Below are 63,256 nucleotides of genomic sequence, written 5' to 3' on the forward strand. Positions count from 1 at the left end.
ATGAAATCAGAATATTAAATGATTACTAAAGGACCATGTGAAACTAAAGACTGGAGTAATGATGCTGACAAATTCAGCTATGATAATTGATGAAATGTTAACATGTATCACATATTTACATAGATAACAGAGGTTTAAATTGTAATAATACTCTTTGTCAAAACTGAGGTTTATACAAGAAGATGCTAAGGCTAAATACGTTTTGAAGAGAGAACCTCTCAGTTTGCACATCCCATTTGTTACATTTTATTTTATGATAATAAAAGAACAGGCTAGTGATCCAACTTTTCAAAACATGACCCAATAAAACAATTGAAAAGGAACGAAACCACGGACAGCGGAGTTTAACTCCTGTCGTTAAAAGTGGTGCTGTACTGCTGCTGTGCACGCGGTCCACTGCACTGGACTGTGTGGAAAAGGCAGGGCTGATTTAAATATTATAACGGCGCATTTATTAAAATATTAATATATAATCAACATTATTAATCACAATTACAATATCAAGGTGAATGAGATAACCAAGTATGCCATTATTTTGCAGCCCTACAATGAGGTAATTTGATATTGAAATTAAACATTCATTCATGACAAGAAAAATTAAAGGTAAAGGCAGTGAATGTTTGTTGTTTCCCTATTTTCTATTTAAAAAAAGTGTGCCTACCTTTGATTATACCTTTGTTTGGGATAGTGCATTCTGTGTCAGCATTGCTCGATGCATGCGGGTTCTGATGTAGAGCCTGTGTGGCCTGTGCGTTGAGCGATGCATACTTGTGGCTCGTTTGTTTGGTTGCGTTGCAAACGGCCTAATTAATGGAGTTACCCTTTAAATAAATTTGAAAGCATTTTATAGGTTACCATGACATGGATCTGGAATACTTTAATCTGATATTGTTAAATGCAGAACAATGAAGAATGTGGTGCAAGAAAGCGAGATAGTCCTCACTGCAGGACACAAGGTCCAGGAGGCGAGGTTGGATCCAGATTGGCAAAATTTGCAGAATTTAGGGCAGGAGACCCATCAGACACGCAATCGTTATAGTTTTTAAATATAACAACTACCCATAATCAATGTGGGTCATTCTCTTTTTAAAATGTGTGTGCCCTCATGATCTTAATTAAAATCTGAAATGCACATCTGTCCTGAAGTGACCATCTCAAATGATGTATGCCAGATGGCCTGGGCGAAGCATCTGGTAACCCCTCCCCTTCAACTGTCAGTCTCCTGCCAGTTCCATTTCAAAATGCTACGGCTGTTTTTATAAACCAATCAAATCGCAGAGAAACACGAAAGCGAAATTCAAAATTCCATTTCACTCTGAAAAGCGTCAAAATACAGACGTAAAAATGCACTGTGTTAAGCTAAAAATCCCAAATAGTTTGAATTAATGTGTTTATAACTACAAGAATTATTAGTTTTGGAGTTTAACCAAGATGATACTGTATGTATAATGTCTGGTGTCTAGGAGCTCCATTTTTATTTCCTTAATGTTAATGTTTGTTGTCTTTTGATAACTCTTTTCTATATTTGTATTATTAAACTCTTATAAGTTTATTTGTGAACATCCAATCAGCTTCAACATGCAAAACACCATGTTGAGACAAAGACAATTTACTTTCCCTCCGAAAGTGTCATCCCCTGATTGGATCAGTTAAAGGTGCATCTGTAGGGTGTGACATTCTTACAGTTTAAAGAATCTCTGAGACTCTTCTGACTCTCTTTTCTTCGCTTTTTGTCCAACTTCCGCTTCTCACTTGTGCCACAAGGGTTTTGACCTTTTGTGGTCTTTTAAAACTCTGCCATGATTTACTCACCCTCAAGTAGTTTAACAAGCCTAGGACATCCGTTCATCTACGCAACGCAAATTAAGTTAAGGGTGGACTAGAAGCAGCCTTACCTGGACCACTAAATTTGTGCCAGATACAGATTATCTGTATATTTGTTTTTGTCTAAAATAAATATTTGTGTACTTTATGTCTGTGTTAAGCCAATGCATATAACTTGACTAAATGTAAATGTAAATTTACATTTAGCCATTTAGCAGAGGCTTTTAACCAAAGCGACTTACAAAGTGTTCGGGGAGCAATAAGCGATATGTCAAACGTTATGTCAACGATAGGTCAAACGTTTTCTGTAAGTCTCCACAAGGTTTTTACACACTGTTGCTGGTAGTCTGGCCCATTCCTCCGTGCAGGTCTCCTCTAGAGCAGTGATGTTTTGGGGCGGTCGCTGGGCAACACAGATTTTCTATGGGGTTGAGATCTGGAGACTGGCTAGGCCACTCCAGGACCTTGAAATGCTTCTTGTGAAGCCATTCCTTCGTTGGGGATGTGTTTGAGGATCATTGTCATGCTGAAAGACCCAGCCACCTTTCATCTTCAATGCCCTTGCTTCTGGATCCTCCATGGGCCCGAACGTACTGGCTTAAGCAGGTGGACACGTCTGGCACTGCAGGATTTGAGTCCCTGGCGGCATAGTGTGTACTGATGGTAGCCTTTGTTACTTTGGTCCCAGCTCTCTGCGGATCATTTACTAAGGGGGGGGGGCCCTTTTGCTTCTGGGATTTTTGCTCACCGTTCTTGTGATCATTTTGACCCCACAGGGTGAGACCTTGCGTGGAGCCATAGATCGAGGAAGATTATCAGTGGTCCTTGTATGTCTTCCATTTTCTAATAATTACTCCCAGAGTTTTCTTCACACCAAGCTGCTTACCTTTTGCAGATTCAGTCTTCCCAGCCTGGTGCAGGTCTATAATTTTGTTTCTGGTGTCCTTTGACAGCTCTTTGGTCTTGGCCATAGTGGAGTTTGGAGTCTGATTGTTTGAGGTTGTGGACAGGTGTCTTTTATACTGATCACAAGTTCAAACAGGTGTCATTAATACAGGTAAGGAGAGGAGGACAGAAGAGCTTGTACAATTGGTGGCTGACTAAATACTTTTTTGTCCCACTGTATATATATATATATATATATATATATATATATATATATATATATATATATATTTATATATATATATATATAGATTTATTTATATTTATATATAGATATATAGATTTATTTATATTTATATATAGATATATAGATTTATTTATATTTATATATAGATATATAGATTTATTTATATTTATATATAGATATATAGATTTATTTATATTTATACATAGATATATTTATATATAGATATATAGATATATTTATATTTATATATAGATATATAGATTTATATATAGATATGTAGATTTATTTATATTTATATATAGATATATTCATTTATTTATATTTATATATAGATATATTCATTTATTTATATTTATATATAGATATATTCATTTATTTATATTTATATATAGATATGTTTCTTTATTTATATTTATATATAGATATGTTTCTTTATTTATATATATATATATATATTTCTTTATTTATATATATATATATATATATATATATTTCTTTATTTATATATATATATATATATATATTTCTTTATTTATATATATATATATATATATATATATATATATTTCTTTATTTATATATATATATTTATATAAATTTATTTATTTATATATATTTATTTATTTATATGTATATATTTTTTATTTATATATTTTTATATATATATATATATATATATATATATACACACACACTCACCTAAAGGATTATTAGGAACACCATACTGGTGAAATGATTCGAGCTTTGTGACATGGTGCATTATCCTGCTGGAAGTAGCCATCAGAGGATGGGTACATGGTGGTCGTAAAGGATGGACATGGTCAGAAACAATGAGCAGGTAGGCCGTGGTATTTAAACGATACCCAATTGGGACTAAGGGGCATAAAGTGTTCCAAGAAAACATCCCCCATAACACCACCACCAGCCTGCACAGTGGTAACAAGGCATGATGGATCCATGTTCTCATTCTGCTTACGCCAAATTCTGACTCTGCCATCTGAATGTCTCAACAGAAATCGAGACTTATTAGACCAGGCAACATTTTTCCAGTCTTCAACCGTCCAATTTTGGTGAGCTCGTGCAAATTATAGCCTCTTTTTCCTATTTGTAGTGGAGATGAGTGGTACCCGGTGGGGTCTTCTGCTGCCCATCCGCCTCAAGGTTGTGCATGTTGTGGCTTCACAAATGCTTTGCTGCATACCTCGGATGTAACGAATGGATATTTCAGTCAAAGTTGCTCTTCTATCAGCTTGAATCAGTCGGCCCATTCTCCTCTGACCTCTGGCATCAACAAGGCATTTGCGCCCACAGGACTGCCGCATACTGGATGTTTTTCCCTTTTCACACTATTCTTTGTAAACCCTAAAAATGGTTGTGCGTGAAAATCCCAGTAACTGAGAAGATTGTGAAATACACAGACTGGCCCGTCTGGCACCAACAACGATGCCATGCTCAAAATTGCTTAAATCACCTTTCTTTCCCATTCTGACATTCAGTTTGGAGTTCAGGAGATTGTCTTGACCAGGACCACACCCCTAAATGCCTTGAAGCAACTGTCATGTGATTGGTTGATTAGATAATTGCATTAATGAGATTGACCAGGTGTTCCTAATAATCCTTTAGGTGAGTGTGTGTATATATGTATATATATATATAAATTGTATGCATTGGCAACTGACCAATGAACATATGACCAACTACCGCTTATTTAAAACAACCAAAAGTGCTCTTTCTGCCTTTCTTACAGGAGACAAACTGTTCAGAAATCTTTTTTTCTGTCTACCCTGTCTTGTCAAGTCAAGTTTATTTATATAGCGCTTTTTACAATTTTCATTGTTACAAAGCAGCTGTACAAGAAAACATTGACTATAAGAAAAACACAGCACAACACAGGTCAAATATCAGACTGACTATAAATTCCTATATGCAGTGTTAATTAAATAAAACTATAAAATTGTCTTTATGTACATGGCACACAGCAACACTGTTGAGGCGGGTTTGGCTAATGGTGCTGCATAGACATGTTTTTAGCCTCTGGAGCCGTGTGACGACACAGGCACAACTAGGAGGAGTCGGGCAACTGTTTCGACTTGGTCAAAGATACCACAGACCTCTGGGGTCATCCCTTGATCCTCAATTCTTGGCTCAATGTTTGATAAGCATAGCCTCAAATCATCCTCGATTTGTGCACGATCGCGGTATTTCGTTTTAAGTGCAGTCATTTTTGAGAATCCTGCCTCACACAAATATGTCGACGCGAAAGGAATGAGAATCTTCTGTTCCTGCATATCAATGGATAGCTCATTTGCTGTGCACACAAGTGGATCTCGAACCCACGCAAGAGCGAAAATCCTCTTTAAAGTATTTGCAAATTGTTTTCTCATTGCTGACAGGTGCTCAGACGCTGATTGAAATAGGGAGGAGAAATCGTGTGACGTGCCTGCATCAGTGATGAAATCTGCAAGGCTGGGGAACATGTCGCAGTTCCCTCGACTGATCGCGGCCATGCCAAGGGTCTAGTTTTTGTGTGAAGGTGTGCACTTTGTCTGCAAGGAGCAAAATATGAGTTTTGCGGCCTTGCAAAGACATATTGAGGCCATTCAAGCGGTCAAATATATCGACCAAATAGGACAGAGACGCAAGCCACATAGTGTCATCCAGATGCTTCGCCAGATCTGATTTGATTTCTGTCAAAAAACACTTCACCTCCTCTCGCAGCTCATACAACCACTGTAACACCCTGGAGAACCAGCGAACTTCAGTGTGCCAGAAGCAGATGTTCATGCCCTGACCCCATCTCCTCGCAGAGGACCCCAAACAAGCGAGAGTTTAGCGGCCGTGATTTGATGAGATTTATAATTTTCATGGATTGGTTCAGCACGGAGTCAAAGAGAACCGGCATTTTTTTAGCAGCTAGTGCTTCGCGATGGACCATGCAATGTGTCCATTTCACAAGTGGAGTTACTTGCTGAACGCAAGCAGCTAGGCCACGCTCACGCCCCGTCATTGCCTGCGCACAATCCGTGCATAGGCCAAACCATTTTCACGGAAAAAAATAGCCAAGACATTGAAAATGGCTTCTCCTGTAGTGTGCGACTGAAGAGGCCGGCAAAACAGGTCATCCTCCTCAATCGCCTTGTACCGCAGATACCTGACATAGGAGAGGAGCTGTGCCTGCCCAGCAATATCAGTGGATTCGTCCAGCTGCAGCGCGTAGTAAGGACTCTTTTTTACGAACTCTATCAGTTGCTCTCTGATATCATTGGACATGTCTACAATACTCCTAGCGACTGTGTCATTGGACAGCGGTACTGCACCGAGTTTCATTATCATTATTCTGCACATGTCTTGCGCTGCAGGCAAAATGAGAGTCTCTGCGATTGTATGCGGTTTACCCAGTTTACGGATTCTTTTGGCCACTACATACGATTTTAAAATATTCAGACCAGTAACATAGACGCAAAACTGCATGTTCCCCCAGGTCCTAGAGCTGAAGTTTTATAAAGGTTTATAAAATTTAAGGAAAAAACCTCACATCCATTTTGCCATTGACATTTTTTATGCAGTATATGAGGACAACAAAGCATCAGCCAAATTCTTACCTATCAAGGTAATATATTTTAACATTACAAACCTCCATTCAACAAATATTTATTTTGTGTGTAAATTACATCTCATGTAAGCAAGAGAATACAAAATGTTAAGATTTTAAGAGTATCTATATAGAAAACAAAATCCACTATTTCACACAAATATATCAAACTAATGAAAAATGTTTTAAATGTTTTAAGCAGGAAGCATAAAGCATGCCATCAAGAAACATTAACTACATGTACACATGACTTATCCTGAGTACATGTATGACGAGCTGAGGTCAACGAGCCATGAGTTTGTGACTGCTGCTCTGCTCCACCAACCTGTGATACTCTGATAGTTTATCTTTGAGATTATTGTACATCTGTGAACAGAGAAGCCAGAGAACATTAAAAAGGCAGCAGAAACAAAATATCAATAACATTTTTCCAAACAGACTCGCCTGACTTTATAACTGCTTAAACAAGAGGCTGATATCTTCGTCCATCACAATGTTTTACTTTAGGTTTAGACGATGTCTGCCAAATTGGCATCAGACAATGTCTAATGTACATCTTTAAAATTTTTAAATGTGACAAATATTTTCCAGTTATATCGACTTTGTAAATTATGTTTTTTACTGAATGACCGCAATAAAAAGCAAGTTTTTCTATACAAAACATTTTAATTGTGAATTATCAAAGCTGTAGCTTAGCATCAGTGTGTCACTGACAGTGATGGCCGACACAGAAAGCCTCCAGAGAGCACCACCATCTACCACACATTTAGCATTTTAATATACATTCATAAAAACCTGCAGACGCTGTGCTGATGGATAATGGCACCCTTGTTAAATTAAATGATGTATTTATGACTAGTATTAAATATAATTATTAGTGCCTGTGGATTTAAGTTCTTGAAACTTTGACATTGTAGAAAGCGCTTGTCTTTTAATGGCTAAACCTCGAGATGGCGACGGCGGAAGGATCATTCTGGTTGCAATATTAGCGTGCACAGTTCGGTTCCGGTTGAACAACCCCCGCAGCTGGGAAACTTTGTGACTGTGAGACGGCGTAGTCGCAGGTCAAAACACCACTCAACCGTTCCGACTACAGTCTCGAACAGGTTAGCCCCACTCAGTGACGCACCGACTGAGAAACCTGCTGAAAGTGCCCTAGTTAATGGGCAGATTCTATTGTTCGGAACGTTAACAGAGGCACCAGCCACCATAGTCAAATGTTTACCGGGAGTCAGAGCGCCTGACATCAAGTCAAATTTAAATGTGCTGGCTAAGGCTAATCGTAAATTTGGTAAGATTGTTATTCACGTCGGCACAAATGATGTTCGCCAATCGGAGATCACAAAAGATAATATTAAAGAGGTGTGTGAGCTTGCAAGCACGATGTCAGACACTGTAATTCTCTGGCCCCCTCCCTGCTTATCGTGGTGATGAGATACATAGCAGATTATCATCTCTAAATGGCTGGTTGTCTGAATGGTGCCTGCAGAATGAAATAGTTTTTATAATGAAAACTGGAAGAGTTTTGAGGGCAGACCTGACCTGTTGAAAAGTGATGGTCTCCACCCCTCCTGGGCTGGAGCTTTTCTTCTGTCTAGAAATATGGCACATAGTCTTAATGCTAAAACTTGACTCACTGGGGCCCAGGTCAGGAAGCAGACAGAATGGCTTAACCAACGGGCTGCTTGCCGTCTCACGTTGCAGAACACACTAAATACACAACATGCGCTAATACTTTCTCCCAAACATCATAAAATAGAGACTGTGTCTGTCCCCCGGATTAGCAAACATAAAATAATGCTTAAACCTCTCAAAGGTAATTTAATTAACGTTAAACTAACTAAACATGAACATAATACAGATAATAAACTGTTACGACTCGGATTGCTAAATATTAGATCTCTCTAATAAAGCACTTTTTGTCAACGATAAGATAATAGATCATAAAATATACATGCTCTGTCTGACAGAAACATGGCTAAAGCCAGATGATTATATTGCTTTAAATGAGTTTGTCCCCCAAGATTATTATTATAAACAAAAGCCTCGCCTAAAAGGCAGAGGGGGAGGTTTTGCTGCACTTTACCGTAACTCTTTTAGCATTTCCCAGAAGTCTAATCCTAAATACAATTCTTTTGAAGTCATGGTACTTCATGCATCAATACCGAATACTAAGGATAAAACATCTTTAAAACTTATTCTGGATATTGTATATATCCACCACACAGATTTTATTAAAGAATTTGGTGGGTTCTTATCAGAACTTGTACTGGCTGCAGACAAAGTCCTTGTTGTTGGTGACTTTAACATTCATGTAGATAATGATACAGATGCTTTAGGAATGGCTTTTAAAGATACTCTTAACTCCATGGGCGTTAGTCAACGTGTGTCAGGACCCACTCACCTTCGTAATCATACTTTAGATTTAATATTGTCTTACGGTATAAATGTGGACGACGTGAAAATCCTTCAGCATAGTGAAGACATTTCGGATCATTATCTGGTATCATGCTTGCTTCACTACCCTATGTTGGCAAATCTAACTCCAAGTAACAAATATTGTAGAACAATAACTTCGACTACAAAAGGTGCGTTTCTTGATAATTTGCCTGAATTGTCTCAAATCTCTAGCATGAGTAAAAAACGTTGAAGATCTTGACTTTACCATTGAAAATATTAATGCCACCTTCTCGGAAACGCTAGACATAGTTGCTCCTCTGCCTCCTCTTAAAAAGGACAGACCGACACCGTGGAATAATGAACACACTCAGGCTCTAAAGAAAGCGGCTCAAAAATGGAGCGCAACGTTAAGAAAACTAAATTAGAGGTATTTCGTACTGCCTGGAAGGATAGCATTAAAAAATACAGGAAAGTCCTAAAAACGTCTAGATTCGCCTACTTTTTATCACTAAAAAGAAAACCAGCATAACCCTAGGTTTTTATTTGATACAGTGGCTAAATTAACCAAAAATAAATTGTCAGTGACTTCTGATTCTGTATACCACCATAGCAGTGATGAATTTATGAACTATTTCACAAATAAAATCCAAGATATTCGAGAAAAAATTATAACTATGCAACCAGAAGTGAAACCCGCTGAACAAACTACTAACTACAGCGCCTCTAAGGAGAAATTACGATTATTTTCTACTATAGATCACAATGAACTCTCTAAAATCATTAGATCATCTAAATCAACTGCATGCGTGCTAGACCCTATACCTACAAATCTACTGTAAGAGATGCTCCCAGAAATTATAGATCCTCTACTTAGCATTATTAACTAATTTCTGACATTGGGACATGTGCCTAAAGCATATAAGGTGGCTGTTATAAGGCCCCTTTTCAAAAAAAAACCATCTCGACCCTGAAGAACTAGTTAACTACAGACCTATTTCGAATCTACCTTTCTTATCTAAAGTTGGAAACTGGAAAAAGTAGTCTCAACTCAAATATGTTCCTTACTCCAAAGGAATGAGATCAATGAAGATATCCAGTCTTCCCTAATCGAAAAGCTAAATTCTATATGTGCTGATGTTTCTCTTTGTCTCCCTCTGCCATCAGAAAACCCTACTCATAGTTTTGTTCCAGGACAAAGAGTGTTTGTGAAGAGTCTAAAGCCTACCAAGGTTGGAGAACCAAAGTACCATGGACAAGCGACTGTGAATGCCATAACCAGGACAGGAGTTCTGACAGACAGGACTTCCAGAGTGTGCATTCATATGCAAAAAGAACACCTGCCATTATCAACACGTATTCATACCTTAATTTTCCATATCGGGCCGATGCTGATATTAAATGGCGATAATACCGTGCATCCCTAAAAACTTTTAGTTGTTTGTTGTACAAGATGTTAAATGTATTAATCAAGAAGTAAATGTGTCACCTTTGCATTGATCTGACTTTCACTGAGACTCCTTAAGAGCTGATCAATAGATGTGTAGGGCAGCCACACCAGAGACGCTGTAGCCGAGAGCGGTCGCTGTCAGGAGACAAATTTGCCATTGAATCATCTCACACAGAATCAACAACAACAAAAAACAACCTCTAAAACAGTTAAAACATTATACCTCTATGCCAAAATACTGATATCCCTTCCCGAGCATAGCGTCGACATACTCCAGCACAAGCTCAGATGCTGACTGTAGTTGGTCATAGTTCAGATAGAGACGCAGGAGAGCTGCGGCATCTATGACCTTAAGAAAATCACAACTCAATTTTACAAATCAGCAGGGATGCAAAATCATCAGGAAGAAAAAGGTGACATTGACGCGATTCCCCCTAAGTGTCACTTATGTGTTTTTTGTCTTTGCATCTCATGTTATGATGTCAATGTGTGTGAGGTGTATAAAAATCTAAATCTGTCATTCTCACCTTTTGAGCATTAACCAGCCAGTCAGGTGGCGGTACACTGTGGGACAATAGCTTCCTGATAACACAGCGATGATATTCCGCATTTTGTGAGGGATGGCTCTCCAAATAATAAGCTAAAAGTCGCCAAGCTTCATCTGTCGCACTGTGTGGTGAAATAAACAGCTGAGTTCATTCAAATAGCAGAGTTAATAAGAAAGAACAAGGGCAAAGAGTAATTTTACAAACCTGCATTCTTTGGTACTGATGACAGATGATAGCTGATTGGCCGCAAGCCAGTTCCAAGCCTCCGTCTGGTCCTGATCTCCTTTATACTGTAGGTTGATACACCTACAAAAAGACCCACACAAGGACACATCAGGCATGCTTCACAGATCTGGAGAAGAATGGTGATTCTGAACGGAGAAATTTTAACGTACTTAAAGGTTAGTCCCTCAAAGACGGGTGTCAGAGATAAGTTAAAGGTTTGACACAGCATTAGAGCTGTGTCAAAAAGTCCTGTTTGGACCAGCAGAGCCACCATCTCTGCTGAAGATGCCCCTCCTGTAAGACGAATAACAACAGGATGAAATTTGACTATTTACAGTACACAAGCTTTTTCACAATTCAGGCAACATGCTCTAGCACGTGCAAGACTAAGAGAATACAAGTATTGTGTATTATTTTACACAATTAATATTTCCATGGTACCACAATAATATGTAGGGGTGAGTGAGGCACATATTTACGCAGGGTTAATACACAGCTGAAAAGTGTGTCATCGATATACAAGTGCATCACAAAAAAATAGAATATCATGAACAAGTTATTTTCTTTTTTTATTTAAATCCAAAAAGTATACTTTCTTATATTATAGATTCATTATGCACAAAGTGCAATATTTTTAAGAGCTTTTCTTATTCTGATGGCTACAATTTACAGCTCAAGGTTTCTCCAAAAATTACACATCTTAAGGATATGGGTTACAGCTGACGCATTTCTATAACCAAGTCACTCCTGAACCAGAAAATACGTCAGAAGAGCCTAAACTAGGCTAAAGAGTAAAAGAACTGGACTGGACTTGCTTAGTGGTCCAAAGTTCTCTTTTCAAATGAAAGTAAATTTTGCATTTCATTTGAAAATCAAGGTCCTAGAGTCTAGAGAAAAAGTGGAGAGGCGCAAAATCCAAGTGCAGTGTTAAGTTTCCACAGTCTGTGATGTTTTGGGATACTATGTAATTTGCTGGTGTTGGTCCACTGTGCTTAATCAAGTACAAAGTCAATGATTCTAGGAGGAGATTTTCTCCCCAACAAAGTAAAGAGTGCTTCATTTAACATACTTTCGCGATCATGAACATTTCTGTTTTGTAAAAAAATGTTTGATTCATATTTGAGAAACTGGATTTCTTTTGAGTTGTTAGTCGCAGCCACCAGAATTAAAACAAAAAACTCTTAAAATATCTCACTTTGTGCCTAGTGAATCTAGAATCTAAGAAAGTTTGCTTTTTGTAATTAAATTACAAAAGGAAAATAATTTTTTTTTGAGATGCACCTGTAATGTTTCATATCATTCGATATTGATAATTATTGAAAAACTTAAACTCATTTTCTACTGGTCTTGAAAAAGGATTAGTTTTACCACTGTATTATTTTAGTTTTTGTAATAAATAGACTTACTATAACAGAGACTGCAACATGTTTATTAGGTCACTACTGTCACTTTAAGAGCTAATGCTAATGCTGACACACATCCACTTTTAACATTCACCTATAACATAAACACTGCAAATCTTTGTTTTTTCATAATAATCTAAATAGCCAAAAAGGACGTGAAAGGCCTTTATTCTGTACCTGTGTACGTATGAGCGCATCGCACACACAGACACAAACCGCGAACAGAATATGTCTGAAACAGGCATAACTTTAAAATGCATGCAAATAACAAACTTTCGTAATGATAAATAACTGCAATGTCTGTGATAGAGATATATACGATGTTAAAGATTGGTCATATATATATATATATATATATATATATATATATATATATATATAGTCCCGATGTCATCGACACAAGAGTCAAAAAGATTAGAAATGTGTCGATGTCCCAATATTTATGGACCTGACTGTATATATGTATATGTTAAGTTTGGAGTGTTATTTAAAAAAAAATTAGATCGTTATTGGAAAGTGTGCATCAGCCCTAGTACAGCGATTCGTGCTTTCAATCTTTTTCTTTCATTCCCAGATGACATACATATTGCGATACGATTTGATGTGTTTTCATGAAGATATTGGAAAATTTGTGTTTTGGTAGCATGAAAGGAAATGTCTTTATCGAATGTTATTTTACAATTTCTTAGTACTGTCACCAAATCCAACCTTATATTATCCTTATCACTATCTTACTGCCTAAACCGTAATATTAAAAAACAGAGACTCATAGCAACTGTTAACGAGGCATTATTATTTTCACACAGTGTTCCAACTAACCTCACTGTGTGAAAAATGCGTCCAACGCAATGAGATTAAAACAACTCAAATTCCACTGATCAGGTAAAATAACTGACAATTATGATTTTTGTTGTAACTGCATTCACACCGCCAGCAACTCTGTCGCTAGATGTCGCTGGTCTCTTGCTACGAGATTAGTAGAAGGCGTTACTAGCTTTGGTTGCTCTAGTAAAATTTATAAACACTCTGCAGTAACTGACGAGAGACGGATGACGTGAGCTCTATGCTTTACTCCTATTGGTAGTCGCAACTTTGTTGCGTAGCTAGACACGCCAACTTCCTGTCGCCGGAAGTCGCCACCTCTTCATTGAAATGAACGGAATGTCGCTGGTGGTCTGAAAGGGGTGTAACTGCAGCATTTTCATACATTCTTCCATTCTAAACTATAAGCGACGGATGATTAGACAAGGGATGGCTGGATGATAGATGTGTGGATATATGTTTATTATTGACAGATGCATAAACAATATCCACATCTAGTTTATAGATCTAGTTATTTGTGTTCAAACTGAATTTTCTAGCAAAGGTTACAACTTACCCTGACTGTCCCAATTGTAACGTTTGCACTTCAATCAGTTTTGCTGTAATACTTCCTACAGGAAGGGTAGGTTCTAGTAACAAACGTTGTATCGTTGTTTTGTATCAGAAACATGTATGGTGTGTAAAAATATGATTAATGAAGCGCAAATATTTTTGGAGGGAGCTTTTTTCTTTTCTTTTTTAATGCCATGTTTGTGGCGAAAAACGTGTTTAATAATAAAACTAAAATTTCATTTCATTTTTTTCTATTCTTAGTAGATTCTCACAAGATGAACACTATGGGGGTTTTCTGCTGATAATACAAATGTGTGTTAGTTTTGATTGGAGTAAGTGAGCTAAAACCAAAAAGCATTGGGCCCCTAACTATCAAACACCACATGCATATCAGATGTTCTTACCAAGCGGACATTTTGGAGCCTGTACAGTACTGCGATTCATTTAAGATAAATGTATATAGTGACTTTACCTGCAATGGCTGCTGAGGAGGGCTCCTGCTGGGCCAAAGTCAGACGACTGCGTGCTAAAATACACTCCCTCTCTAAATCCTTCAGCTCCAAAATGTCAATCTGCTGATTTACTGTGTAAACAAGTTTCTTATTAGAAAATGTTTTTCGTTTCACTTTTGTAGACAAAAAATTACAACATACACAGAATTTATCATTGCTGTCAAAGTGGCAATAGTTTTGGTAGGCTTGTTTACCTGGACCACCAGACATTTCACCATCATAGTTTCTCTTCGGTGATGCACCTCCTCGCTCATACTAGATAAAAAAAATGGTTTGGGGACAACATCAGGCTGTTGACAAAGGTATAACGCAAAATGCTTTCAACACAATAAAACTAGCGGACTTGACAGAAACGATCATCAAAGATGCTTGCATTTGCAACACACAGATTAATAAACTTTTGTTGGTATGGATTATAGTATGGGTATTTGTCTGAAATAAAAACCTATCATGTATTCCCACCTAATTAGGACCCTGGGACAAGTCATGTAACATTAACCTTCTGTATACCACGGGGCTGTTGAATGCTTCCATCTGATTGGTTGACAAACGTTCTATGGGTATGCATTAACTTTCAGTAAATGCACACCTATGAAGGTGTTCCATGTCTGCTGGCCGCTTTACAGTTTCATACCACGTCGCCAAGTTTAAACAATAGGAAGTTTATAGTGTAGCCTACGTACGTGCCCATTGTAAACAACACGAAGGAATAATGTGATGATGTATTGTGTGCTCGTGCTGTAGTTCCATCCCCCTTGCCTGCCTCCAGCTGCTCGTCTTTTTGCAGAAATAATCGTACAGCTGTATCTCTCTTTTAAAAATTGGAAAGGAGATCAGGTCAAGGAAGGTGGTTCCAAACCGCTTTCATTAAGGATAAGGCATTAAGGAATAACTCTAAATGTGTCGCTTATTCATTGTAAGCAAAGTAATTGTTAGGTTTATGTATTTGTAAGGGTAGAATATGGTCATGCCGAATATGTGCTTTATAAGTACTAATTAACAGCCAATATGCTAAAAATAGGAATGGAAAGAAGCAACTAGTTAATAGTGAGAATTGGTTCCTATACTAAAGTGTTACCCAGACTTCTTGAGAGAGCATTCCCCTAAAACCACAGAGCCTATACATAGGCTACATTTATTAAGTAAATGGCCTGATAAAAGATCATATCTTTTATACAGTCTATTCAACTGGGCTCAAATGATTAAATATTTATTTATTTTCAAAAAACACACTGTTCGGACCTCTGTTTGGACAAAAATATAAAGACCAGACCTCTTTAAAACTTGAATTGAATACCCCTGCTTTAGAAGTTATGTCTTTTTACTTTGATATGCATTTTCAGCTTTTGCACCTTTTATTGAGTGGTATATGCCGCTCCAAATCATACTATTAAATTGAATTGGCAAAGGTTAACTCCACTCGAAGAGAAGAAACATCAATAAAAAAAACTAATGCTGGCTGAGCTAAATTTCAAGTGTCCCAGAAAAGGGTATGAATACTTATGCATTGTACGAACTTGAGTTTTAATTCTTAACTGATTTGTGACAACTTTACAAATTTATTGTCATTATTGTGCATGGAGTGTAGATTAATGTATTTTTTTATTTATTTAAAGTAGTTTAACATAAGGCAGCAACATAACAAAATGTGAATAAAATGAAGGGGAATTAATACTTTTGCAAGGCACTGTTCACAAATACACACAATTCCAATACTTGTTTCTACAAGAATTCAAGCAGACATAATCTGTTATCTCTTAAACGAATGTTTAGGACATTTTGGGAGAAAAATATCTGAACATTACATCCTTGCATTACAGCAGATCTTAAAGCTGTCGGACAATGTCAAACAATAAAGAAAAAGTTGTACATATATTTTACCTATAGATATTGGTTTCGACTTTGTGTGTGCCAAATCTATTGATTTTAACGTATGGTTGTAGTGATTTTGTTTCGGAACCAAAAAAAATCCTACAATTTTTCCGACTTTATCGTCTTCATTAAAGGTGTAGTTGACATTTGCTATATATTATAAACTTGTGCTGTTTTATTAAAACACTTAGATCACCTGAAGCAACCTTTTTTAAATTAAGATGTATACATCATGTTTAACTTTCCATTGATGTTTGTTTTCTTAGGATAGGACAATATTTTGTAGAGGTACAGCTATTTGAAAATCTAGAATCTGAAATTCTCTCACCACTGGTATATTTCCCATAGTCTTCAAAGAGAAAATGAGAAAATAGCCTTTAAAGTTGCCCATCAGAGCCGCTGCAGCAGGTTGTTGCTAAGAAGAAACAGGTTTGTTTTAACGTCCTCTATTGGCTTACCGCATTGCACATCGACATTGTGAAGAGGAGATGAACCCGAAAGTTTAAATTCAAAGCTTTACATAGATATCAAACTCGAGTGGGTAGCGGGCAGCAGCAACTATGATTGAAGGTGTGTTTCCAGCCATTTTTTAACGATTTTGCTGCATCCACAAACATAAATATAGTTTTGATATCCACCTTTTTTGCAATGCGCGAAATTACCCATTATGCCTTGCGTATGCGCTTAGGGCTATTGCCTTAAGACTCCCGGTTCGCCACTTGATCCCATTAGTTAGGCATTACAAAGTTAGCTTCAAAGCTTTTAAACAGACTTTATGCCTTTTTTAAATGACTTAAGTATTATAATGTTAAAGGGCAGTGTCTTAATTTTTTCACAGGGGCCGTACGGGCATGAGTTTTCAACTACTTTTCCTTGAGGGCCAGATTCTAAAAGGGCCAGTTTTTTTACCATATCCATCCATTTCTTCTGTACTTTATGTTTACTTTAAATTTAGTTTTTATGTTATTCATTGCATTTTGTTCCTTTCATACTGTTCTTGTTGCTGTTACTTTAAGATCATATATTAAAACATGCAGTCAGATATTGCATGTGCCTTTTTATGATATTTCATTAAAAGGGATATTGCATTTTATATTGTATTAGTTTACACAAAGATAAAAAAGGTGTTAATTTACTCACCCCCAGTCCATCCAAGATGTGGGTGGCATTATTGTTTCAGGAAGATATTTATGAATAAATTAGTTTGAAGTTATAAAACTCAAATCAATGAAAGTAAAAAAACACTAATATTTTCAGCACAAAAGGAATCCCTGCCCCTTGTGACGTTAAACGTGTGACGTCTTATAAAAATAATCAGTTGATCTGTGAAAAAAACTGCCCCACGCACTTAATAGGGCAGATCCTTTGTGTGAGTGCTGGAGAGAGATGAACAGCTGTTTTCATAAATTTAGCCGTTTAAATCATACATGGGTAATGAATGCTACAATAAAAACAACACTTTTTCCTTTATCTGAGACAACCGTTTACGTGGTGTACCCTTCCTGCAGTAACTTTCAAGGACACAAGACGTGTTTTGGATTGTGACCTATTGCGTGCACAAACCGACTGCCAGTGGCTGTGGATTGCCGATTATAACGTTGCCAATAATATACGTTTTCTGGACAGATCGATCAAATCGCTTTATAAGATGTATTGTTATGAATATTAATTTTGTATTGAATGTAGCAGCGTTTTGTTCAAAGATCTGTCATCTCAGGGCGTGCATTTCTTAAAGCACACCGGTTTTAAAAGTCTCTCCACTTATTTGAAATGTGAAGGCGGGCCAGGTAAAGACGATTGGCGGGCCGCATTTGGCCCACGGACCGCCAGTTGACTAGCCCTGACCTAGACCGTAAAAAACAACTTTGTTTCTCACCACAAAAAATTGGACAGTGACATCTACTGGGATGATGACATTAAACTCCAGCCAGCAGGCATTTTTGATATATCGTCTTATGTATGTAGACGGCCAAGAGCTTTACATTAATAAAAACACTTTACACAGTGTCAACATTGGACAAATTCTTAACCATTCGACAGTTCACATTTCTAAAGCGGAATTTGCTGAGTCCAGGGTTCTTAACAGGGCAGTCATAATCTGATGGAAAGACAGTATTGACGCAGTATTGGAGACATCTGGATGCTTCAGTGTGACTGGTTCTGGTATGTTTTGTATCAAATTTATAGAGCTACAATGCTGACTTGGCCAAACATACACTTAAATACATACATTACATACAAAATACTTTTAAATAGTGTGTATTTCCTGTGTCATCCAAAGTGAATACATTTGTTTGAATAAAGCACAACTGTAATATTAAACTAAATCATTAATAAATAAACTTTGATGCAACATCTGACAATATAATTTGCATTGTTGGAATGAGACATTCAAACATTTTGTTGTGTTTCAGAGAAAAGTCATACAGGCTGGATAATAACATTGAGTGTAAGGGGCAATGATGATAGAAAGGCTCATTGTTGTGTGTGTGTGTGTGTGTGTGTGTGTGTGTTAAGGGAAGGCTCCGGTTTAAGAATTAATGACAAATACTCACAACTGCTCCAGATGAGGGCTGAACAATCCAAGCATAGTCCGGACGAACAAGCCTCAGACAATTGAGGGCTGCCAGGTAACAGTTCACCTGTTTCTGCAGCCCAAGCAAAGTACGAACCTCCCGTCCCAGACGCATCCCATACTCAAACATAACTGTACCCGCTGAAACAGACATCACCTTTCTGTTAGTTACTTTCCCAAATTTTTATGAAGTAATGGGATTGTTGCACAAGATGGCATCAGTGAGCTTTTGCGATGCCAGGGTCAGCAAACTAATTTCCGGTCCTATAACATTACAGAGTTGTTTTGGGTTAGCAATGTAAAGATGATCTGTCATTTTGCTGATATATAACTTTCTGTTTTTTTATCTAAAAACACCTCCTTTCCCCATACAGTGTTAAGCGACCGGAAATTAGTCTGCCGACTCTGGCATCCCAAAAGCAAAGTAAAAGCTCACCGGCGCCATCTTGTGCAACTAGCGAATTAAGGCGTTGTTGCACAAGGATTTATCCTCAACGTTTAACACCTAGTGACTAAACAAAGGGCGGAAAAGTGAATGTGCATTTAGTTGCACAGCACCTCCTTGTGTTCCTGTGTTTTTCATTAAGCGCCATCTACAGCGGGGAAAATAAGTATTTCACACATCAGCATTTTTATCTGTAAGGGGATTTCTAAGAGGGCTATTGACATTGTTTCCACCAGATGTAGCCATCAAGCCAAATATTGAATTCATACAAAGAAATCAGAACATTTAAGTATACAAGTTGAGTCATAATAAATAAAGTGAAATGACACAGGGAATAAGTATTGAAAATATGAAGATAACAAGTTGGCAAAATGGCATAGAAAGTCAGGAGATCACTTGAAATCTGTCAGTATTGAGAGAGAAACCAAGATCCCTGTCCGAGGAGTCCAAAGAATAATCAGGAGAGTTCTCCAAGAGCCAAGAACCACTCGGGCAGAACTTCAGGAAGACCTTGCATCCGCAGGTACTGTTGTTTCAAAGAAAACTATAAGCAATGCACTGAACCGCCATGGCATCCATGCACGCTCACCACGCAAGACTCCATTGCTGAACAAAAAGCATGTTGAGACTCGGTTAAAGTTTGTGAAAGAGCATTTGGAGAAGCCTGTGGATTATTGGGAGACTATAGTATGGTCAGATGAAAGCAAAATTAAACTTTTTGGCAGTCATTCTACATACCATGTTTGGAGAAGAAATGGCACTCCCCACCACCCCAAGAACACCATACCAACAGTTAAGTTTGGGGGTGGAAGCATCATGGTTTGGGGCTGCTTTTCAGCAAGGGTTACTGGCAGACTTTATATTTTTGAAGGCAGCATGTATGGAGAAATGTACTGGGACATTCATAATGTAATAAAAATCTGCTGCCATCTACCAGAAAGCTGAAAATGAAACATTTCAGCAAGACAATGATCCCAAACAAAAGGCCAAGGACACAATGAAGTGGTTTCAAAGAAAGAAAATCAGGCTGCTTGAATGGCCCAGTCAATCACCTGACCTAAATCCCATAGAAAATCTATGGAGAGAACTGAAGATCAAAGTTCATAAAAGAGGCCCAAGGAACCTTCAAGATTTAAAGACCATTTGTGTGGAAAAATGGGCCAGAATCACTCCTGAGCAATGCAGACGACTGGTCTCTCCATACAAGAGGCGTCTAGAAGCTGTCATCACCAACAAAGGCTTTTCTACAAAGCATTAAATAAAGTGTGTTCAATACTTATTCCCTGTGTCATTTCACTTTATTTATTATGACTCAACTTGTATATTTAAATGTTCTGATTACTTTGTATGAATTCAATATTTGGCTTGATGGCTACATCTGGTGGAAATTTTGTGTCAATAGCTCATTTAGAAATCCTCTTTCTGATAAAAATGCTGATGTGTCAAATACTTATTTTCCCCGCTGTGTCAGGGAGTCAGTTTGCAGGTGCAACTCTGCTCATCACCAGTGAAAATCATTTTGTTATGAACGTAGAGAAACGTCTCGAAAACGCTGGTGATAAGTGTGTGCGATTGTCTTCTCAGAATACAAGACTTAACACATTGCAATTTTTGGAACCATAACTAAAAAATGTTATGCAATTTTCTTCTACACAGCACAGGGTGCAAATCTTAAACAAGTAAAGGCAGCTTGCTGCCAAGGTCTGCATAAAGGTTATGTATCAAAGCCTTAAGATTTTGCTCAAATCCAATTGTCTGTTTGCCTGGTCACATTACGTTTAGGAATGTGGCCCATATCAGATTGCAGTGTGAAATGGTTGCGGTCCTGAACTGAAACGCATGCCCACAAGAACAATAAAAATACGGAAACAGGTAAAACTTTTAACCATGGCACTTTGTGGCGCAATTACTGCCGTTTCTGTACAGAGGTGTGTGTGGCTGCAATGTCAGAGTCAGGAGTGGTGTGATCGTGATGTAAAAAACTTTACTGAAATTGATTTCATGCACAATTACTTGCCCTTTCCTAAAAACTGTCTACATTTAAAACTTCAGGTTTCGTTCAGTATAGATTGAATGAAAGGAAACTGATTCCTGTTCAAACACATTTATTCCTTTCAAGTATATATCTGATGATCCAGGACTTCCCAGAGAACCAACAAGTTTCAGGATCTGATATTTGCTGCATTAAACCAGAAAATTTACAATAACATAACATAACAATTCAGTGTCTAAATTATTTTACTGCAATTGGCCACTTGAAAACCTTTGGTGCAGGTGGATTTAAAAACTACAGGGTTTTCAATCCCTGCTGTAATTCTGCTGATCATTCGTACCTTTCCTGTAGTTATGACGATTGATGTGAAAGGCATAGAGCAGCTCATAGTAGTTGTGAGTCATAAGGTCCACCGCTCTTGCACGAGACTCAATGATTCCCACCACCTGAAAACAAGCAGCAATAAGAACAAAATGCCTTGATTTAATAAAACAGAAAATTTATTAATGTAATGTAAAGATTATCAGGAAGTTTGAAGGCAGGGCTCAACAATGAGGATAACCCACGGCCAGGAAAGCTACTGGTCACAAACAAGAAAACCTCATCCGCTGGCCAGGTATATAAAAACACTTATTGTTGAGCCCCGGAGGATGGTGTATTGATGTTTACGAGACCTCATCGTGTAAATTAACAAAGGAGAACTGTATGAGATCTCTGAGCTGAGCACGCTCACACAGAACCACCACCAGCTGCCGGAGACAGTCTAGCTGCCTGCAGACACAAACACAAATAAACAAAGAGCTCAACACGTGTGTGTCACTTTATCAGGGCTGAGATGATGATGATGTCAGAGCTCAGTACCTGCTAGGATCCGGGTTCTGGGTCAGAGCTTCATATGCCTGAGTGTTATGACCCAGATCCAGATGATGTTTAAATATACGAGTCCACAGTGCAGCCTACAACACAGTTTATTATTCACATCAAACAGAGATAGTAGAGATTAGAAAAAAAATTGTTAGTGGTGTAAAAATGAAAAACAAACTAATCCCCTTGACATACAATTACGTTGGTTGTAAATCTCTGAATATGTTTTTCTTTGTGTAAATTGTTATTGTTTTGTAATTTATTTTCATTTAGTAATGTCTTTTGGAATGCTGTATTTTTCTCAGGAAATTAAATATAAACAATTTTCAGAGGTTCACACTCACCTGACTTTTAAACAAATCGTTTTAAAGTCAAGTTAACTTCTGGTCTGTGTTTGGCTGTCTCTTTCCCCACCATTGACAAGTTATTTAAAAATCAACCATTACCTGCCAAAAACGAGTTATTACGGTATGATAAAATATTTTTTATATTTGTTGTTACCTCTGTAAACTCATGTTTACAGAGGTACATTGCAAGTTCTGCACAAGCATCAAGCCCATCTTAGAAGACCTCAAACAAGGATTGGTTGGGGAAGCAAAGTCCTTTATACAATAATTTAGAAGTCAAAATCCCATAATCTGTCAGTGGTTACAAAAATATGTGTGGTCTAAACCTAGCATAAGTGACAGCCCTAAAAACCGGAAAGCTATTACTATGAAAAAACCTTAGTAGCTGTAAGTGAAGCACAGAAGTGGGTGTACAAGTAGTCCATCTAACTGTAAATTATGGAAAACAGTGATTCACTTACCTGACTTCTCTCATCATTTACAGCTTCAGATATGGCCATTGTGGCTGAATGTATCACAAGCTCTGGCAAACCAATATCTTCCAATAGCCGCAGAACCTAAAAAAATAAACAAATAGAAATATTATCTCTTTAAGTACCCCATGATGGTTTTTCACATTTTAAAGGGAGTAACGTGTAGAATGCCTGAGCCCCGGAGGTACAGTTACTTCCATGTTTCCTAACTCTGTATAAACTGCTCTTTTCTAGACTTTTTGTCTGCAAAACCCAGAAACCCATTTTAGCCAGTCAATGGGTTTTTTTGAATGGGTTTTTGGTTAAACACCTAAAATAAGGTATGTGGTTTACAAAACATGTAAATATTTGATATGACATAAAACAAACCAGTTTTAACAAGCTCGTGTTTTTAAACTAGCATTTTTAAAACAGTTGCTAAAAAAGACAACATCCTTTGGCGGGGACATTAAACAGCATCAAATAATGGACACAAATATCTAAAAACCTGGATGGAGATTAATTTAGGGAGGAATGACTATGCTAACACAGCAGAATCTGTCAGCGGTCGTGGGCAGGGCCTAAACCATGTCACATCAGTTTGCTCGGAGAATGCCACCAGCCTATTCAATGGGACTGTTGAGGTTAAATGCAGATTTAAAAAATAAATTGGTGGATTTTAATTTGTATAGGGTGGTTCTGTGCACACATTGCAAACACACATTTATGCTCGAACAAAATATAAAAGTGAATTTTCCAGTTGCTATAAGTGTGCCATATGCTAACCCGGAATAACCTATTTTCTGACCCCCTTTTGAAACAAGTATCTTGCGGCCGTATGTAGAAATCCATGAACTTATAGTTTGATAAAAGAAAATCATCAATATTGTTAATTTTCATCCCACCATTTAAAACTTATTGAAAGGATATTTAAAACGTGTTACTATTAATAAATTTAATCTACAGGCATTTTTCCTGTCGGCATGAAACTCATGATGCGATTGCTTTCTGTGAAATGTAGAGCTGGGCTTGATTTTTTTCCTTCAGGAATTGCTTGAATCATTGAAAATTGGAAGCCTGACCACCGGACAGTCAGTATAGTACCACTCCCAGGCCGAGGGAGAGTGGAGGTTTATGTTTTTGATGAAAGATTATGAGGACACATTAATTAAAAATGTACCTGCATCGACAAATCATTCATAATAAACTCTACAATATTACTTAAAGAAAAATAAAGTTTAATTTCATGGTGGCTTTACAAATGCGCTGGCTACTCAGACTAGCTCCCCTTAATCATCTGACAGTCTTCACCTTGTTATAATAGAGTAATCGCGGAGCGGTGGTGGCTGTCTCATCATCTGATCCCGCAAGTTTCATTAAAAACTCTTCTTTTTCCACCTCAGCCGCTGCTTCATGGAAACACTGCAATGCCTGAAACCACAACACGCATACATTACACATATACAGGTTATACAACTGAGCTCACAATTATTCAACCCCTAGGTAAATATGATCAAGCAAGGTTGTAAAAATAAATCTGCTTGTTAATCTTTTCTTGAAAAATGTGATAGAGGTCTGGAAACTGGTATGGCCATGAGAGAAGCTTGTTTTTGCCCAGTTACCCATTTTTGCTGTTAAAAAGGCTTTTTAAGTTTTACGTGCATGGTCAGATGAACTAAAAAAAAATCATATTTACTTTGGGGCTGAATAATTTTGAGCCCAATTGTAATACACATCCTAAGCAACAGTTAAACAACACTGATTCAGAAGCTCTTCGTTTTTTAGTTAAGTTTATTTCACATATATAATTAGGTCTTTCTAATGATTTTTGTTTAAAATTTAACTATTTAATTTAGTTGGTTGTGTATAAAAAAGAAACTGGTCCAAAAGCGCATCTGCTACTCAAAAAACAATGCTAAACAACTTATAGGTGCTCAAGAAGGGGGACATTCAGTTCAGAAAAATTGACTTTTGAAAAAGCCTTTTTTTTAAAACAACAACGTGCATTGACCAAGAGCAATCAAGATCAGGAAGTATTTAAATATGTGTCTCTTTACCATATTTTTTTAACTGACCAATAGATGTCTCTTTAAAAATGAAAAAGGGAGGAAAAACATGTATATTATGCAAATCTATTAAAGAAAAAAATAAATCCATTAATGATTTTTTTTTGTTTTACAATAAATTACAAATATATCCCAAATGTAACACCAAAAATTGTAATAAAGAGGCCCAGGATGTTAAACATTTCACACATCAATCTGTGAATCCAATTACTTTCTCTTTGTTTAAACCTTCTCAATCTGTCGCCACCTCTAGCATTTAGTGACACCAATGACCTTCAAGTAGCTATCCTCCATGTTTAGCCTGTATGTGATGTTTCGCAATAGGATAACTCATATTTTTCTTGTTCTAATGTTTAGACACGTTATTCTATTTAACTATTTCCAGATCTTAATTGCGCTTGCTTAACACCCTGGCAAAGGCCTGCTAGGGCCAATGCAGGTTGGTGTTTTTAAATAAAGGCTTTTTCAAGAATCCATTTTTCTCAGTTGGTTTTTTTTGTCTTCATGTTTGTTTAGTGGTAAAGAAATGAAGCATGAAGTGCTTCTGGACTAGTGTTGTTTACATCTTGCAAAATGGTCTATATACAGCATGAACAGTAGATCACTGTAAAGACATTTCTGCTTCATGATATTTTGTAAAAAACACAACAGCTTTTTGTCATTTTCTATCTGAGCAGTGTCCACACATCTTAAAAGTGAACATACTGTTGACAGAGCACAGGAACCAAACCACTGTTTATACAGGGATATTCTTACCTTCTGCCCCTCACCATTAGCCAGATAACACTGACCCAAAACAAAGCGACAGGATCCCACATTCACCTGGCACCAGGGCCCAATTAATCGAACATATTCCTACAGAAAGACAAGAGACGGTTAGATATTTTTATTCAGTAGGAATTAGCCCAACCACATATCCATCATTCGGCATACATATTAAGACATTGGAAATACAGAACTCATCGTCAGTACTTGGGTATCAGATAAAACTGCATCGCGCCTCAGACTTAAATACATCAGTTCATCACAACAGTGTCAGAACTAAGCTCTCCCACAATCAGTCATCTGGCATCATGCAAAACTGTCTCTGATTAATTTGAATCATAGACAGCGCATCAAGTGCTTTGGTCTATTACTGTGATACGTCATCAGCTCTGCCCCATTGCTCCTGTCAAAACGTGTTATAAACACAAAAAAACATTATAAAAACATTATATAATACCTAGAACACCTAGACAAATAGGCCGGAAGGCGAGATGGGGGCAATAAGGAGGAATGTACAGTCCCTGTCCTTGATGCCCGTGAAGTTGAGGCAAAAAAATGTCTCTCCATGGAGACCAAAGCAGCCATTGATCGACTGTGTCCTGCCTGTGCTCAGGTCATTGAGCAGGTAAGCTTGATATGCCTGTACAAGCGCCATGGTGTGCAAAGCGCCACCAGACTGACATGCTGTCTGGAAAGCCTTCCCCAACAATGAAGACGTCACTCTAGAATGTTTGGTGGGGAGTACAGGGTCTTTCAGGGATGATGATGCCCCAGGGGAGAGATTGCCTGCCAGCGTCTCCTCCACGGGAGGGCATCATCATATAGCCTTGTGTCTTTGTGCCTTCAACAGCGATTTTTTTTTTTAGACTATCATGGACTCAAAGACACCGGACAAGTAGGGCTTATTCCATGAACGAGTTAACTTGTCATGGAAGATCACCAACGAATGGTAAAGAGCGTTACTGAACTCCTCCCTCAAGGCCACCGGACAGAAATCTCATCCAGTCTCGAGCGTTTGGGGGCCTCTTGCTCCTGCAGCATCAAGAGTAGCTTTTGATAGGAAACGTCTGGGTTACTTGGCTGTAACCCTGTTCCCTGAAAAAGCTGCGTTTCAAACGCTATGGGAGAACATTCCTTGTTCGACCATGTAACGAGATCCATAAAAGGAAGGAAGGAAGGAGGCGGGAACCGGCGAACGTAAAAAAGACAGCTAGGGCCAAAAGACATACGGTCGACTGCCGGCCATACAAACATAATAAAACCACAACATAAGCTCCAGGCCTTGTCCTTTCTCGCACTTCCCTGTTGTCGCTCCTCTCTTACGCTTCCGGAAATCCTCCGTGAGAGATGCGAGACCGGTGCACGCACAGCTGACACTCGTTATCACTCACGTGACCGGCATTGCGCATTTCACACACGGCTCTCGTCCCACCCTGCTCACCACAGACCGATTGTGAAGCATGTGTGTCAAACACACAAAGAATTGGCTTTAAATTACCTCGGCAGGTGACATGACTAATTACCTCCGCACATTCAGGTTATAAATACACGTAAAGCAGACGCTACTTCAGGACGTACGGGCACCCCTACAGTGCGGCATTTAGGCGCAGCCTCTCATTCCCTCTCTTTCAGGGAATAGGAATATAACCAAGTAACCCGAGACGTTCCCTATCAAAAGCTACTTTTGATACTGTGTTTCAAACGCTATGGAAACAGGAATACCAACGCCGCCGCACTGGGAGTGTCTGGACCCCTCAAGGTTGTGTGGTGTGTGTGCACAAGCCGAGAGGAGGCCTCAGATGGTGCTCTAGAATGTAGACTCCAGGACATGTGCACCCGAAGTAGCATGGACTTCCAGACTATAAAATCTGACAAATGTGTGCGGAGAGGACCAACCTGCCGCATCAAAAACGTTGCTGCAAGGGGAAACCTTTTGCTAAGGGCGTAGAAGATGAAACCCCCCTTGTTGAATGAGCTCCGACTCCTAGAGGTGAAACTTGGCCTCATAGGCCAGAGCAATAGCATCCCTCACCTAAATTCCATATCGTTTGCCTTGACCATTATTCGGATGGCGACGTTGAGAGCGCCTGCAAATCTCTGATTCTCTTAAGAGAAGTGATTGCCATTAGAAAAAACATCTTAAGGGTCAGAAGCCTAACAGGTGCTGACTCCATAGGTTCGAAATGGGTGCTAACCAGACCCTCGAGCACTACCGCTAATTCGGGTGCACTACCGCTACTTCAGGTGCACGTCTTCATGAAGGACTGTCTGTCTAGGAGGCCTCAGCCGCTCGCTCCACGAATAAAGCGGGCGACTAAAGGGCGTTTTCAACCAGAAACCCCATCAATCAGGGCATGGTAGGCCAAAATGGCAGCCACATAAACCCTGAGAGTACTGGGGCTTGCATGGTATGACATGCATAAAAACACTCCATCGAAGGGCGTAACTTTTTCTAGTGGAAGGAGCCCTAGCACTTAGAATAGTCTCTACTACATCGGGCGGAAGCCCAGCACCTCTCAGCTGGTTCCCTTCAGGGGCCAGGCATGGAGATTCCGAAGCTCGGGAAGGGGGTGAAGTAAAGCCTCTTAAATAAACATATTTTACTGAAATATAATATAACTTTGATTTGTGTTATGTTTTCGCACACTTTCACGATTCTAGTTGGCCCAAGGACCAACAAGATGATGCGTTCAGACGTTATCTTGATTATGGTTGGCCAAATTAAGCCAGGTGCTGGACCAAAGACATTTCATTTGTGGACTGATGAAAGCAAGTGTGTTCTTTTTGGGTCTAGGGTTCGCCAACAGTTTGTCAGACGATCTCCAAACACTGAATTCAGCCACAGTGAACTGTAAAGACAGTGAAGAATGGTGGCGCAAGCATCATGATATGGGAATGTTTCTAATACTATGCTATTGGGCCTTTTTATTGGATTCCGGGTATCATGGATAAGTTTGATACCCGGAAAGAGGAAATGCCCTTGAAACTTTCCTGTAGCTCAGTGGTAAGAGCATTGCTTTAACAACGCAAGGTTGTGGGTTAGATCCCAGGGGATTGCAGATACCTATGTATAAATGTATAGGATATTGCTATGTAAGTTGCTTTGGATAAAAGCGTCTGCCAAATGCCTAAATGTAAATGAAATGGGTTATTCAACAAGACAACGACCCCAAACACACCAGTAAGGGAGAAGCATCTTGGTTCCAGATAAACAAGATTTAGGTTTTGAGATTGAGTGCCCAGCCCAATCTCCAGACCTTAATCCAATAGAAAATTTGTGGGGTGACATCAAAAACACTGCATTTCTTGGTTTCACCTCAGAAACAGAGGGATTGTGGTCTATAGTGCAATCGTCCTGGGCTGGAATACCAGTTCACAAGTGACAGAAGTTGGTTAACTCCATGCAACACAGATGTGAAGCAGTTCTCAGAAACCGTGGCAATACAACTAAATATTAGTTCAGTGATTCACAAGAACTTTCCTGTTTCTTCTCTTTCTGTAGAGTAATAATAGTTTTGATTTAGAATAGAATGTGCAGTGTTCCCAGTGCATTTGTGTTTTGAAATAAAAGTTATTATAAAGTAGTGAAACATATGGGATAGTAATAAAGTGTAAGTTAATTATGGGAAGATTTTCATTCTGGGCTGAATTATTGCTTTAAAAAAAAATATGATTGAAGGTTGAAGGGTATGTGCACAGAGGATGCATTAAAAACAGACAGAACAAGGACTAAGGAACCGAGTCAAATGCAGAGGTTGTGGAAATAAAGAGGTAAAACTAGTCACCCCTAGAGCAAAACTCAGGAACTCAGGAGTTGCTGACATGTAGCATTGATGCATTAAGTCTCACCTGTAGTTGTGCATACTGACAATTCCCCATCAGGCATTCAGGAAACAAGAAGCTGGGATTGCTCGGCCAGCTAATAAAATGATGCAAGGCAAATAAACATTGTAAACGTAACTAAAATGAAGAACTAATGGAAAAAGTCACGTCTATTTCACATGAGGAGGATACAGAAACTGGCAGAGCAGTGTGAGAACGCTTGAGATCATCTGTGGCCAGTGCAGCACACTCTCATTGGCCATCATATCCTGCTGAGAGAAGATCTGAGACACGATGACTTTACGTGCCACATTCTGGTAGAACAACTCCAGCACAGTCTGTGGACTCAACACTTATGGACAACATAGAGAGGAACAGTCAATATTATCATCACCAGTAATAAAGCAGAACTCTGTGATGTTACATTCCCTTCACCTGATCTGATGGTTGGATGGGCTGTAGAGTCTGAAAGCTCCAGAACAGACAGATGCTGCAAATCTGTGTTTCTGAAAAGGGACCACACCAAAATGCATGAAATCTGTCAATAACAGGAAATGTGTTCCTATTATGGAGGAAGGGTTTATTAGTTAACAGTCTAATTCAGAAGTATAAAGTCACTAGAAGTACCGTATTTTCCGCACTATAAGGCGCACCGGATAAGGCGCACCTTCAATGAATGGCCTATTTTAGAACTGTTTTCATATATAGGGCGCACCGGATTATAAGGCGCATAGAATAGAAGATAATGCAGTCAAACGTTTGACTGGGTTTGCGTTATGCATCCACTAGATAGAGCTGTGGAATGTCAACAAAACAGTCAAACAGTCAAACATTATTAAGCGTTCTGACAACTCTGTTCACTCCCATGGTAACGTTGTTCAAACGTTGATGTGCATATTAACAATATCTCCGAGCCTTGCTCACTCTTCTCCCAAACGTGGAGGGGAACTTTTCCCTAATTCAGTAAACACGTAGTAAAAGAAACAGTCTGATACCACTAAATCAAACGTTAGTGCATAACTCAACATTGTTCAGTTACGTATAACACGTAACACATAACACTTTTTCAGTTCATTCCCTGTCCACGAATCCCTCGAATTCTTCTTCTTCAGTGTCCGAATTGAACAGTTGGGCGACTACGGCATCCAACCTCCCTCTCGTCATTATCCGAGTCAGTGTCGCTGCTGTTGCCTGGCAGTTCAGAGATTATTCCTGCCTTCGTGAAAGCTCGGATCACAGTTGAGACTGATATATCAGCCCAGGCATCCACGATCCATTGGCAGATAGTGGCGTAAGTCGCCAGGCGCTGTCTCCCCGTCTTGGTGAACGTGTGTTGCCAGTCTAGCTTTGAACGCCCTGTTGACACCAATATCTAGCGGCTGGAGTTCTTTAGTTAATCCACCCGGAATGACAGCAAACTCAGAATTACTTCACTTGTTTTTTGACACCTTCGGTGATATGGGCGTGCATGGAGTCGTAGATCAATAGGGACGGAGCTGTGTGGAGAAAGCCACACAGTCTCTTGACGTAAGTTTCTCTCAGCCACTCACTCATCTTTTCCTCATCTATCCATCCCTTCAGGTTAGCTTTGATGACGACGCCGGCTGGAAAGTTTTTGGCAAGGTATTCCTCATGAAAATAACCATGGGTGGAAGTTTCAGGCCATTAGCCTGGCAGGCGAGAACTACAGTGAAGGATGACTTCTCATTCCCTGTGGTGCGTATAGACACCGTACAGTTGCTGCGAGACGGTAGTTTGTGTGCGGATGGAGAGATTACGTCTTTTCCTAAAACGAAAGCACCAAGAAGGACCGCCTCGAAATGCATCGATGTTCATGTCCCGTGCTAGCGCTGTTGCCTTCTTTCGAATAGTGACTGTAGAGACGCTTCTACTTGCTGCTCTCTGTTCAACAACCCACTGTTCGAGTTTGTCCTCTAACTGTGGCCATCTCGCTTTGTTCCCTCGGAAACTCTGTGTAGTATTTTTTACTTGGTAAAAAATCTCCATCTTCATTCTCTTAAGAAGGTCATCATCTTGTTTACTCCACTTCCGTACCATTGATTCATTAATGGTGAATTCTCTCGCTGCTGCTCTATTCCCATATTCTATGCGTGACCGACAGCCTTGAGCTTGAACTCTGCGTCGTAAGCGTGTCTCTTGAAAGGTGCCATTTTGGGGTCTTTATACACACACAAGTGTTGTGGGACTGTGAGTAAGCACAGTACAGGTGTTTACGGACTACGGTAGCCGTAATGCTGCAAGCGGTGCGGCTTTGTAGTTTACCAGTCGTACTGAAACATTTTATTATTATTAAATAGTTTGTATTGGTTTTTCAAACTGAAACATTTTGACTGAGCGCAGTGTACAACCAGTATGGATCAACCAATTAACCAATTGATCCATATATAAGGCACTCCAGATTATAAATGCGCCTTATAGTGCAGAAAATATGGATGTTTATGGTGAAGTAAAACTGTTAAATTGGCATATCTATTTTCTTCTGTGTTAATTGAGGTTGTGTTTATCACTAGAGTGACAAGCAACAGCCCATTCTGCCACATCAATGACCATGTTTACATGGACAACAATAATCCGATATTAACACGATTAAGACAATACTCTGATTAAGAATGTACCATGTAAACAGAGCTTTTTGATTAGCTTAATCCGTCTAAACTCATAATCCTAGTCATCACAAATCGAATTAAGATGGGTGGAGTACTCCGATTTTAGTCGCATTATCGAAGTGCGGTATAGACATGTACACACCTTAAGCGCTATTACCAGCACTTAGGAACTTTCGCTGCACTTTGTGACAGGTTACACTCACGCACGGCAGTGGACACCTGTTTAATTTTACTGTTAACAACATGGTTTCAAGCAAGAAAGCACATTTTTGGTCTGAACGGGAAACAGGAAAGATGCCAATTCTAGAAAATAAATGAAACAACAAAAACTGTACGTGGTACCATGGCAAAGATGAACTGTTTGTTAATACATGAAATTATGGAGGGAACGTCGAACGGCATCGCTTAGGGACGTAATGAAGTATGCCATAAATCGAACTATGTAGTGTAACATGCAAAACGGGAACATGAAATATATATTCTTAAAGCAACTCATGTAAACACCTAAATCGTAATATTAGTTAACTCCGAATAAGGCAAATAATTTGATTATTGATGTCCATGTAAACGTGGCTTGTAAAACGTCCATGTAAACGTGGCTTGTTACAGCCGTCCTGAAGAAGGAAGACAGTGGTTGGTAGCATTCATGCAATCCAAATTCTAGCCATTTTTCTTAAAGATCGAATTGGCCTTAAGGACATCTATAAACTGAAAAGCTCTAAAACACCATATGTAAAACGTATCAAACCCATTTAGAGCTTACACAGAATGTTGTATCAAACATAGCAAATTATTATAAACTGCACTTATAAGTAGCACTTCAATAAATAAATAATCTATTAAACATATTTTTTCATATAACTTTTTCCATCACAAGCTGTCATGTTCGGCTTCCATGCTTTGCCTCAAATGAAACACTGTTGGTTATTTAAAAAAGGGTTTTAAAAAGTTCAATTTGAAGTGATAAGTATCTGTGACATCAGGGATCAAATTTATCTTTTGACATATAAGAGGTATTGGTATCATTTGCAACATCCAAGCAAGTTTCATATCTTAGACGCCCTCCTCATCAATAACAAACAATTTTTTGTAATCATTCTCTGGAAAAACCTGAATGAGAAATGGCTGTAAAACAGATTTCACCAAGTGGATACATTTTCATATGGCCCCACAGCAAGATAACAACACCTACTTCTTGGCTCCGCCCAGTAGCGTTCAGTAAGAGAAGTGAATGGATCAGAAGCAGGGCTAGTTTACTTTAGGGATGTGCGCAAAGACTAATTTGACAGTTGTTTAAACGAAAGTTTTGCAACCATCTAGTCGACTAGTCTAAAACTAAGAAAGGCCCAAAAGTATTTTCCAAAACTTAGTGTATATGTAATATATTTCAATATATGAATTAATATATTACCTAATATGGCTGATGCCTTAAAATTATTTCACATTACCATAATTAATACATTTTGTTATTGATGTTATTAAAACTCAGGGCTTTGCAAAGCTGACGTTAGCAGGGTATATGCAGGAATCATAGAGATGAATTTACTACCTTTTACTACCTTTTTTACCACCTCCAAAATATATTTTACTACCAACACGACAATCAACAGCAGACCTTCTTTGGGGGGGTATGCAAAGCACCACTTACTATAAGCGTTATGAAGCGAATGAAGCGTTAAGCGCGAGTGATTTACATATTAAGTCAATGCAAAGACGCGATGACCTACTTGCGGTGCGATTCGCGTGAATAAGGCGCATATTTTCGCCAAAGTTCAGATTTTTCAACTCGCGAGATTCACGCCACGTTAACCAATCAGGAGCTTGCTCTAGTAGGGCCGTGAGCGAGTGGCAGAGGCCCTTCACATGACGCGAATTCGCGTCTGTAATGAAGCGAATTCTGTAATATTTAATTGTGATCATTAAGTACTGTCATTGTGAATAATGTTTTTTGTAGTGTTGAGTTGAGTTTCAGTTGTCTTTACCTTAACCCTAGCCCTTGAGTTATCCTAACCATAGCCATTTATAAGCAGCTTCTTAAAATGTGGAGCAATGCCGAATCCATGTATGTACGCCGTATGTACGGCTATATCGGAGTCAGTGAACATGTTTTGGAACAATTCCCCAATGCCCTGATTTGAATTATGTGAATGATGGTTCAGGCACCAGAGAACCTCAGCCCCGAGTTAAGGTCTGCTGTCTGGCTATCGCTGTTGTGGTGGTGCTGGTGGCACTGGTTTGCTGCTGAGGTGGTGCGACGACAGCTGACATTGAGTTGGCAAGATTTGCAGCGACCTGTGTAGTGCTGCTAGCATCGCAAAACAATGAAATAGGGAGCTGCTCCCCCCTCACGCGAAGCCGCTGCTGCTGAATGTTCGATCCACTGTGTGACTTCATAGCGGTTATGCCGTTGCAGGCAACATTTATAGTTTAAGGTGCAAAATGCTTACCGGTCATTCCCCCTGACGGGCTTAACCAGTCTTTAAATGACAAGTTTGCGAAAACGTACATTTCCCCATTTCACACTGTAAATTTGGTAGAAAATGGAAGCAAGTGGCTAATATCAATTAAGGCAAAAAGGCGGAAAATTTTGTTGCGTCGCTGATAGCCTATTAACCACGGAACTCTACACAGTTTACTTCTACATCTTTTCCATCAACTCCGACTTACTCAGGGTCCTGTTAGCACAGTATATATTTTTAAACAAGGCTAGATGAAGTTAAAACATGGAGACACAAATATTAAGCAAAAAATGGAAACTCAACATATATTGGGTTGGTGATGATAAATTTACTACTAAGTCAAATTGCGTTTGTTACCCTTTAAAGGGCCATAATTGTGGTAGATTCTTTTTACTACCGCGCGGACACCCTGGTTAGGATGGAAAAAACTTGAATTAATCCACCCACAACTAATTAACAAGTGAAAAGCGATGAAGACCTACAGTACAAGACCCCATGAACAATAGTTTATAACACCAGTCACATATGTGTATTCTTATTGTTAGTGAATAAATTCCCCCTGTATACATATAATATAGCCTAGAAGATAAATATAAATAAATCTAATTACCTATGTAAAGTTAAGTACCACGTTAGTCACTTTACATAAAGTCAACGGACAATCGACTTATTAAATTTTTTTAGAATAAATGTCTTCTAATCAAATAACGAAAAGTCAACTGTAAGGGGGAAATTTTGTATGTTTTTGTAGCAAACAAAAACCTTATCACTTCAACTTTTTAAAACCCTTTTTTAAATAACCAACAGTGTTTCATTTGAGGCAAAGCCTTGGAAGCTGAACATGACAGCTTGTGATGGCCACAGTTATATAAAAAAGTATGTTTAATAGATTATATATTTATTGTAAGTGCAGTTTATAATAATTTTCTATGTTTGATACACTGCATATAAGAATTTATAATTTATAGACAATTACACCTCGAACTACAAAAAAAAGTGGCTGACCCCTTTATAAATACTATACATTTTCTAACACCTTTACATCCACAAACATCATCATAGGCAACAGACCGTGAAGATTCATACTTTTAATGAAACATTTAAAACGGTCTAATGTCTGTGTCTGAATAAGATGTTACTGATTGCATATAGATGATGTGATAAATATTTAGATGAAATTTGTTCTGGACTGGACTTACAGTATGTCCAGAGGGACGGACGAAGACAGTGTCAGGCTCATCTGTTTGAGGAGGTGATACGTGCAGAGCAAATGAGAGCATCGAGGAATCAACTCCTGCTGCAGCTGCAACAACTGAGAACCACCTGCAGGAAATATCTGAATAACCACCAATCAGTAAAAAGCCTTCTCTAAGACACGTCCCACATGCACAACCAATCACCAAAAAGACTCTCCTAACACAGTATCCTAACCAAGTTATCCTTTCCAAGTACAAAACATTTTGCAGTGGTTAAATATTTTTTATGGGGTTTTATTGGGGTTTGGTGTTGTGCGATGGGCCCCTTAAGGATTTTTAAAATGTTTAACATGTAAATTATGCATTATAGCACACTATGACAAGAAAAAAAACTTTGCCACACCAGCCATCACAACAGCCATAATTTGCTGGTCAAAATGTATACATGACACATTTGGAGCAGCAGCTAATCACATGACGTATGATATATGTGAAACCTATTACAAATGAGACCCGTGCTGCTGGCATAATGAGTAGGAATATGCACAGTCTAATTTTTAGCTACTGGGAAAATATGTATTTTGGTCGAATTTAACATTCAGAATTCAGAAAAAATAAGTACATTGCCCTCATCTCACTATCGCAATGCACAAAGTCTTTTCAGGGGTGCAAAAAAGCTCTTTCACTCGCAAAACAAGCAGATGACATTTAAATAGCCGGATCGGTCCTCTGTTATTACTTCTGTGTTTAAAGCTCTCCTGCTTCAACGCGAGAGGGTGCCTGAACAGAGTCAAACTGTTAGAAATGGCCTTGTTTGTAGCTTATTGTCATGCCACAACCTTTTTTTAGGTGCAGTTTGGACACAAATTGTTTATCACGTTTAGGACATGGTGTGAGACAGAAGCCACATTCACACAAACTCACTTTGTCACCCAGATGCAGGTAGAGTTGTTGGAGGATGAGCAGGTCTCTACACAGCAGCATCCTGGTCATGCTGGTCTGACAGACGCCTTGACATATGAGACTAGAGGCCACACTGCTGCCATAAAGCTGAGACAGGCTGATCCTCACTCGTAGAGATTGACCTGTGACATTAGAGAAACAATTTTCCTCATGTGGTTCACAAAGGAAAATGTAAATCTACCAGTACCTGAAGGTGGTCTACTATCAGTCTCTGCATCTGTCTCAAGGTCCAGCTCTCTGAGCAGCAGATTCATGGCACCGATAGGGTTACGGACATCTAACAATTTGTTTTCGATGTCCTGAATTCCTGTTGCACTGTGAAGAACATTTAATTGGAGTCATCAAATTGATCAACAGCTCATGTGACTATTACATCTGTCATTGAGGTGATACAGACGTGTCACTGGCCAAAAGAGCCTCAAAGATTTTCTGAGAGGTTCTCTCTGGAGACAGCAGGTGCTCAAGTGCTTTCTCCATCTCATAAACCATGTCATCCGTGAGATATTCATTCAACAGACGCAGACACTGAACCAGCAGCAGGATGTCTCTGCTCATATCAGAATCTAAGAAAAAAAACAAGATTCAAGGTTAGGTTTCCGGTTCAAGTCGTTCAATAAAACGCGCATAACTTTGTTTCTTATTAAAGCGCAAATGAAGGAAAATTATACGATTATAAGAGTAAAAATTATGTTCTAGTAAGTGCCATCCCTTCTCAATTTTGTCTCCCAAAAACATGTGTTATTTCTTGTCACATCCATGTTTTCCCTCATAACATGTATAGACTGTTGTCAGAGGTTTAGGAAAATATAAACAGATGGTTTTTAACTGGGAATTTCACGTCCGTAATGCTGAAATAGCTCTTATGCAAAGGCTTAATGCAAACAAAAAACTTTTCCTGTTTGTGAGAGGCCAGATTAATATGCTAGGAATTATGAAACCGTAGTCTTCCACATTGCACATTGTGCAGACATCTGACTTCAAGAGACTGGCCTCTTACCCTCAGCAATGGGCGTCTCCTCTTCACAATAAAAGTATTCATCGGAGGAGAGGTAAAGATGGTCGACAGCCAAACAGGGCAACAAGAATGACACAAATGCCTGAAAGAGAGCAAAATTTCCTAAACAACCCAAATAACACAGAATTACACTTTATGAATGGAGAAATAAAAACACGCATGAGTATTTAGGGCAGTACGGGACTGGATCGAATCATCCAACAATGACGTTTTTATAACGTGTAACAAAGACCTGAACATGACTTTAAAGGTGTTAACAACAATAATTATTGTACCTTGCTGATATTAAGATTTGCTGATTATGTGGTGTCTGCTCGTATGTTGGGAAGGAGTGCAAGCTATCATGGCAGCTAGGGTGTGGGATATGGTGATATTAGAACGTGAAAGATTAAAATGTCTCCATGATCTGCTTTACCAGAGGGTTAGATTTATGCAACAACTGATACCATGTAGCAGTGTACAGGCTGTGGCTGTGCACTTAGCTGTCTAAACAATCAGACAGACATTCACATCCGCTATTTAACATTATTCAAACATTCAAAAATGTTTCTTGTTTTAAGCGATTTTACTCAGATACTGTTCTATTATTTGAGAAAATCGGCTGTCATACAGTGGATCTTTATTATATTTAATTCATGCAGTGTTTAATTTTTTATTTGAATGAATGAATGACAATAAAATAAAATGATTCCCCAAAAGATGTGTATAAAGGCCTATATCAATATCTGCATCAGCTATGGGTAGGGCTGTGGTAAATAATTGTTTTGACGAATCATCGCAATGCGGACGTAAAATATTCAGCACTGATACACAGAAAAATATTTTCTTTTTTTTGTGACCTTTGGAAGTAAATGGCAATTCATAGGTGGAAGAGAGAAATGATACACAAGCTCTTTGTGATTTGGAACGGCATGTATTCGCGCTTTCCTCAATTTTCACAAAGACAATGCACACGTCACTTGTTTCAAACCACAGTATGAAACACAACAGACTCTTTACAGCGAATGATCTGTCAGTCACTGATGATGTAGTTTTCAGTGCTCATGTGAAATGTGGCAGAAGTGCATTTTATGCCTGTTTATCTGCAGAGGTAGCTGAAAAGGGGCAGACCGATGCTGAATGAGGTAGTGAGCAGTCCAAGACTGCATAAAGTGATTAGTGTGGGTCAGTGTATGTTGTGTGGGTGGGAGGTCCTTCGGATGACGTCCAAGGGTGGGACAGAGTTGATGTTGCTGTTTAAAGCACTTCATGAGAATAGGAGTAAGTGCAACTGGACGGAGTCATTGAAGCAGGATTGAGATGACATTTTTAGAACTAGAATGATGGTGTTAGCTTTGAAGCTTGTGGGGACAACAGCCCGACTCAGCAAGATGTTTGTGAAGACATCAGTGAGTTCTACAGCACAGTCTCTCAGCGCCCCGCAATGTTGACAGGACCTGGAGCTTTGCGCGCATTGATCCCTCTGAGGGATCTCCTCACACTGTCCGGGGACAGTACTGTCTCTAGCCTGATACCGCAGGCTAGATCGGCCATAGCTGTAGTCAGGCTTTCCTCGTCTCCAGCTCTGAAGGCAGCGTTCCGAGCCTTTAGGAGAATATACTGTAGACCTCCCCTGTCATCCACGGCTTCTGGTGGGCCCGCACAGTGATGGTCTTTGTGACCTTAACATCATCAATGCATTTGCTGAAGTAGGCAGTGACAGTCTTGAAGTACTCTTGGATATCTGTGTTGTTATTGTAAGTGGCAGCCTGCTTAAACATATTCCAGTCAGTGGTGTTAAAACAGCCTTGAAGTACCTCTGACGACACTTCTGGCCACACTTGTTTCTGATTACGAACTGGTTTGGTTGTTTTAACGAGCGGTCTGTATGCATGCATTAGCATGACAGTGATGTGGTCTAAGGTGCCAAGATGGGGAGGGGTAGGGCCTTGTTAGATCCTCTAAGATGGTGTAAACAAAGTCCAGAGTGTTGTTTCCCCGTGTAGGAAAGTCTATGTGTTTGTGTATTTTGGGAAGACACTCTTTAGGTCTGCATGGTTGAAATCTCCAGCCAAGATGAGAAAAGCATCTGGGGGGGCTGGCTGCTGCTCAGTGATGTGCTAGTACAGTTCATTCAGTGCCTCACTCCTGTTGTTGTTGTGGGAGCTGGGAGAGAGATATACAGCAACAAGAAGTATTGATGTATAATAAATAGTAGAAAAGAGATAGAAGTCAGAACCGATCGGTCAGGTGCTGACGGAAGAGATGTGTTTTCAGACGATTCTTAAAGCTTGCACCACAAGATGCCATTTGTTTGCAGAGCAAACTGATCTGGCAGGTAGATAAGTCTGCCTTAGCGAATGAAAATTGGGGGATTCTGAACCAGTGGTGGTTTTGTAGGCCAGGAGGAGAGCCTTAAATTTGATGTGAGCGACTATACAGAACTGCTCAAATTTGTTGGTACCCTTACAGCTCATTGAAGTAATTCTTCATTCCTCATGAAGAGTGATGAAATTAAAAGCTATTGTATCATGTATACTTGCATGCCTTTAGTATGTCAAAGAATAAAGCAAAGAAGCTGTGGAAAGAGATAAATTATTGCTTATTCTACAAAGATATTATAAAAATGACCTGGACACATTTAATGGTACCCATTAGAAAAGATCATACATAATTGAATTATAGTAATATTTCAAACTAATTAATATCACACATGTATCCAATCTTGTAATCAGTCATTCAGCCTATTTAAACAGAGAAAAGTAGTCACTGTTTTGTTTGGTATCATTGTGTGGCCCACACTGAACCAGAGAAAGCAAAGGATAGAGATGTCTGAGGAGCTCAGAAAGAAAATAATAGACAAGTACGGTAAATGTAAACGTAAGAAGTTTAAAGTCCATGGAATTATAGCCAAGCTCCATGAGGAAAATCCATGAGGAAAGCTCGCAAGAGGAAAATCAACCCCAGATTAAACATAAGGATAGTGCGAATGGTAGCAAAAGAACCAAGGATAACTGCCAATCAGATACAAGCTAAACTCCAAGGTGAAGGTACGTCAGTTTATAATCGCACCATCCGGCAATCTACAATTTTTGGCAAGTCACATCAGCTCTATGTTCTTAAACGAAGCTTTCAAAGAAGTGAACACCATACCTACAGTGAAACATGGAGGAGGCTCGGTTACGTTTTGGGGCTGCTTTGCTGCATCTGCATCTGGAAAGCTCAGTCGCAGGTCATGGGTCCTCCAACAGGATAATAACCCAAAACACACATCTAAAATCACCCAAGAATGGATAAGAACAAAACATTGGACTATTCTGAAGTGGCATTCTGGATCTTCTGTAGAGGTTTTGTTGTGCAAGCAGGAAGACCAGCTAGTAGAAAAATTTGGAAACCCCGATAGAGACTTCAACGCATTTGCATTAGACAGTGACTAGATCGGCCATTTGTATAGTTTTAAGCCATTTGGAGTATTCCAAAATCGAGCAGCCGCGTGCTTTCCGACAAACTTTTCCTTTAACACCTGTCGTCACTTAAGTAAAAATTACTCCAGGCAACCCTATGTGACGCTGTCTACAGACGCGCTCTCGCAAGTAATTCCAAGTGTAGAGTCAATTTATACACAATAAAACACCTTTTATACAGACACGCAGTTTGCAGAGATCTCATTAGCTGGCTGTGAAAGCGCGGTTATTCAGAGAAACCTTTCAGCTCGAGCTGTAGTCTAAAGCAGCTTTTCTTATTCTTTCACTGTATATGATTAAATCTGAAGATGAAACATGGAATTTGTAATTTTGTTTTAGAGCGAAATAGAGAGAGAAGGAAAGAAAAAGACTGGTTATTTTGGTGTACATGTGCTTTCAACTGTTCCTATATTTTCTCTTATATTTATAATACATTTTAGTACAAAAGTCTATGTGAATCACAATTTGTTTGTAAAAGCGTTCTTAGGCAGGTTTTGAGCACAAATGTCTGCGTACACATGCTTAGAGAATGAGACCCACTGTTCGTGCATCCCTAATGCTTTTACATTTGCAACATAAACCCAGGAATTTTTATATGTTGCTTTGACTTAAACAGCAAAATTGGATACCTTCTTGAGGATGCAGACCATGGCTGTGGCTGGGCTGACGTGTAGCGCAAGAGGGTTGGACAGAACCTCCTGATACTGCAGACAGCATGCATAAAACTTGGACCAGAACTCCAACTGCAGCAGGCGGTAGTCCTCCTGAGAGAACTCATACTCTGTCACACTGGCCTGAAGCTAGACAAAATGTATGGAGAAATGTTTAGCAGAAATCGAGAGGAATCAACACAAGGGAAGAACAGTCCCAGCTCACCTCACTCTCCAGTGTGACCACAACTTCTTTCTTTAGCTCCTCCCATGATAAGTCAAAATGTCGCTCAGTTCCTCTCTTGTAAATCTGGAGAAAAAAAACAATTTCGTAGAAAATACTAAGAGGTCACCGAATAACTTTGGTTCCATCTGGACTGCAAACAAAAGGTTGCATTTACACATTTGGTAGCACAAATGCATTTTTACTTTAGCTTTGTTAATAAAGCATTGCTTTGGCAACGCAAAGGAAAAACATGTATATTTATATACAGTCAGGTCCATAAATATTGGGACATCGACACAATTCTAATCTTTTTGGCTATATACACAACCAAAATGGATTTGAAATTAAACGAACAAGATGTGCTTTAACTGCAGACTTTTAGCTTTAATTTGAGGGTATTTACATCCAAATCAGGTGAACGGTGTAGGAATTACAACAGTTTGTATATGTGCCTCCCACTTTTTAAGGGACAATTGGCTCAGCTGTTCCATGGCCAGGTGTGTGTTATTCCCTCATTATCCCATTTACAAAGAGCAGATAAAATGTTCAGAGTTCATTTCAAGTGTGCTATTTGCATTTGGAAACTGTTGCTGTCAACTCTCAATATGACATCCAACGAGCTGTCACTATCAGTGAAGCAACCCATCATTAGACTGAAAAAACAAAACAAAACCATCAGAGAGATAGCAAAAACTTTAGGTGTGGCCAAATCAACTGTTTGGAACATCCTTAAAAAGAAAAAACGCACCGATGAGCTCAGCAACACCAAAAGACCCGGAAGACCACGGAAAACAACTGTGGTGGATGACCGAAGAATTATTTCCCTGGTGAAGAAAACGCCCTTAACAACAGTTGGCCAGATCAAGAACACTCTCCAGGAGGTAGGTGTATGTGTGTCAAAGTCAACAATCAAGAGAAGACTTCACCAGAGTGAATACAGAGGGTTCACCACAAGATGTAAACCATTGGTGAGCCTCAAAAACAGGAAGGCCAGATTAGAGTTTGTCAAACAACATCTAAAAAAGCCTTCACACTTCTGGAACAACATCCTATGAACTGATGAGACCAAGATCAACTTGTACCAGAATGATGGGAAGAGGAGTATGGAGAATAGGGCTGCACAATTAATCGAATTTTAATCACGATCACGATTTTGGCTTCCCACGATCAAATTCGTGTGATCGAGCGATATTTAAAATGCGTCATTCATTTACGCTTTGTATTAAAGTTTTTTTTTTTTTTAAAGCCAGTCTAGCGCGCTGTAAAGCCGCTGTCTGATCACGTGCGTCCATGCACCAATAAGAGTTGTTCCCTGCAGCGCGCAGCAGCTCAGTCAGTTTCCAGATGTAGACAGTCACAGACAGAAGACAGAGTAGCGTGAGGAAAATACCACAACAGATAGCAGGCTATAATCTATTTTAACAAAGAAAAAATGTCTAACGTAGCAGAGGGAGCGGCCGAGGGGCTTGTCCCGAGAATCGGATCGTCATCCATTGTGTGGAAACATTTTGGGTTTCAGGCAAGTGACACAAAACAAGAACAGGTCATATGCAAAGAGTGCCATAAAGTTGTTTTGGCACCACAAAGCAACACAACGAACCTCTTTAACCACTTAAAAAAACACCATAAAGTTCAATACGATGAATGTATGAGGGCGAAGAAATGCGTTGCAAAGACTAATCATCCCACAACATCAACTCAGACATCCATCGAAGCGAGCCTCTTTAGCGCATCACCATACCCATCCACCTCCCAAAGACACAGTGAAATAACGAATGCAGTCGCATTTCATTTGGCTAAAGACATGTGCTCAATAAACACGGTGACAAACGAAGGCTTCAAATTCTTGGTCAACACTCTGGATAAACGATACGTGATCCCCTCGCGTAATTATTTTTCAAAGGTGGCACTACCTGCGATGTACAGAAAACGCAGAGGGGAAATGGAGCGTGATCTTGCCAATATAAAGTACTTTGCAACTTTTCGGCATTGTTCTTCTGCCTTGAAATGTTCTTATTTGGTTACATTCTGTTATGGAATATTTGTTTCTTATTGATTGTATATTTTATTTTTAGTTTTATTCACATCCATTATGCAGGTACAACTTAAGTTTATATTTTGCTTCCTAAAATATATTTACACATTGTAAAATGTAAAATAGTGCCCTGTTGAAGTTTTGCTACATTTTCTTTATTGTTTTAATTTATTTTAATTTATTCTTTAAGGAGATTCACTGAATTTTGGTGAATAAGAGGACCTATTTTATTTTGATGCACATATCTGTACATTAGCAGGAATGTTGCACAATATGGATGTGAAGGCAGTAAATGTAATTAGCTTGTGTGACAATAAAAAATTGTTTTGGTTAAAATCAACAAATAATCGTGCTAATTAATCGTGATCTCAATATTGATCAAAATAATCGTGATTGTCATTTTGGCCCTTATCGTGCAGCCCTAATGGAGAAGCAAAGGAACTGCTCATGATCCAAAGCATACCACCTCATCAATGAAGCATGGTGGTGGTAGTGTCATAGCGTGGGCATGTATGGCTGCCAATGGAACTGGTTCTCTTGTATTTATTGACGATGTGACTGCTGAAAAAAGCAGCAGGATGAATTTTGAAGTGTTTCGGGCAATATTATTTGCTCACATTCAGCCAAATGCTTCAGAACTCATTGGACGGCGCTTCACAGTACAGATGGACAATGACCCGAAGCATACTGCGAAAGCAACCAAAGAGTTTTTTAAGGGAAATAAGTGGAATGTTATGCAATGGCCAAGTCAATAACCTGACCTGAATCCGATTGAGCATGCATTTCACTTGCTGAAGACAAGATTGAAGGGAAAATGCCCCAAGAACAAGCAGGAACTGAAGACAGTTGCGATAGAGGCCTGGCAGAGGTCTCACTTTCACCAGGGATGAAACCCAGCGTCTGGTGATGTCTATGCATGCGTTCCAGACTTCAGGCTGTAATTGACTGCAAAGGATTTGCAACCAAGTATTAAAAAGTGAAAGTTTGATTTATGATTGTTAATCTGTCCCATTACTTTTGGTCCCTTAAAAAGTGGGAGGCACATATACAAACTGTTGTAATTCCTACACCGTTCACCTGATTTGGATGTAAACACCCTCAAATTAAAGCTAAAACTCTGCAGTTAAAGCACATCTTGTTTGTTTTATTTCAAATCCATTGTTGTGGTGTATAGAGTCAGATAGATTAGAATTATGTCGATGTCCCAATATTTATGGACCTGACTGTATATTTTCTGTAACGCTGCTGTGCTACAAAATCAACTGATGACATTTAACAAAGTAGTATTTATAGACCTTTGTTTGCTTTAATCTTCGCTAGAAGAGAAAAGTATGTTCAAGACATATTTCAAACTTTACTCGCTGTCAAACTCCCTCATACACTACTATATTGTCTCTCACACACTATTAAACTGTCTCACAACACACTACCAACATTTTGCATACCATCAAACTCTCTCGCGCACACCATCAAACTCCCTCTTGCACACTATCCAAACTCCCTGGCGCACACCATCAAACTCCAAACGTTAACATGTTTTGACGAACACCGAGATCCTGTGATAATGTTAGTCCCCTGCGAATCGGCATTTCTGTGATTTGACAGGTGGTAGTGTCATGGCGAGGGCATAAACTATATATAAACTATACGCAACGCCTTGCCATCATATCCGGGAAATAAGGCTGTAAATTTGAGTCAAATCACAGGCATCACTTAACCTGTGCGAATGCGCCACAATAAATACAGATGTGAGGAGGTCATTTCTAAATCACGAAGTCCCCAGATAGTAATCCTGTGCGAATAGGACTCTAGTCATGTTATCTCTGCATTAAGATATTCATTAAATTATCTTTTCATCTGTTGTTAATGCAAGTGGTTTGTACTTATAGTACTAGTGTCATAGTTTTTGGAAATGGCTTTTAAGTTTTCTGAAGATTTATTGTCTGCACTTGAAATAAAATTCAACAGCCTACAAAACTGACATTATTTGTTCTTTTCTCCAACAGAAATGGGAGCTATGAATTTTGGCTTCACAGGAAATGTAATAAGTTTTATTTGATCAAATAGTTTTGAACAACATATGGGTGATTCATATTTTTATATTAAAATTTTAATGTTGTAGCAATCACACGATACATCGTAATTATAGTGTCCTTTTGAAGTGTTTTAAGGTTGGATGAGTGTCATGTTTGGCACTCACCCAACCTTACAATGCATGCATGATGAAATTTTCTGTGCCACCCCAATGTAACTGCTTGCCCCTACCCAGCCACCCCTTTGAAAACTGAACATTAAAATTAAATAATGGAAATGAGAATCGTACCTGTAATGCTTTAACAATGGCTGCGGCTGAAAAGCGTACTGGTGAAAAAAGAATATCCAAATATGTTTCCTGTTAAAAAAGACATCAATGTTTGAGTTGAGCCTAAAGAGCACTTCAGTATTTCAGCATTTAATTGAATGTTCATACCCGTGGGTCTTGATCTTCACCAGTGTGAACTTCCTCCGGTGGTGAGGGCTGGACAAACACCTGGTTCCACATGCCTGCCGTGTTACTGCAGTTTCAAACAGTTGAAGGGTCAGAAATTAACTGTGTCAAGAGGCAAATGTGATTAATGAACTAGAATCTGTAATACTTGATTCTGATTGGCTTAGTCTTTAAATTCTGTTAATTCCCTGATAACAACCACTCAAAATGAATATAACAGGGATGTTGCAGTTTAATATTACACATAAATTAAATATTAATATGCCGAATTAATGACATAGAGGTGCGGAGAACAAAAAGAGACAATTTCAGAAATATTTTCAGTTTTTCTGAATTTACTTTTTATAGATGTGTTTAGGTAAAATTATCCTTTTTTTCCATTCTGTGAACTATTAACAATATTTCTCCCAAATTTCAAATAAAATACTGTGTCTACATGCATTTATTTGCAGAAAATGAAAACTGGAGAAACGGGTCAAAATAAAAGAAAATATGCTCTGTTTTTTTTCTGAACGCTCTGAAATTCTACAGACACTAGACTGGAATGGCCACAATACATCTAAAAATGCTGATTAAATTAAAGTTTTGAATGGTTTCTTAATTGTATATGAGATTATATTTACAAATAATTAAACCAAATTGCATATTCATTTTGTTTAAACCATTTTCATCTCAACAGGTCTGTGTTACAAATGAGATAAAAATGTATTTCGAATCAATGTCTCCTTTGTCATGTCCTAATCCTATTCTCCTTCCACTGTCCTACTCACCTAAATTTTTATTAATTTTGTTCATACCAAATTTGATCACTTGACATTAACAGAATGTAAAAGTATTCAGGCTAATATAACACACATATATTTGGTTTTGGCTTCTTGTGTACAGATTTTTCGATATTGGTGCATCAGAATAAAAAATAAAGAAACTGTAACAAGTAGTACTCACTGTTCAAAGCTGATATACTTCACCACGGTCTGATTGTCATCATCTAGCCAAAGACCCCAAACATCAGTCGCTGTCAAGACAAAATCCACCAGTGTCTCCTGTTAAACACAGACATATCTATCATCAGTAACCGCACTGTCACAAATCGCTCATCTACTTTCCCAAGCTGTACCTGTGTTGAGAACAGTGTGGAGATGTGATCTAGGCTGTATCGGCTGTTCTCATTGGCCACCAGCTGTAGCACACAGAACTGGCTGCGTTTGGGAACAGCAAGGTAAACGGCGAGACACAAGCCAGTTGTGGAGGTGAAGCAGAGTCGGAGTTTATGAGCCTGTCCTAGTGAATTCTTCATTTCCCCACGGCCCACGGGCATGAACTCCAACATATCAGTCACCAGGAGACACATCTGATGCTGAGAAGCAAATAAGAGCCACATCATCATTAAAGTAAACAATCACTTGCATTTCATAGTGCCAGATAAATCCATAGTGAGATTGCTGGCATTAATAGGGTTTTGCAGAAATGATGGGTGTTTTCAATAATGCAGCATTTAAATATTTGAATTTATAAAAAATACTGTCAAACAATTAATCGCATTCAGAATAAAAGTTTATGCTTACATAATATATTATATGTCTATGTTCTGTGCATATCAATTTTGTATTTATAATAGGGATGTAACTCAAGATTCACAAACAGCTAAATTTAACAAATGAAACGACAGCAAATATATATATTTTTTTTCTCTCTAATGCAGCACAATTCTGCATTGTAAAATGAAATATATTCTATGTCAAATAACAAAACTAACATTGGATGTTGTCCACAAACTTTAGTCATAGCGTCATGTACACCACTTTTGCTTGTGAAAACAACAATGCCGGCAGTGCAGTGGGTGGAATTGTCTAGGTTAAGGGGCAGAAACATTATAATAAGATCAGGTTTTTACATCACAACCGGAGCGAAATCTGAACGACTTGATTTCTCACATGCTTGCAGGGAAAGCCACACCAAAACAAACTTACTGGGATAAAGTTTCCAGGGTTGCTAGATGCACCAGGGACCCGATTATTGCACTTTAACACAAAAAAACTGGGTTTTCATCTGATGACACCTAACCTTTCATTAGAGAGTAATCATTTTAAATGGAGGAATCTAATTTTTTATTTAAATGTTTTTCTCTAATACACACTGCTCATAAATAATTAATCATATCCTTTTATTCAATATTTTTTAAACATTTGTTTTGCCAAAATAACACTAGTCTTCACCTATTGTACCTGATAAGCCTCGAGAACTTCTTACAAGAGCTCAGAGACAATTTCTTCACACAGAATCACACCAGATGCTTCAGGTCAGGGAACTGGGATGACCATGGCAGTGGTCAAAGACCATGAACATCAGTCGCTGTCCATGGCAGAAGCTTGATTTTGTACTCCGTAGGGCTGGACAATAACTCGATAACAATATTTATCGCAATAAAATTAATTGCGATAATGGTGATATGAACACATTTTCTATGTTTCAATGTACATTACACATCCGAGTGTGACGCCCGCGCTCTGTGGCAGTTATGAAGCCAAGGGTGTCGAATAAATAAACAGAGAACACTAAATTGTCCCAACCAATAATTTGTCCAACAATTAATTTGTATTGCTGTATTTAGTCTGTATTTCTCGTGTTTTTTACTTATAACATTATTTTACAACTGTGTTCAACGGTTTTTCTCTAATATCTTCAATTTTACTTCACAAATATTATTGAAGATATTAAGAGAAAAAATCATAATACAACCAGAGGTGACTGTGACACTTGCTGAACAAACAACTAACTACAGCGCCCCGAAGAAGAGATTGCAATTATTTTCTACCGTAGATCACGATGAACTGTTGAAAATCACTAGATCATCTATATCAACCACATGCATGGTAGACTCTATACAAACAAATCTATTGAAAGAAATGCTCCAAGGAATAACAGATCCTCTTAGCATTATTAACTCATCTCTGACACTAGGACATGTGCCTAAAGCATAAAAGAGTGGCTGTTATAAGGCCCTTTGTCAAAAAAAAGAACTCGACCCTAGAGAACTAGTTAACTATAGACCTAAATCGAATCTATTTTTTATAAGAAGTTTCAACTCAAGTATGTTCCTTCCTCGAAAGGAATGACATCAGTGAAGAATTCCAGTCTGGATTTAGAGCACATCACAGTACAGAGACTGCTTTGATCAGAGTAACAAATGATCTGCTTATGGCGTCTGACCGAGGTGGTATCTCGTTATTGGTGCTGCATTCAGTGCCATTGATCAAGCACACTTTTACATAGACTCGAAAATTACATTGGCATTAATGGAATAGCTTTGAAATGGATTCAATCTTATTTATCTGACCCTTTTCAACTTTTAGTAATAAACAATGAGGTGTCATGCAAATCGCAAGTCCAGTACGGTGTGCCACAGGGCTCAGTCTTAGGGCCTCTGCTCTCCACATTATACATGCTACCTACAGGAGTTATAATTAAGAGACACAGAGTTAGCTTTCCCTACTATGTTGATGATACTCAATTTTATATTTCCTCTTAGCCTCACGAATTCAGTTCGAACACAGTAGTTCAATCGAATAATGGAATGCATAGTCGATATAAAAAACTGGATAAGTGACAACTTTTTATTACTGAACTCGGACAAAACAGAAGTGTGCAGGGATCCAGTGCTTTTTTACCAGGAGCACTGTAGCCCCTGACTGAAATTTTAAGGAGCGCAAGCAAAACATTTAGGGGCACACCTTAAATCAACCTCCAATGCAAATATTTTCCCCAAAATAACTCTATTACTGATACTTACAAATAAGTTACTTGATAACCGCAAATTTGGTACTGCTTACTTAAAAAGAATCAAGAGTCTACAGAGAAGCTTAATTGATTGGTGCTTAATAGTGAGACTTTAATCTGTGTTCATTTGAACCAACAGAAATTGTGTTTGTCAAAAAGTATATTGTTTAAAAAGGGTAAAGTAAATGGCGAGAAACTTTAGTGACAATGCGACTCTGCAGACCAAAATAATGTCCCCACCAATGTCAAAACCAAACTTACGCCCTTGTATGGTGCGGCACAATTAAATGTGGCCAATCCTGCATCGGGAGTTAAACTTCGAACCTGATCAAGCATGCATAAGTTATGTGTCTGACGCACGGCGCTGTGCTTCTCGTCTGGTGGCCACTACCTCTTTGAAGTCTTTGTGAAGAAAGTCTTGACTTCAAATTCAAGGATTAAATGCTGTTGTGAACATGGTGGGTTAGACAGCCATGACGCACAAGTTATAATGGATCATCTCATTTCATCTTAAATACACTTTTGGTCGGAAAATAAGTTTGAACAGTTCTTAATGTCAATTTCGAGGAAAGAATGGCAGCTAAGAAACTGATGCATACTGTAGGGCGAAACTAATTGAAATGGTTCTTAATGTCAACTTGCATGGCAAATCTTTTATAAAGTTGACAAAAAAAAACTGGACATACAGTCATATATAAAATTCTGCGGACATAAAGATGACAGGCCTATGTTTTAAAGCATATTTTGAAGTTATGGAATTATGCGTTGAAGCACATTTAGAGAAGTTATTGCCATGACAATCCTAGTTCCCTGACATGAACCCTAGAAACTGAAGTTATTCATAACCATAGACCCCTCCCATTTAGTGCTGCACGATTAATCATATCGCAAACGCGATGTCAGGCTATGTGATTACATGACGGCAAAATTATGCAATTATATTAAAGAAAAAAATGCATTCGTGGACGTGACAAGACATCCATTCTTAGAGATATATGCCCATTTTATATGCGAGAAAAAAAAACTGAGTTGTCTTGTGTGGCGGTGGCGCATGTGCTTGGTCACGTGACTTGCGGTGCGCAGTGTGGAGACGGGAGAAATGGATGCAGAGCAGACCGACACTGAACTAGTACCCAGAAAAAATATTACCTCTGTTATTTGGCAATATTTTTTTCAGGATATCAGACACTGAGCAGAGAGAGGAACTGTGCAGAATTTGCTAAACTAAAGTTTTAAATAAAGTACTAAATATAATGTTTTAGAAAGAGGATTCAACCAGTTGGTTGAGTAACAACCATTTCAAGTAACAACAAAGATTATAGAGGTTTAGGTTTTACAGAGTGAACCACACATTTATATCCAGTGTCTTTTTCAAGAGTTCATGCAATTATATGTAACATCCTGCTTAAATGTCTGTTTGTTGGGATTATTTTCCTAAAAATGTGTACATCCGTATTTATGTTCTATTTGTTTAATTTACCTGTACTGTTGAGCATATATATTTGTTTAAGTTAATTTAATTCAGTAATGCAAAGGTGTTTCTGTAATTTAATTTTATAACATTTTATTTTAATTGTGTAATTCTAGTTCTTGTTGCTAGTTTGAACTGTAAATCTCAGTTGAGAAATAAAAATTTCAGTATTTTCAGTTATCTGTGTGTGCATTTTCCTTGATATCAACCAAGTTGACTCATTACACCCAGTTTATCGTAATTGCAATTGCACATCGCAATGTGACATTTTCCTAAAATCGTGCAGCCCTACTCCCATTTCAAATTCTTGTTCTCTTTTTATTTAAATAAAACAATAGAAAGCTCGATGAAAGCCACACTAACCTTAAATGACCACATCCTGAGCTTGTGATCCTGACAAAGGGCAAACACAAAGGTGTCATCATCTAGCTGGTGAGCAACCAGACTGATGGCCAGATCACACGGACTCTGATCGCCCCTGTGAGAAAAAAAAACTTCAATTAAACTGTGTTTCTAAGAGTTGATAAGACAAGTTTGTATTTGTGGGCATTCCACCTGATGGCTGTGGGCATCCAGCCGGCTATTCTCTGTATCACTGAACTCTGCTTCAGCTCCACCACAGACACAGTACCTTTATCACAAAAAAACAACACTTTTCCCTTAGTCTGAACTGGTTTATACAGAGAAAAAAGACTTAGGAGGAGAACAAAATACCTTCTTGATCATGAGGAGGTAAAGTGATGATCATAATGCCACCCAAAGGTGAGCCAAGAGCAAAAAGTGCCTCCCCCTGAGGACTGATCCAAGCGGCCGTAGTGGAGGGGCCTGTCGGCTGTGAGCCTTGAGCGAATGAGAGCACATAACAGTGGGCCGGATCCTTTAGGTTTAGCTTTCCGATATCTGTGAAGATGGACTGCATCTGGAGTTCAGTGACCAGATCCTGTGGAGGGACATATGTCAGATCTTACCGAGCAATTTATGTAATATAAGAATTACATGTTCAGTAAACAATGGTGCTTACGCTGTGGTACATGTGCGTAGGGTGCGGCAAAACTAGCCGATGGACCGTTTGGCTTGTGGCAATCAGGATCAATATGTTGTTGAGTGTCTCCTGAATGTGAACTCCACCTGGCAGAAGAGGGCAGTGTGCGATACGCAGTCGTACGGCATTATTCAGAAGGTTGGTGTCCAGCGACTGCTCAACAAACTGAACAGTGTCACCTGAAGTTGACCTGCAGATAAACATGTTGAAGCTACATTCATAAGTGTATACAAAAGAGAAGATCTACAGTAAAGAAAGATCATGATTCTGTTTACACACCAGTCCATCCCTCCCAGTACAGTAAAACATTTATGCTGACAATTTTTAGAGGGAATAGACCTTAAAGGCTTAAAAATGAGGTTTGTACAACGATGTAATAATTTTAGTTCTCTATTAATCTCCTTGTTGACAAGTCAAATCCTTTGTTGTTTAAATCACAAGTCTAAACTAGGGCTGTAAAGAATTTTTTGCATTAAAAAACACCTTTATGTTAACTACAGAGATGTGCCGATTGCCATTTTCTGGGCCGACGGTTTTTGATTTCATTATAAATTAAACCGGCTGAGACCGATTCCAATTTTCTATTCACAAGCTACAATTGACAGAATATATAAAACCATATTTACTTTCCTTCAATTACTTTTTATAACACAATTTCTTTCCGTAAAATAAATTATTGAACACTACAATTTCCCCAAGTTTCCCTAAATGCAGTTCTCCAAGCTGCATTAAATTATAGCTGATCTTATCTTACCTAAACAACTCTTAAATAAGAGCTGTGAATGAAAAAGTAGTAGAAATATTAAATATAACTACACAAATGTCACTTATTTGACCGTTTTCTCTTTTGTACTCATCTCACTAAAGTCTAAGATTACAAGCCTATGAATAAAATAGTACTTTAACTTTATTCTTGACTGTTCCGGTTTATGAAACAAACAATGCTTTAATTTTTTAAATGCAAAATAAATTATCTTTATCTTGGGTCGTTAATATTAAAAGAAGGGGGTTATCATCACTATTAGTATAAATTCCCAAAGTAGACAAGAGCAACGAGAGATGAACTACTAGACAGTTAAAAACAGTGCACCTCTCTGTACAGTACATTGTGAGAGTACGCGCAAGCAATCGGCATATATGACAGATGCACGTCAGTCAGTGGAGACTGGCAGTACACCGGTGGACCCAGATGAGAGTGTAAATGAGCCGTGAAATACAGGTTGCCGCTGCACATATACTTGAGGCTTTGAGTTTACTGTCGGATGTGATTATATTTCCTGCCTCACAGGAAAAAGAAGATCAGCCTGAGACTGACCAGCCTTTCAACTCCGATCATGCAAAAAACCAGCCGAGTCCCGTCTCTGGCCGGTCAATCGGTGCATTTCTAGTTATATAAATTAAAAAACTAAAATGTATTAATGCAATTTGTTTAGGGTTGATGCAAGGAAATTTACGGAGCTACAGCTGAAGTAATATACAAAGTTGGGAATTTACCCGAAATTGTATGGGAATTCATTAGAAATGTATATAAACTGTATCGTATAAAAACAAATATAAATACTTTGCTTGGAAAATAGCTGACATGCATGCAAGCTTATAGAGATTTAATACAGATTTATTCCTTTATGATCATTATTCTAGGAGAACAACAATATGTTTTGTCATTTTAACTGTGAAAATACTAGACAAAATGTGCTTTCTCGCATAATCTTGTGTGTTTTTGTTAATTCAAGCACGAAAGAACTTAATACTGGTGTGCTTTCTGACAGAGACTGACGCAGCCTTTAGCCTGTGACTGTATACATCAGACTGGACCTCTGTGGCGTTGAGCCGTGTTCCACAGCCAGAAGCTGTCAATAATCAATCTATACAGGATGTGTTAACACAATCATTTCAAATCATGGCTAAATAGTTTAAAGGCCTTTATATGAATAAGAGCGTGATTATATAATGTAACACTAGACAATGATGACAGAAAAAACGGATGTTGCGTTAATGTTCCAAGGCTACCAGAGCGGGCAGGATGCAGTCCAAGGTTACCGGAGCGGGCAGGGCGCAATCCATACCCAGACCTGACAAATGCTGGACGAAGGACGTGGCGACTCTACAAAACTTCAGTCGCTATTAGATTATTAATGATAATTTTAAATCTAACTTTTTTTTTTGCCTTGTTGTGCAGGCACTGTCGAGCTTGTGCAGAGGCAGCAGTTTTTGTCAGAGGGGAACTGGAATCCCCTGGTTAGGCCTGGTTTCCCTCCGAGGTTTTTTTTCTCCTCCAATGGAGTTTTGGGTTCCTCGCCACCGTTTGCATACTGTTTTGCACTGTTTGCCTGGCCGGGGGGCTGCTAGAATTTGATAGTCTTATTTAATTAACACTGCATATAGGAATTTATTGTGTGTCTGATATTTGACCTGTGTTTTGTCTTCCATAACCTTTTATGTTTTACTTATAGTCAATGTTTTCTTGTACAGCTGCTTTGTAACAATGAAAATTGTAAAAAGCGCTATATAAATAAAGCTGACCTGACTTGACTTGACATAATGCCGTTAAATATATTTTTAACACGTTAATCGGAAAACATTTATTGCATGCGTTAATGCATTTACGTTGACAGCACTAAAACAAACCTATAATTTGTTTGTCCAAGCACTTTATTACAACCAAATGTTGTGACCATTTCGACGTACTATGTATTTATTATTTTTTAGAAAATGGCTGATCGTTTCGCTATATAAGACCATTATTCATCGTCTGGTATCGTTTAAAGCCCTTTGAATCTGCACTGAAACTGTCATTTTGACCTTCAACCATTTTGAGTCCATTGAAGTCCACCATATGAAGAATATTCCTGGAATGTTTTCATCAAAAACCTTTTATTTTCGACAAAAGAAAGAAATCTTGGATGACAACAGGGGTGAGTAAATTATCATGAAACTGTATATTGAAAGTGAACAATTCCTTTAAATTGCAGCTGTTTGAAATGAGAGGATGCGTGAGATGAACACTCACCAGTGTATATATCTGTTGCTGGTGACAGATAGGAGTTTCCCACTGTCCTCATAAGAGAATCCACCTGCACTGTCTGCATGCTTTACACCCCCCGAGTGACCACCAACACCTGCTGGACATCACAAAAGAACACACATGATCAACATATAACCACACAGAGACACATATTATACACTAACACATCAGACTCGCATGACACACTGATTTTATTTTAAGTTTTTTGTGTTTTCGATCAAGACACCTCTAATATTTAAGAAATAAGTTAGGCTGGGAGTACTGACAGAAAAACCACCCCATATATAACTATTAGGACTAACACAGTGTCTCCACGTGACCTGAAATGACATACTAATGGAATTGTCGCATCGCATCCAGTGTGGTTGTTATGCGTTCTATTGTATTTTTTCACGCTGTGTCGCGTTCGGTGTAGACACGTGTTTTATAAACGGTGTAGCATACATCAATACCAAGATACCGTTTGCGAAGTTGGTCGAGTTGTAAAATAGAATTTTTGTTTTATCTCAAAAGATTAAAAGCTTTTCATATGTATACTTTTCATCTTAGTTTTTCTTATGTCTTATTCCGTCCGACTGCTCTTATTTAGTATTGTTTGTGTAGTTGTATTATCATTTTAAATTAGCTTTTATCTTTGTATTTTAAGTTTGACTACAGCTGTCAAACAAACATTCTGACCAGCAAACACTCATCAAGAAATCAATGAAGCATGTCAGAAAGAAAATATTTAACATAAGTATGAGGAGTTCGGAATACAAATGTGACAAAAATGCCATAGTACTGTAAAATATATTCACGTTTTTCTGCCTGCTATATAACATTTACTCTGTTATACTGTATTGTTAAGCATATCATATCTGCACATTGATACTATCATGGGGAAGTGTTTTTATTCTACTTATAAAATGTTATTTTTCTCATGAGAAAATGTGACAATATTAAACAGCTCGGAAACATTGCACGTTAAAAAACATCAAAACACAAAACGGAAACCAAAAGTTACATTTAAACAGTGAAGAAACTTCAATGTTTTACAACAAATATGGAAAATGCTATGATGTTTTTCTCCTCTTACTGGTAAAGATAACCGTATAAATAAACTCCAGTTAGACAAGTAGTACAAATAATAAAAGCAATAATATTACTATATTCTTTTTAAATGATGTCTCGTGTAACAAATGAGCTGCCAACACTCGTGTGAACAATAACTCACTTCACCCGCTTCAAAGCGCATGAACACAAAATCACATATATGTGTAAATACAGTGTAAGTTTTAAAGACTGTACCGAGATTTATTGTGATCTCTCTAAACCTGGAAACAGTTTCTCTTTCAAATCCACAAATTTCAATGTAGCTCCGCTCCAGAACACCCGCCATCTTTCACGCGCTGCACGCTAGGTACAGCGTCACTTCCGCCCTTCAAACACTTAAAGGGACAGTGCGCAAAATTATTGGGGGGTTTACGGCAGCTGGCATCAACGAGCAAAATACCCGTGGCAAACCCTACAATTTATATACAGCGAAGAGGCAATACCTTATGGGCTGGTTTCACAAAGAAGGTTTAGATTTGTTATTATTTACGTGTGAAAATGTATTTCATGTCTCAAGTCATCTATCAAATATTTGCAATGTGTGGTTTCTCCTAAGAATAACAAACCTCCATATGGGAATCTAAATCTTAAAATAAAAATATTACACTATTAGAACTTTAATTTAGTGAAAATATTTTAATTTGATCAAAACAGCAACTGGACTGTATTTCTGCACAGCCATCAAACTAACAGCAGCAATTTTAATTGTTGTTTGCCATATATGGTGACGCCATGGTGACGCTCTGATGAGCTTTTTCCACAAATCACTCCTGAGGTAAATTTATTACAATCCTACATTAAACTGAAACAGAATAGTTGTAATATGTTTGCTCTCATTTCTTGAAAGATAGTGTGAAACTGCAACATATAGCATTGTAAAAACTTGTTTGCGACTTTTGAAATTCATTTTATTTTGAAGATTAGATTAAAGATTTTAATAAAAACAATGGTATCGTTCATGGAGTGTGTCCAGTGTGGAGTTTTTTGTCTTTTGTAAGCCATCAACAATTCTGTGTTTGAGAGTAAAACTAATTATTTTGTAATAAAAATATTTAAAATTGCTTAAAAAATCTGAGATTGATGACAAAATTATTTGCATTGCGTGCAAATCTTAGAATTTTTCTTCTTCTTTGTGTACTTCAAAAACTTTTTTATCACAAAACTACAAATATTTCTCTCTTTTTTGCTGTCTTTTTTGCAGGTTTAAAACTTTTGGTTGCGAGTTGAATTTCTTTTTTCGCAAATGAAGCTGTACCTCAGTGGGCGGTCTCTACCCACCAAGATGAAAAGGCTTTTTCTATTGGTCATTCCCGATTGAAGTGACAATATGATCACGACCACCACGTTTTCTCTGTGTCAAGTGAACTTAATTATTATGCTTTCCCATCTAAATAAGTAACGTTAGCTAAGCCTGTCTGTAGTTGGTGTTAGCGCTGATTAGCCAACAATACGTTAGCTACCTGCCTGAGCCCCCAATTAGTGAAGAGTCAGCATAAGGTAATCATAAATGTGGTTAATATTTAAATAGTCATTGCAAAAACAATTATTCACAAAATATATGTCTGAATATTATAAAATCATCTTCCTTTGTTTCGCAATACTCAATTAAGGATTGTAAATGTAGTTTGATGTCTTTAGAATACGTTTCTGTGCTAAATTTTCCATAACAACAATCTATTCTTGTGCTATGGGCACAGCCATTTATACAGGCTACAGCAGCAGAAGTTTTTTTAAAGGCCTATGAAATTATTATGATCAGAAGGTTAGATCTATAAAGGCAAGACCGCCTCATGCTGTATCCAGGCCTGTAACAGGATCTCTACAAGCAATGGGACATCAAGTTACATGGAAAAGAGTGAAGATCACACTACAACCCATCACGCTCTCTAAGATCTCAAAACGCAGGACTTTTGATAATACCTAGAATAACTAAATCCACCAAAGGGGGTCCAGTTTTCTCATACGTAGCACCTAAACTCTGGAATAGCCTTGCTGATATTATTCGAGGATCAGACACACTCGCCCAATTTAAATCTAGACTAAAGACGCATCTTTTCAGCCAAGTATTCACTTAACCAGGAGATGCTGACATTAGATATTATTTACTAGAATAATTTAATTTATTATATAAAACACCATATAGCGTGTTTTACCCTTTTTTGGGGTTTTTATTTTTTTATTATTTTTTCCCCTGTAAAGCTGCTTTGGAACAATGCAAATTGTGAAAAGCGCTATATAAATAAAGTTGAATTGAATTGAATTGAATATGTCTTTGCAATGTGTGGATGGAGTCCTTTCAAGGATGGCCCAGCTGTCATGCATTGCAAGACGTACATACTCTGTTCCTGCTCCTTTGTCTCTTGTCCATATTGACACTAATCACAAGCTGATAAGCTAATTTGTATTAGCTTTACCATACATTTTTCTTGTGTTATTTGTGTTATGAGTAACAAATGAGCAATTAATAACAGAATTTTAATCTGGGTGAACCAACCCTCAATGTTAAAAGTCAAATTTTTATGATTCCAAATATTATTCAATGCCAAACTTTTGAACGGTAGTGTAAATTGTGTTTTTGGGGCTGTTGTTTGACTTACCATTCAGGTTTGACTTACCATTCACTTCTGTTCACGCTCTCTGCTCAGCTGTTTCCACTCTCTCGCTTTCGTGCACCTGTTCCTTATTTTCTCATTACCTTCCTTTGCTTTATTTACTCCTTCAACTGTCCTTTCCGTTGCCAGTGTGTTGGTTCCTTTTTCAGATATCAGTTGGTCTTGCCCTGTCTTGTTGCTCGTGGGAACTCTTTTTCCTCAGCTCGTACTGGTGGTTGTTTTTCTCTTCAGGCGTTGCAGTTCTGCCGTTGTCTTCCCAGTTCTCAGTTTTTCTCCGATCCTCTGACCTGACTAAGAGTTTGCTGTGTTTCTCCGGATTACGTCGGCACCTCGCCTGACCTCGCCTGCTTTACTACACTCTCTCTTCTCCCTCCACGGACACTGTCTGACAGACCCAAGCCTGCCCAACTACGATTCCTGCCTCCTCCTGCATTACTCTGGCTGCACTGTCGTGTATCTTGGTTTACCTTTTTGACTTTCTGTTAATAAATTGACTCTAATGCATCTGCTCTTGGGTCTTCCTTCTGTCCCTGACAGAACACACTGGCAAGTATGGACCCAGCAGATGTTTCAGTTTTTCGCACAGCCGTGGAGCGACAGGGGGCATTACTGGTCCATCATCAGAAGGGACTAACGGCCACTCAGCAGTCACTTGATAGGTTGTCCACCCTAGTGAACGTCCTTTCGTCCTGGCTGGACCTCCCAAAGACTACCTCCCGAGCCCCGGATAAACAACCCGTCGTTGTATGCCAGTGAGCCAACCCTTTGCAGAGGGTTCCTCACGCAATGTGTAGTTGTGTTTTCCCTCCAGTCCTGCACTTACTACTCTGATAAAGCCAATGTGGCATTTGTGGTTACTCTTCTTATCAGACGGGCTTGCTAGTCGGGAGCAGCTATGTGGAAAGCACAGGTTTGCTATCGCCATGATTTTCAAGATTTCAAGGCGGAGATGATCAAGGTGTTCGACTATTCAGTCTTCGGGAAGGAGGCTTTTCGCCGCCTTGCCTCACTGCAGCAGGGCAGTAGGTCGGTTACTAACTATTCTATCGTGTTTCGTACCCTGGCCGCCACCTGCGTCTGGAATGCAGAAGCACTGTTCCTAGAGGGGCTCGTCAGAGACATGAAGGATGAAATTTATGCCCGGGATTTCCCCAGAGACTTTGACGGACTGGTGGATTTGGCCATTGGGCTGGAGGAGAGAGGTCCGCCAGAAAGTCAAGTTGTCTGCTACCGTCCAGATGGATCCGTGTTCTTCGCTTCGAAGACCCCTAACTCCCGCGGATGAAACTGAACCCATGCAACGTGGCAAACTTCGCCTCTTGGCCAGGGAGAAGATGAGTCGTATAAATGACGGAGTGTGTCTCTACTGTGAGGGACAAGGACAACAAGCGGCTGCCTGCCCGTTAAAGGCCAGCGCTCGTCGGTAAACAGGGAAGTACTGGCGAGCAGCACCTCCATCTCCCCCACCCTGGGTACCGGTCGTGCTGACCTTTGACAATGCCTCTTTTCGTGAGTCGCTCCAGTGGATTCGGGGGTGGAAGGCAATTTTGTTGATGAAGCCTGGGCTCTTGAGAGGGGGATTCCCCTTTTTCCTCTCCGTCCGCCCAATCTCGCCCACTCTCTGGACGGCAAGGTGATAAGCACGGTCTCATGTACCACCACTTCGGTAGGACTCATCACATCTGGCAATCACTGTGAGGAGCTCACCTTCTTTGTCTTAAAGTCTTCTGTTGTTCCTCTGTTTTTGGGTCAACCTTGGCTATCGTTACATAACCCCGCCATTAACAGGGCGGTTAATTTTGTATCTGGTTGGAGCGTGTATTGTCATGGCTGTGCTTATTCTATGAACAAGTCGACCTGGCTCGAGTTCCGGAGGTTTACCATAGCCTGCGAGCGGTCTTCACCAAGTCTCGGGCCACATCATTTCCTCCGCACCGTCAGAACCACTGTGCTATCGACCTCCTCCCAGGCACCTCCCTGACCGCGCAGTCAGCTATTCTCCTTGTCTGCTCCTGAATGGATAGCCATGTCGTATCGTCTGAGGGGATCCGCATGGACCCAGAGAAGGTAAGGGTCGCCGCCTGATTCCCGCATGGCCTTACAACAGTTCCTGGGCTTCACCAATTGTTATCGCGGTATATCAGGAACTTCGGGCAGGTGGTGGCTCCCCTCACTGCTTTAACCTCCACCAACGGCAAGTTTGTCTGGCTGCCATGCTGCTCAGGCGGCTTTCGAGGAATTTAAGAGCAGGTTTGTCTCCTCGCCCATCCTCGTTACCCCGGACCCGGCACGGCAGTTCGTGGTGGAGGTTGATGCATCTGAGGTAAGGGTTGGGGCGGTTCTTTCTCAGGTTTCATGACAATAAGTTGCACCTGTGTGCTTACTTTTCCTATCGTTTGTCTCCCACAGAACGGAACTAACAATCAACCAGTACCACTTTAGTAACCATGGATTAATCCAAGTATTTGTATCTTCTTTCCAGTTCACCCCAAAATGAAATTCTTTCATGATTTACTTACCCTCTTGTCAATTCAAACCTGTATGACTTGCTTCCACAGAACACAACATAAGTTATTTCAAATAAAGAGGGTAACCGAACAGCACTGGACATTCACTTCTATATATTGTATGGACACCAAACCACTGCAAGCGAATAGGGTCCAGTTAACAAAACTTGTTAAAAAATGCTGTGGGTATATTAGTAAGCCTGCTGACATCCAGAGTAATTAGGTAATTAGAGTAATTAACCATGCTCATTCTCTCGGCTGCTTTGTGAGGTTTCAAGAAAAAAATATTACCAAAAATGTTTTACTGCTATTTTGGAGAACTCCTTGTGCTAAGATAATGTTTTGTGAATATGGCCCAATTCTATTATTTGTTGTTGGCTTGATTCATGCTGTTTATGTAAAGCTAATGTGCATTAAATGTTATACACTCTGTACTTTATTGTTTTTGCATTGCATTATTTGGAAAATGCAATTTTTTATGTTATTTGAGTGCTTGATTTATTGAGGTAGAGTCAGATTATAAATGTATGTAAAATGAAATGTTAGATTTTTTTTAATAAAGTGGAAATTAAAGTGTATATAATGTTGCTTTATATGGAAATTTCCTGCCATAGGTCTCCTCAGATCCTCTCAAACTCTGCCAGGTTGGATGGGGACCATCAGCAGACAGACTGTATGCATCAGCAAACGGTGGCGAAAAACAGTATGCAAACGGTGGCGAGGAACTCAAAACTCCACTGGAGGAAAAAGAACTCAGAGGGAAACCAGGCCTAACCAGGGCATTCCAGTTTCCTTCTGGCAGAAGGTGCAACCTCTGCACAAGCTCGACAGTGCTTGCACATAGATTTTTTTATTCAAGATTATCATTAATAATGAGTACTGTTCTGCACTCTTTGATGCAACAAATACATCAGTTGTTATTGGAAGTGTTCCTGGTTCCGGTTGATCTAACTAGTGCAGCTTAAACCTT

At 38.8% G+C, this 63,256-nt stretch overlaps 1 protein-coding gene across 2 annotated transcripts; it reads right to left on the bottom strand.

Moving 5' to 3' along the window:
- Window positions 1–6,430: 6,430 nt before the first annotated feature.
- On the bottom strand, window positions 6,431–57,481 carry nup160 (nucleoporin 160). 2 transcript variants are annotated; one of them, XM_079450245.1, is made up of 35 exons: window positions 57,363–57,481; window positions 56,061–56,169; window positions 53,030–53,240; window positions 52,723–52,948; window positions 52,564–52,639; window positions 52,372–52,486; window positions 47,878–48,117; window positions 47,706–47,803; window positions 46,743–46,827; window positions 46,596–46,664; window positions 42,238–42,321; window positions 41,991–42,161; window positions 37,901–38,000; window positions 37,301–37,466; window positions 37,091–37,218; window positions 36,865–37,025; window positions 35,944–36,080; window positions 30,094–30,164; window positions 29,851–30,010; window positions 29,686–29,755; window positions 25,828–25,926; window positions 24,317–24,436; window positions 23,015–23,110; window positions 22,204–22,298; window positions 22,017–22,113; window positions 21,683–21,788; window positions 18,885–19,045; window positions 14,652–14,712; window positions 14,418–14,528; window positions 11,339–11,462; window positions 11,148–11,249; window positions 10,923–11,064; window positions 10,619–10,744; window positions 10,435–10,530; window positions 6,431–6,914 (listed from the first exon to the last, which is right to left on the bottom strand). In XM_079450245.1, the coding sequence occupies exons 1-35, from the start codon at window positions 57,451–57,453 to the stop codon at window positions 6,831–6,833; spliced, it is 4,188 nt and encodes a 1,395-aa protein (XP_079306371.1). In that variant the 5' UTR covers window positions 57,454–57,481; the 3' UTR covers window positions 6,431–6,830. The 2 variants fall into 2 exon arrangements, with proteins under 2 accessions (XP_079306371.1, XP_079306370.1); XM_079450244.1 differs by having other exon boundaries at window positions 56,061–56,172.
- Window positions 57,482–63,256: the final 5,775 nt, after the last annotated feature.

The sequence above is a fragment of the Barbatula barbatula genome, assembly GCF_947034865.1.
Source record: "Barbatula barbatula genome assembly, chromosome: 25".
Taxonomy (NCBI): Eukaryota; Metazoa; Chordata; class Actinopteri; order Cypriniformes; family Nemacheilidae; genus Barbatula; species Barbatula barbatula.

Excerpts from the sequence above, each read along its gene's own strand:
- nup160 (XM_079450244.1), bottom strand. The coding sequence starts at position 57,453 with ATGGCGGGTGTTCTGGAGCGGAGCTACATTGAAATTTGTGGATTTGAA. Across the intron at positions 38,001-41,990 it reads TGGTCTGCATCCTCAAGAAG|GCATTTGTGTCATTCTTGTT; the intron begins GTATCCAATTTT and ends GCTCTCTTTCAG. Across the intron at positions 6,915-10,434 it reads AAAGTCAGATCAATGCAAAG|ATGTACAATAATCTCAAAGA; the intron begins GTGACACATTTA and ends CTCTGTTCACAG.